The sequence below is a fragment of the Pinus tabuliformis genome, chromosome 6, assembly GCF_031772625.1.
Source record: "Pinus tabuliformis cultivar Carrire ecotype Pingquan chromosome 6, CPIR1, whole genome shotgun sequence".
NCBI classification, from domain to species: Eukaryota; Viridiplantae; Streptophyta; class Pinopsida; order Pinales; family Pinaceae; genus Pinus; species Pinus tabuliformis.
The window spans coordinates 719,456,523-719,518,428 of record NC_142292.1 but is presented as its reverse complement, the minus strand read 5'-3'; the positions used below and the strand labels follow the sequence as shown (position 1 = coordinate 719,518,428).

The window sequence follows — 61,906 nt, the reverse complement described above, 5'->3', positions numbered from 1 at the left end:
AACACACCCTATCCTATTCTCCTTATAGAAGTGGGTCTTTCCCCTATCGAGAGCCTAGCTATGATTAGGCTTCTGTTGTACAAGCACAAATTGAATAACATAGGAGGCCATAGACTTCCTATGCTAGCTTTAAATTCCAGGAAAAACCACCTAAGGCTCAAATGAGGTTGGTATAAATACACCACGGCCGAGTTAAACCATTGGGAGATCGATGAGAATGTTGCATTGCAAAATATTAATAATGTTAAAAGTATTGTTACTTCTAAGTTCAAAGAAAAATTGTGGTGTGAGAAAGATTTAGTAGCTAAAAGAAAATTAATATATTATAAGGAGATCATCAACCCCACCCTAGAAGATCAAAAGTATGTCTTTGTTTTAACTAGCTCAAAGAAGAAAATTAATATAGCCAAGATTAGAATGAACTCTCATGAGCTCCATAGTGAAACAGGTCGTTGGGCAGTTCCTAAAACACCATGGATGGAAAGGTTCTCCCATCTCTGTGAGAATATGAACATTGAGGATGAAATTCATTTCCTCTTAGAGTGCCCTACGTACAACCACATTAGAACTCAGTTTCAAAATCTTTGTTGCAATACTGACCTTCATAGCTTTTTACGTTGTCAAATTACAGTGAGCTCGGGAGGCTTCTCTCCAAACTTTTTGAGTGTCAGAACAAATTCTTAAATCAAGCTAAATAATTCGTTTCTGTAGGTCTGAAAGACCAAAATTCAATTGAAAATAAAACCATTTTTATTTTCAATTATTTAGTGTTGAGTAAACTCTTTCATCTAAAAAATAATAATTGGAAATTGAGTAACTTCCAATTTCATTATTTTAATTTATATATCTAAATTTCATTGTTTATTTTTATATATTATTGAACTTATTTTAAATAATATTAATATCAATAATTAATGCATTTTTAAAAATTGAAGTCAAGTTTTTTATTGAAATATTTGGATTTTCACACAAATATAAAATAATAGTTTTAAAATATTTGAAATATTATGAAAAAAATAATATTTATGAAATGAAAAGATTAATATAAATAAATTAAAAATTTTTTAAATGATTATATATATAATAATATAATATATATATATTATATATAATTCCAAAATTAATTTTAATTAAAAAAATAAAAAGATTAAATTAATATTAAAAAATTAATTTAAAACTAAAAATATCATTATTTAGATTTCTAATTAATTTGTATTAATTTATTTTATTATAAATTATTTGTAAAACAAGTTTTTATTTTTATTAAAAGAAATTGTTTTAAATGATTATTTTATTCTATTTTAAATATTTTACTTTATTTTGTATATTAATATTTTTTTGGGGATGGAGAATGTCTTAAAATTGTTTTTGTTTGGGCAAGAGTTTGTATGTATCAGACTTAAGGAAATAGGGTAACAACCCAAGACCCATAGGCATTTGGTAAGAGTGAAAGCCTACTCCAATACACCTATTTAATGGGTAATTCCAGGTGGTGTGGTTTTCTTTGAAGAAGGGTGATGAGTGAGCTTGCATTCATAGATAACAACCAATGATGAATGACTTCATTGCTATTTTGACAAGTGAGTTATAATAGGTTTTCCACTATGTGTTACTGATGAAAGTAGAAATTCCGCTAAGGAAATATCCCTTTCATTTCCAAAATATCGATCGTGGAACTGTGGCTTATGGTCCATGTTCCTATCGGAAGCGTTAATTGGCACTTTTACCTTAAAAACTGGGACAACAACAGTCAGCGCAAATACATAGAAACACATGGCAACCCGACCATGAATGCCTAAGGCCGGATCTCAAATAGAATAAACCCGCATCTATAAACTTCTTGGGTCCTCTCTTTCCCAAGATTTTCCGATGTTCTTCAATCTCTGTCATTGATCAGCTTCACGATCCAACGGTCGACACTTCATTGCATTCTTGGCTCATCGTACATTGCAGTTTTCACAATCCGCCAGCACTTGTTTCCTACGAAATGCGAGAGTTAACCTCCACCGTTTGATCAACCCTTTCATCTGATGTTCCATAGTCCATCGCAACATCGCAAATATGGGTTTATAATAGACCCAAACTCTTTTACCAAATGCAATTTGTGATTAAATCTCCGCCATTGATTTAGTTCTTGATCCGATGGTTGATATCTTCCCCCAATCAACAAACTAACTCGACGCTTTATAATTGTGGATTAAGATCCATTGCTCCGATGGTCCACAACGATATCGGGTGGATCACTTACGCGACATTTAATCGCCCTCATGGAGCCGGTGAGAATTATTATTCCTCAATCTATAAATGTCCATGTCCGACTTCTGGATTAACTTTCGCGCCTATTCCAAGCCGATATCCATCCAATCGTCCAACCAACGAATGGTCTGATCATCCCCAGATCTCAACTAGATTATATTCCAGTTCAAGCATTCATCGGGTCCATCTTTTGAAAAACCATTTATAGCCCTTAGGCCGCCTGATGAACCTCTTTCCTATTGCAAAACTGCTTTCAATGATCCGACGACTCTTCTTCTGCACCTCTTTGCATATGATGGAATCTACATCGACACTTAATTAACTCTACCATTTCTACCCGACACTTCACACAACAATTGACTTGTTTAACTTTGAAGTGCCATCAATCCTCACAGTGATCGATGGTCAATCAATAAACCCATAACACAGAAACTAACTCAACAACGCATATATACAAAACATAACTTGAAAAGGCATAAGGACACAGATACATAGAATTTACACACACACGCAGATTTATATTATACAGAACTTGATTACATTCTAAGGAATTTCAGCCTTAGACACAGTTTCCCCTCTCAACTACATTGAATCCACACCCTGTTTATGCAAATCTCTATCTGTCGTATTATATATCTCACCTCCTTACATAGACTCTCTTATATAAGAAGTTATAAAAGGGATGGATCGCTTATGATCCATGAACTTCTCCCAAAATCACTTAACAGCCTCTAAATATCTCTATACACATATATGGTAGGTTAAATTACATTAAATAAGTATTCTAGAGACTTTATCCATTCCATCATTTTAACCCTATTTTAACAGAATTTTCCTCCTGGTTTGCACGTTTGTCCACATATCCTCCTTCTCAACTTTGGATTCCTCTTTTAATGAAGAGTGCTTGGATTCTCCTACATCAGACTCTCGAGGCACAAAAATTTATGACCTCCTGGTCATATGCTTCTCCTTAATCCCATAGCAATTCTACCCACTTCCTTAGTGAAACTACCTTCATGATCTTCCGTGAGCTGCAACCAAACCTCTGCAGTAATAGTCTTCTCTACTACATGATACCTCACCAAGCTTTCTCCTATGAGCTTAGTCTTTCGAAATCCTTCTGGTTCTCTTCTGTGTAACCAATTGAGCACTCCTTGCTCTAGGTTGCTGCAAGTCTTCTCACCTTCTACTGCCGCTACATGTACGACAGTAAAGACCATAAACTCGCCAAGCCTTAACACAACTATACCTCCTTTCACATACAAGATCTTCTTTCTACTCACAGGAAGCCTTTCCCTACTCTGATACCACTTGATGAAAGTAGAAATTCTGCTAAGGAAATATCCATTTCATTTCCAAAATATCGATCATGGACCTGTGGTTTATGGGCCCATGTTCTTATCGAAGGCATTAATTGGCGCTTTTATCTTAAAAACTGGGACAACAAGAGTCAGCGCAAATACATAGAAGCACATGGCAAACCGACCATGAATGCCTAAGGCCAGATCTCAAATAGAATAAACCCGCATCTATAAACTTCTTGGGTCCTCTCTTTCCTAAGATTTTCCACTATTCTTCAATCTCCGCCATTGATCAGCTTCACGATCCAATGGTCGACACTTCATTGCATTCTTGGCTCATCGTACATCACAGTTTTCGCAATCCACCAGCACTTGTTTCCTATGAAATGTGACAGTTAACCTCCACCGCTCGATCAACCCTTTCATCTGACGGTCCATAGTCCATCACAACATCACAAATCTAGGTTTATCATAGACCCAAACTCTTTTACCAAATGTGATTTGTGATTAAATCTTCGCCATCTATCTGGTTCTTGATCTGACGGTTGATGTCTTCCCCCAATCAATAAACTAAATTGACGCTTTATAATTATGGATTAATATCCGCTTGATCCGATGGTCCACAACGATATCAAGTAGATCACTTACGCGACGTTTAATCGCCTCCATGGAGCCGATAAGAATTATTATTCCTCGATCTATAAATGTTCGGGTCCGACTTCTGGATTAACTTCCGCACCTATTCCAAGCCGATATCCATCCGATCGTCCAACCAACGAACGGTCTGATCATCCCCAGATCTCAAATGGATTATATTCCAGTTCAAGCATTCATCAGGTCCATCTTTTGAAAAACAATTTATAGCCCTTAGGCCACCTGATGAACCTCTTTCCTATTGCAAAACTGCTTTCAATGATCTGACGACTCTTCTTCTGCACTTATTTACATATGATGGAATCTACATCAACACTTAATTAACTCTACCATTTCTACTCGACACTTCACACAATAATTGACTTGTTTAACTTTGAAGCACCATTGATCCTCACAGTGATCGATGGTCAATCAATAAACCCGTAACACAGAAACTAACTCAACAATGCATATATACAAAACATAACTTGAAAAGGCATAAGTACACATATACATATAATTTACACACACATGCAAATTTATATTATACAGAACTTGATTACATTCTAAGGCATTTCAGCCTTAGTCATAGTTTCCCCTCTCAACTACATTGAATCCACACCCTGTTTACGCAAATGTCTATCTGTTGTTTTATATATCTCACCTCCTTACATAGACTCTCTTATATAAGAAGTTATAAAAGGGAGGGATCATTTATGATCCATGAATTTCTCCCACAATTGCTCAACAACCTCTAAATATCTCTATACACATACATGGAAGGTTAAATTACATTAAATAAGTCTTCTAGAGACTTTATCCATTCCATCATTTTAACCCTATTTTAACAGAATTTATCTCCTGGTTTGCATGTTTGTTCACATCTCCTCCTTCTCAGCTTTGGATTCCTCTTTTAATGAAGAGTTCTTGAATTCTCCTGCATCAGACTCCCGAGGCACAAAAATTTATGACCTCCTCGTCATATGATTCTCCTTAATCCCATACAAATTCTACCCACTTCCTTAGTGAAACTGCCTTCATGATCTTCCGTGAGCTGCAACCAAACCTATGCAGTAACAGTCTTCTCTACTACATGATACCTCACCAAGATTTCTCCTCTAAGGTTAGTCTTTCGGCATCCTTCTGGTTCTCTCCTCTAGAACCACTCCTTGCTCTAGGTTTCTACAAGTCTTCTCACCTTCTGCTGCCGCTACATGTATGATAGTAAAGACCATAAACTCGCCAAGCTTTAACACAACCGTACCTCCTCCTTTCACATACAAGATCTTTCTACTTGCAAGAAACCTTTCGCTGCTCTGATACCACTTGATGAAAGTAGAAATTCCGCTAAGGCAATATCCATTTCATTTCCAAAATATCGATCGTGGACCTGCGGGTTATGGGCCCACGTTCATATTGGAAGCATTAATTAACACTTTTACCTTAAAATCCGGGACAACAACAGTCAGCGCAAATACACAGAAACACATGGAAACCCGACCATGAATGCCTAAGGCTGGATCTCAAATAGAATAAACCTGAATCTATAAAATTATCGCGTCCTCTCTTTCCTAAGATTTTTTGTTGTTCTTTAATCTTCATCGTTGATTAGCGTCACGATCCAATGGTCGACGCTTCATCGCATTCTCAGCTCATCGCACATTACAGTTTTCACAATCTTCTAGCACTTGTTTCCTGTGAAATGCGAGAATTAACCTCCGCCGTTCGATCAACCCTTTGATCTGATGGTCCATAGTCCATTGCAACATCGCAAATCTAGGTTTATCGCAAACCCAAACTCTTTTACCGAATGCGATTTGTGATTAAATCTCTGTCGTCGATCTGGTTCGTGATCTGACAGTTGATGTCTTCCCCCGATCAACAAAATAACTTGACGCTTTATAACCATTGATTAAGATCCGCTTGATCCGACGGTCCACAGCAATGCCGGGTGGATCACTTACACGAGGTTTAATCGCCCTCATGGAGTCGATGATAATTATTAGTCCTTAATCTATAGATGTCCAGGACTAGTTTCTGGATTAACTTCTGTGCCTATTCCAACCCAATATCCATCTGATCATCCAACCAACAAACAGTTTGATCATCCCCGGATCTCAATTGGATTATATTCTAGTTCAAGCATCCATCGGGTCGATCTTTTGAAAAACCATTTACAACCCTTAGGCTAGCCAATGAACCTCTTTCTTATTGCAAAACCGCTTTCAATGATCTGATGGCTCTTCTTTTGCACTTCTTCGCATATGATGGAATCTGCATCAACACTTAATTAACTTTGCCATTTCTACTCGACACTTCACACAACTTGTTTAACTTTGAAGCTCCATCGATCCTCACAGTGATCGATGGTCGATAAATAAGCCCATAACATAGAAATTAACTCAATAACACTTATATACACAACATAACTTGAAAAGGCACAAGTACACAGATACACAGAATTCGCACACACACGTAGATTTATATTATACAGAACTTGATTACATTCTAAGGCATTTCAGCCTTAGTCACACTTTCCCCTCTCGACTACATTGAATCCACACCCTGTTTACACAAATCTCTATCTTTCGCTCTATATATCTCACCTCCTTACATAGATTCTCTTATATAAGAAATTATAAAAAGGAGGGATCGTGTACGATCCATGAATTTCTCCCACAATCGTTCAACAACCTCTAAATCTCTCTATACACATACATGGAAGGTTAAATTACATTAAATAAGTCTTCTAGTGCCTTTACCATTCCATCATTTTAACCTTGTTTTAACAAAATTTGCCTCCTGGTTTGCACATTTGTCCACGTCTCCTCCTTCCCAGCTTTGGATTCCTCTTTTAATGAAGAGTGCTCGGATGCTCTTGCATCAATTACATAGATATTTCTACTTTTTTAGATATATATTTGAGTCAGTTTTACTTTATATTTGGTGAGTATTTGTTGGAACCATAAATACAAACTATATAATTTACAAAATCTTATTATATGAAGAGTTTTTCACAAAAATAAAAACATTTATGTATTAAAAACACATTTTAATTAATTAAATACCACAGTGTAATAAAAAATTATGTTATCTCTCCCAACAAATTTAAAATTAATAATTAAGTTACACTTTTATTTTTTAACATTTTTTTTAAATTATTAATATTATAAATAATAAATCTCAAAAATCTCATGGAAACTCCTTCCAATCCTGATAATAAGATATTCATATCAAGCATACCTAAAAAGAAAAAGAAAAACAATTATGTTCCCTAGCAATGTAGCCAACCACTCTCATCTCTAATTGCCACTAAATATATTTTAGTGTAATATTTAAATAGATATTTGGTTTTGACACCTGAAATTAATACAATGATAGTGTGCCATGCACATATATTAATTAAAAAATACTAATGAAAAAATGGAAACCTACAATATCTAGTGAAAGTAGGGGATTTCAAAATTGGGAAAGTGTATTGGGTTCATATTGGTGGGGAGTTAAATAATGTGAATTTTAGAGGTATTTTCCAATATATAGTCAAATTAAGGGTATTGTTTAGTACGCCACAAACACAAGTGATATGCTAGAGTTTCATTGAGTGAAGCCCCCATGAACTATGTTGACATTTTCTTCTGAATATGGATTCATTGGTAGACTGTTTAGTCTCAATTTTTTTACATACGTTAGACTCTGGTGATGATACTTGTGGTGAGTTGAACTCTTCCCATAGTAGACCTTCGTAAACATCAAGAGGTATCCACTTCATCAATAGTTCAAGTAAGCACATAAAAGGCAAGTAAGTCTGGAACTCATGACCATCCAATGATATTTTTCGAGGTAAGAAAACCCATTAAGCTTTTGAAGGAGAAGCTTTTCTTTGTCCAAGTATTACGCCATGATTTTGGGTTTACATATCGTGAGGCTCTAGTGTTAGTAAAGTTTAGCTCACCCCTAAAATGTCAGAAGACTTGGAGGAAAGTGGTGATGGAGTGCAAGGCAACATGTAGGGTGAGCCATTTGGAAGATCATTTCAGGGTATGAGTATGACCACGAGGAGGCGAAACTTCGTAAGATTTATTCCACCAAAGGGTTGCCTGTAAAGGAGAGAATGGAGAAAATAAGGGCAATGGGTCTTAAGAATTAGGTAGGGGATGAGTCCAGGTTCCACATTAAGAAGATTTGGTTGTTCTCCAGAGAAATTTTGGATGAGGACAGATTGCTCGATGGGTTGAAACCTACAAAATCCCTTCACAGTGATTTTGATTATCAGAGTGACAACTTTCTTAATTCTCTTCTTCCAATGGATGGGACATCGCTTATTAAACATTTAATGATTTTATTTTATTTGTTTCCTAATCATAGGATTTTATGCAAGAATGTATAGAGAGATGTTACAGTTTGGATTTGGGGGATTTCATATTTTGTCATGGAATCAAGTACACATTTTGTTTCAAGTGTCTTAGTTTAGGAAGATGTATTTTCTATGCAATTTTCTTAGAGAGTTGGTTTTGAAATTAAGATACTTCTATTTTCTTTGGTTTAAAAATGTGTATGGCGAGGCAGTTTGATCGAATTGCACGTGGGAAGATGAGTGGAGTGGAGATCCTTTGAAACAATAGAGTTGAATGCCACATGAATTGAATGGATTGTTCTCAAGGTTATTACCGGGTATTCTTCATTGTTACTTAAGCCTCAGACCCTTGAAATTAAACTTAATAACCTAGTTGGTACAAATTACACTCGAGTTTATCATATGAATATAAAATTTCATTTTTATGGAGGTAGTGAAAAATATGGGTTTGATAAAGGGTTTGTAGATGTCATTCCACCTATTTCATTGCCTAGTTTTAAGATTGACATGGATATGTTCTGTGTGTTATACATCTATTAAGTAGGTAGATGGAGGATTGAGTGCGATGGATTTTGGATTTTGATGTTTTGTAATCCAATGTTGTTGTTATATATGGATGCAAACTGAGAAGGTTATTGCACATAACCCTACATACAAAGAAATAACTTGTGAGAAGAAGGATATCAAACAAGCTAAAGCTGAGATGAGAGAAAAAATTGCCAGGGTTGAACATAGAGCTGAAAAAAAAGAGGTAATGCAAATTATTCACATTCATAAAAACCACCATGGTGTAAGAATTATTGGTGGTGGTATTGTTCATTGGTCTAAGTGATCACCTATCACAATCTAAAAGGCAACAAAAATTAAGATTTAATGTATATAGCATGACGCATGAAGCCCAACTTGTCTGTTAGTGGTGGTACTATGTGTGTATATTGTTAAAGGTTGTGGATCCAATTTACCCTCCAAGCCACCAATTTACTCTCCATGACCCTCCAAGTTGTAGGCATAGATTGAATGTCATCACTATAATTTCATCTTCATAGTAGGATAAGCCCATCTATGAATAGGGGGAAGAAGGATCTGCATTACTTTCCAATGTGGAAGACGACGGGACGAGTTGGATAAACCATCCCAAAATGTCTACAGAGGGATTCGATCAGGGAACCTTTTTGTGGATGTAGCATTGTGTGTTATAGAGAGGAAAGCCCAAATAAAGAACTCTTGAAAACTAGCTGAAGGAATTCGTATGAAGGGGGAAATAAGGTATGAGGTTCCCTTGTCACTGTTGAAACTGTCATCCTCAACACTTCACACTTCCACATTCAAATTTTGATTTCTGCAAGGGGGATGAAAATGGACACAGCTTATTGGTTGGGGTGAACAGTGCCTGCTCACCCCAAGCCCGCAGAGAAAAATCATAATTATATGTCAAATTTATTTTTTGTAATGGCCCACCTTCAAATAATGAGAATATTATCAGATATACAGGGCATCCATATGATAGCTACATATTCATAACCTACACGTATTGCAATAGTATACATACCCACTAATATGGAAAAATATTTAAACTTAAGTTAATAAATGAATCATCAAAGTAAATTCTAACTTATCAAAATATAATGACAATATATTAAGTTAGGTATTTAGTAGGTATATCACCCTTACATATACAAATGATAAATCCTTAATCAAAGGAAAATATAAATTATGTTACAATTATTTAAATAAATAAAATAATAAAACAATTTAATTAAAATTATAAATTAAATTAATTTAATTTAATATTTGAATAAAGTTAATATTAATAAAAATAATAAAAAAACTACATATATAAAATCTATCCTCTAAAAAAATATATCCTCTAAAAAGATGAACCATCTCAATTAAGAATTATTAAAAGGAGAATCATAAATCAAATATGGATAAAAATATTTGATCAAATCTATAACATGTAGGGCTCCACATAACAAGGAGGAAGAAGAGCGGCAAACTGGGGAAATAAAAATAAGGGAGTACGACTGAGTCGGGGGGAATTATTTTATTGAGGAAATGAAGTGCACGAAAGAGGAAATTACTGAGAAAGTTACAGATTGAGAGAAGCCTAAATTATTTTTGAATTTTTGGGGACCGAGGTAGAGTACCTCATTTGTGAAGTACTTTGAAATTGGTTACTAATGTCATGCCTAGTTTGGTTGGGAGGTTTTGGTCATTTTCATAATGAAAACAAGAAGAACAGCCACCAAAAACATTGTGAGATAAAAGTTCGATTCAAGAACACTCCAAACAAAATTTACAAATAAATATTTATTGATGATTAATCAAATTTCAAATAATGTCCACTTTTCTCATAAATTTAAAAGTTCAATTATGTAAGAATGATAAATTAAAAGTTCAATTATGTAAGAATGATAAATTAGAACTTTATCGTTGTTATGGAGTTTAAATTTATCGTTGTTATGGGCTTTAAAGAATTAAAGTTATTTATTTATTAAAATAATTTAAAAAAATTACAATTTGAATAAAAATTATATTATTATTATATTTAAATTGAAAAAAAAAAACTTTAGTCTATATTTATAAAATATTGAGCATGTAAAGATATAATGGAAGTTTGAAAGTACATACATATGGTGTGGAACAATGTGACTTCTCTCCCATGGAAACATTTATTATTATAAAATTTGAAAAGATATAATAAAATGAAATTGTAAATATAATTTAATGGGTCAAAATATTTTTGCTAATATTTTTAGAATTTTTAGAATTTAGGTTTTTGTGATCTATAATGAATTAAGAAAAAATTTCAGTAGAAATCATTTTAATTGTTATTATTTCTCAACTCAAAAGTTTGGTGTTTTCAACACCTTAGTGACAAGAGCTTTAAGAATTTATGATGACAACCATCTTAATGAAGAGAAAACATCTCCTAAGTGTTTTTTTTAATAATGAGTATAGTAGACACCAATGTATTAAGGCTTTCCTCGGAGCTGAAAAAGGTCCTAGTGCTAAGAAAGATACCAAGGATTGATTTTCTGGTGTTCATTTTCCTTTTATCCAAGGGACCATTGACAAGATTGCGAGGATCCTAAGGAAGCATAAGGTGGCTTCAGCCTTTAGACCTTTAAGTAACATCCGCAACTCTCTTAGATATGTAAAATACTTAGTGGAACCCAAGAATATGAAGGGTGTTTACGTTATCCCATGCTCTTGTGGGAATCCCTACATTGGTGAGACTGGTTTCTCGATTAATCAAAAGATTCACGAGCATGCTGCTGACATCAAGCATGGAAGGAATCACTCCTCTACTTTTGCAGAGCATGCAGATAAATTTAAGTACCACATCTGCATTGAGGAGGCCAAGTCATTACTAGGGTTATCCATTTCCATCATCATAAATTGAGGGAGGCCCTAGAAATCGGAAAAAAAAAAACCCCAATAATTTGAATAGAGATGATGGCCGGATTATTAGTAGAAGTGGGTTCTTGTCATGTCCTCCTAGTTTTTTAGGTTTCTTTTTGGGATTTATTTTGTTTTTTTATTTATCTATGTAGATTTTTGTGTCCTTTTTATAGTATTTGTTGTTGGTTTATTCTTCATTAGAGCTTATTTCTTGATGTTTCGTGTTTTCTTAAGTATTTTATCATCTTATTCGTTCTTAACTACTTTTAGTATTTTTGTTATTTGTTTAATGGGTCTTAGCCCCATATTTTATTGTTTATCCTATTTTATTTATTGATTACTTTTCTTTGAATATATATATTTCTTTTGGCTTGTGTATATTTTTGTTTTATTTTATTATTTTCCATTAATTATTTTTATTGATTAAATGATCTTGTTTTGATTAGGGCCTTGACTCCTTTTTATAATTTTTGACTTTCCTCCTTGTTTGGAGTTTCACTTCTTTTTTTCTTTTTCTTTTTTTATTTGAGTAATAGAATTTTTAAAAAATATTTGATTTTAATAAATTAATTTGAATATTATTTTTCAAAAACTAGTCGTTTAATATAGCACTTACTTATTAATATTTGTTTTTAATAAATTAATATCAGCATTCAAATATTGTTGTTCAGATATAGTTGTTACCTGAAATTATGGTCTCTACATTGCTCTCTATTTAATCCTTTTCCATGGTCCACCTCTTCATATGCTCCTAATGATACACCACACTTGTTGGTTCAAAACGCGTCGGCTAAAAATTTCTCTTATGTGATTTCTACTGAAAAACTTTTCTTAATTTTTAGAATTTTTAGAAAATTCAAAAGATATAATAAAATGAAATATAATTTGATAGGTAAGTGGTTTGTATTCCCTAAAACTCTTTCTATTTGGCTAAGAGCTTGTTTTCCTCAGACGTAAGGAAATACGTTAACGACCCAAGACCCAGAGGCATTTGGCAAGGAGTAAAAGACTGCCCTCTTAAGGACCACCAATGGGTTATTCTAGGTGGTTGCCCTCTTAAGGACCACCAATGGGTTATTCTAGGTGGTTGCCCCCTTAAGGACCACCAGTGGGTTATTCCATGTGGTATGATTTTCCTTGATTAACAGTGATGAGTCAACTTACATTCCCGATTAACAATAAGAATTAATTTACCACAAAATTATAATAGATTTTTCCACTTATAAAAAAATAATATGTTATAAATTATTTTTTCTTAATTTTTTTTTTTTCTAAAAATTATATTTTTCTTTTGAAATCTTAAAAACAAATATTGAAAATTTCCAAAACGTCGAATTTATTAAATATTTAATTTTAAAATTCTAACTTTAAAATAAAATATATAAATTTCAATAAATTTATACTAAATTATTGAATTAAAAAATTAATTAATTTAACTTACTTTTTCATTTAAATAATAAATTAGTCTGTAAATTTAACTATTTTGATTAAAGACTTTCATTGTTCATATTGATAGTGCTTAATTTAGTATTTTGGGTAATTGAGAGAGCTTATCAAAACTCTTAATTGTTCCTAATTATTTCATAATAATCGTTATAATCGAAATGAAATGCATTTATTTATTTATTATTTGGATTAAAAGACGGGAAAACTCTTTAATACTTTGATATAGGGGAAAATAAAACTAATTTTAATTAAAATTCTGAAAATATGGTTTTACTCCATTTTAATATTTAATATTTATGTTTTAAAAAATGAATTAAAGCAGGTTAATATATAATCTCTTAGCTTTAAATAAGTCTTAAATAGTATAAGATACAAAAAGTTATATATTATATATTAGTTAAGTTTTAAATAATATATACATATATATATTTTATTTATTTTAAAATATAATTTTAATTTTAATTTAATTATTAATAATTATTAAGTAGATAGTAGAGATTTAATTTTTTAAAAATATTTTTAATAATATAAAATGAAGGCTAAGATTTATTTTCAAAATAGTTATGGTTTTTTAGTCTTTAAAATAAATTTATTAATTAAAAATTGTTATATAAACAGTGTCATGTGAAATGATTTATGGTTTTTTTGGGTATGTAGTATTGATAAGTGATGGTATTGTAATATACCATATTTACAAATTAAAGATCTCTATCACGAAGTTAGAGTGAATCTCCATAATTAAGAATCTTGTTAGATGTTTCTTTTAAATTCATATATGTTTAATTGTATATTAATTTTTTTTTATTAATATCAATAATAATAATAAAAGTTGTAATTTAGTTTAGTTTTTTTTAACAACTGGAGATATATGATAAATTAAGCATTTAGACACTTACTAAGGATTTATGCCTATCCACATTTACTAACCATTTAATTTATATGCCTATACTAATTATGGAGTACATTAAAAATGGTTATTTTTACCATCATTATATAATCACTCATTTACTAAATAACCCTATATTAATATGACTTATGAGGTGTAGATCAATTAGTTTGTGTTATATTTAGTCTTTACCACATTACAAGATCAAACTTAAATAAAAAAAATTAAGAATAAAAATACTTTTTAAGAGAAAAAACTATCTCAAAAAAATATTAAGCTTAACCTATATCAATATACTAAATTTAATGAAAAAATATATTTAATATATTTAACATCCAAAATTATTTATAGTTAGAAATAGTTTAAAAATTAAGATAAATCTACTTAATATGATGAGCAAAAACATGTCTCTATATTCGCACCTAAGGTTGAAAAAATTCTTAAAGTTCGATATCGTAATGTTTAATGTTAATAAAATGTTTTGCCCAAATGTGTGCTGGGAATAATATACGGATTTACTATGAGTTGAGTAAAAAGTGACATTGAAAATGATAAAAGAGTTGGTATTCACACATGAATGAAGATAATCTAAATTTTCTCTATTGTAGAGATTTCTCCACCCAATGTACTTTTTATATAAAATAGACCTTCGCTTTTTTCCTATAAGAGGTTGACAAATCTTGAATATGTTGTGGACTATGAAACTTGTGGTTGGGAATGGTTTGTTAAAATTCTATGAATGCACATTGTCCGTGGATTGAATTCTTTTCATTCGATGTATGACATTTCTTACTTGATGACGTCATGTTGATTGAGATCATCAACATGGACACAACCATCATGGTTGACAACTTCACTGCATGTAGTTATAATGGAGTTATAATGACGTCATGTTGATTGAGATCATCAACATGGACACAACAATCATGGTTGACAACTTCACTGCATGTAGTTATAATGGAGTTATAATGGTTAGAGGATTGTAATTTTAAATACATTATTTTAGGTATGGAAGAACAAAATATAATTTTTTTGGTGGACACAAAAATCATGGTTGACAATTTCACTACCTGTATTTATGATTATAGGATTCTAATTCTAAATACGTTATTTTATATATGGAAGAACAAAATATAATTTCTTTTCATAGTGAATATAGGGCTTGTTATCATAGTTATAATGGTTATAAGATCGTAAATCTAAATACATTATTTTATGTATGGAAGAACAAAATATAATTTTTTTTCATAATGAATGTAGGGCCATGCTATTACAAATTTGATGTTGATACATGTGTTTGAGTTATATCTATAAAATTGTCATTTCTAGTACTAAGAAATTTTTTCCAGTGAGTATGGGGCAATGCTATCAAAAACTTGATATTGATACATTTATTTAGTGACACTGTAAAAAATGTCATTTCTTTTAATTTCTTTATGATTAACTCCATGCATAAGAAAATACATATATTTTTGGTGAAAATTGATTGTTTACCTTAAGGGATTTTTGATGTTTCTTAACAAACAAAAATGAAAATGAAAAAAGGGAAAAAGTTAAGAAAAAAAAAGGAAAGAGAACAAAATTGTAATTTTATAATTTTAAATATAAAATCTAAACCAATTCCATGCAAGAATGTTATTGTTATCAATTTTTTTCTTAAAAAATTGTCTTTATTATTAAACTTAGGGAGAATTCGAAAATTCTTTTGTGATTGTATCGTAATTAATTGTCATTTCATTGTAAATTTGAGATTTGAAGGTTGAGTAGTTGGAAGCTAACAATGGACTCTTGGAATGTAGAGAAGAGCTTGAGGAGTGAAGCTTCCATGTAGGATACTTGAGAAGAGCATCAAACCAACAATACATTTCAACTATATTTCATTTAATTTTACTTTGCAGTACATAATAGAGTTTTATAATGTTTATATCTCTTTCTTTATAGTTTATATTTCTATTATAAGATATGTTATGTGGAAATCGTTCTTTATTGACTTTATCAGGTTTCCATGCATTGGGATTCTTGTCTAAGTTTCAAAATTTTATTTTTTAAACAATAAGCATATCTTAGAAGTAGACAAAGACTTAAAACCTTCACCCCAAGGGTTGTTTCTATCCGTTGGTGGCATTGTTAGAAAGATGGCATTAGTAATCCAAGATGTCATGAAGTTCTCCAATTTAATTCCCATGGGCTTCTGTGCATTATGTCTACACCACCTACTTTACATTGGGTACTATCCTTTAAATGAAGGAGACATATTTGGTGTTTCCCAATAATTAATTTATGACAAAAAATAAAGAAAGAAGGTCTTAAAATCTTCTATGAACTTTTCTATCCATGGTAGAGAGAACATACAAATATTTCATGTTAAGCAACAATGAGCATGGTGAAAAGAGTTAAATTAGTACTACTTGTTATGATTGAGGTGGCCATCTAGGTGCATCTAAATAATGGTCATGGTTTTTAAAATTTTTAGTTTGTAAACTTGTGAAACATTATTTTGGAGCTTTCTCATGTGTTTTTCACCCGAAGTACACGTAGCTTGGGGAGTTTATTCAATGTTTTAATTTCATTTTGAATGTGATAAGGAAGACCTAAAACATAAAATTAATGAAACACTATGGTCTTGAAAATTGTTTCTTCTTGTGGACAACTCAGATTCATCCCACTCAAAATTATTGTTTAGCTCTAGTTTTATCATAGGTTTATGGTCTTGAATATTAGAGATTTTGTCTCATAAGGCTTTATTGGAATCTATAAGTTATATTTTTAACCTCTTATTATGGGATTTTTCCGAGTGAGTGTAGTTAACAAATATATTCTTAGAGATAAGTTGTGACCATTCTAGGAAGTTTGTATTGCATTTCATATTACTGAGATTTTACCATTTCATTCATGAATAGTTTAGGTTTTACTATTTTACCATTTCATTTATTATTGATATCTTCATTTTTTTTTTTAACATAATTTGGATTAGAGGTTTCAAAGAAGTATACTCCTTGTTGTTTTTCTATGCATGTTCTCGATGAGGTCAAGGTATAGAAAGTTGGGCTTGCAACTGACTAAACCCGGTGAAGACTTCCCTTGTCAATTAAAGTGGAGTCACATGGAAAAAGGAAAAGGCATGGGATGGTATATGATATCCTATTAAGATTATTCTTGAGGAAGCCCTCAGGAATGGGATGATAGATAATTTCAATCAAGTCTTTCACAAATCCCAACTACGATGGAAACACCTTTTGACACAAGTAGTCATTAAATTGAAGGTATGATGCCCTTTAAGATTATTCTTGAGGAAGCCCTCAGGAATGGGATGATAGATAATTTCAATCAAGTCTTTCACAAATCCCAACTACGATGGAAACACCTTTTGACACAAGTAGTCATTAAATTGAAGGTATGATGCCCTTTAAGATAAAGGTTAGCTTCGACATTGATATTCCTTTGCTTGAATGGAGCATAGAAGTAGAAACTCTGGATAAATGGTTAAGTCTACCAGAGGGATTTTACTATGTTAATAATATTTCGAAAAGTGAAAGTATCACCTTCATGCTCCTTGTGATCCAAAATTAGATCTACATGTATCATATGAATTTATTGATGCTATAGATGAGAGAGATTCAATTTTGATGCATCTCAATGATGATGTTTTGTAACACCCCTTCCTATGTATTTAGACTAAACATATAATTTATAAAAATAAATCACGATGATGTGAAGTGTTGCATCCCATTATACCACACATTACTTATAGTAGGTGTGCATTTATTACTATATCATGTAAAGAAATTAATAAAAATATTTATTTATTTATATTTGGTCTTATTAATTTTGTATTAATGCATAGGCTTACCAATATGCTTTTAGAAGTAAACATAAAAGTTAGGCATGAAATGAATTGTTTTGAAGCAATACTTTACCATGAAATCAAGTCATTATTTAAAGAATTATAAGAGTTCCTTAACCATTAAGATTCTTGGGCAAGGTTGGTGGGGGGATCTATCATCATAAATTGTCAGGGATCCATCGCAGATAAGGTGGGATGGGGGTGCAAACCAACCCAAATCGATCTAAACATAGCATGGAGGTAAGCCTCATTAAACCAAGAATGACTAAACATAGAAGGAGGTCAAGGTCCCAAAACATAAAAAAAAAACTAGAGACAGATGGGAAGATGATCAGATATAACCTCTGAACAAATCCATGAATGATATTTGCCTAGCTTGGAAGTCAAATATTCAGAAATGAGAAACCTGTCAAACCTCTTAGCTACCCCACAAGTACTGTCACTAGCATTACACCAAGTTGCACCCAAAGGGATAGGTTGAGGATCAATAAGACTAGCATCCAAAATAATTCGAGAAATAAAATCTGAAAAGGGATTGGGATGAGTCGAATGACACCATATCTTCCAAGCCGACATTGCAAAATTAAGGTCACCCAAGAAAATAATATTTTAAGTTTTTAGCATCCCACTACAAGAAATTTTATGCCAGAAATGCCTCTGGTCTCGGTAGGGGCCATAACGATTCACCATAACAACATCGCCATTAAAACCTATGAAAAATGAAAAATAAACTATACCCGCCATAGATGAATAAGGTTGAAAAATAACTTCAATTGGGTTCCAAATAACTGCAAGACCAATGCCCATCCATATCCACTACACAAGCATGCCAACCAGAACATATTTTTGATAGAGATTCTAGCTTTAAGAAAAGGAACAATGGTTTCGTGGAGCAAAATGATAGAATGATGTTGTACATAAATCATTCTACAAAGGGCGTGAAGTTTAGGAGGGCCCTCGACTCCCATAATATTTAAGGAAATAATGATCATTTAAGGCCCTGGGAGGAGGAATTTTGAGCTCTAAGTTCTTGCAAGTATTCCAGGTATATAACAATATCAATGAGAAGGTTGTTCTTAAGGAGATCATTAAATTCAATGATCTTCCGAGAATATTTCTTCTTTTGAGAAGGGATGGACTAAAAGGAAGAAAGAGGAGCGTCCTTAGGGGAAGAAGAAACCTGGGAGGGAGTAAAAGAAGGGATAGCCAGAACATTCAAAGAGGAAAAACGTGAGGATCCTAAAACCCCAGAATCAAAGAGAAAACCTCTTTAGTTGGCGTAGAGGAATTCAAGGGTTATGCTTTAATGAGACATTTTAAAAATGGGAGAAGATGAAATATTTAACAACTCCACCTTCATGAAGAGGTGGGTTAGGGAAAACAGGGGTCTCAACAGAACAAACTTCCACTGAGGTGGAAACAAGAGGACTATTAGCAATATTGTCCAATATATTGATATCGGCTTCAGAGAGAGAGTTTATGAGCTTACTGGCGATGGAATCGTTTATGGATTATGTTGATTGTAATAGTTTCCAAGTAGTTGTGTCCTCAAAATTTGTCCATGATCACTTCCCAAGAGCATCAAGAGAGGAAGCAACTTTTCCAGCAATAACGTGGTCATATGGTGAAGAATGGGCTAATAGACCCTCGTCCAAACCATGAGTAATAGTCTCTAGGGTAGCACTCCCGCGAAAACCTTTGGGTAGTTGAATCTAGAAAGAGTTTGCGAGTTGGTGTCCACTGAAGACAAAGCGAGCCATTCGACGCCTCAGGATGATGAGGGGATGTTGAAGTTAGTAGATGATTACAATATGCATTAGAGAAATTTTGAGGTCTAAAATGGGTCTCCTAAGGAATATTATAAAATACTAGTGGAAGTAATAAAATAAGATTAGATTACATCATCAAATTTTAGAGGTGAAAAAAGAACTATTTTTCAACTTATCTCCCTACAGGTTTACTCAAATTTCGAGTGGGAGCACTCGTTGGATGTGGAATTTTATTCCTCATCCAAAGAGTACCCATGTTTCATACTTTTGATGGACCTCACTACACAAAAAATTATAAACACATAAGAAAAAACGTGGTTGTAATCACATTTTTCATGTATTTCTCATTTTTCATATAACATGGTCCATCAAAAGTATGCAACATAGGTACTCCTTGGATGATGAATTAAATTATGCATACAACAAGTGTCACTGCTTGAAATTTGAGAAAAACTTTAGGGAGATAAATTGAAAATACAAGTTGAAAAAATATTTTTTATTTTTTATTTTTTAATCCTTTTACTTTTTTACTTTAAAAATAGTGAATCATCCTTGAATCCTATTGGTTCTTATAAAGTTGATTTTGGTTGTACAATTTTGTTTCGAGACGCATTTTAGACCTCAAAATTCCTCTAATAAAGGTAAAACCCTAGGATCTAGGGCAATATCTTTTGAACCCTCCACCACATCTCCCACCCCTAGTAAATCAACCTTATGTTTGTTGATGCCCAATAGAGGGACTTTTGGACCAAAAGCACACTTGTCTCAACATGATGCCTTAAATTGTCTAGTTTGGTAACATGTCATACATCTAAAAGGTACCTTCCAAAAATCCAACCATTGACAGAATGATGATGCGCCCATAGTGATGTTCAGCTGCTTCGGTAACCCCATTGACAAATCCATTTCTACCAGGACCTAAAGGATATTCTTTTCCAATACAAAAACAAATTTCTCATCAAATAAAATAAATCGCCCGACACATTCATCAACCAATTTGTTACTCGCTTGGTCCATAATTCGAGGGGAAAACCAACCAATTTCACTGAAAAGTACTGAGACTTTGGTTTGTCTACCAATGGATTAAACCCAATAATCCAATGTTGTAGCCTCCTTATAGATCTTAATTAAGTCCCCTCATCTAGGAAATGGAAATGTATCCATTGATTCACCAATAATCTTATTGTAAAACAATACCCCTGATTTTCAATTTATCAAAACCTAAAATTTGATTTGAGAATAAAAAAAGAAATGTAAAAAAATTACCCATCAAAACACAACAAAAACTTGTCGCCCTATTAAAATACATAAGACCAAGTGACAACCCACTCTTTTCATTTATTCTATGACAAGTAGTCTTCACTTTAATTGAGTCGAGGACAATAAAATACTTTGGTCATTCTAAGGCTAAGCAGTCTACATTTTAATTGAGTTGCGGATTGGCAATCAATATTATATTTTTAAATAAAGTAAGATATATCATATATAGATCGATATAAATAAATTTTAAATCTAATTATATCACTCAATCTTAATCTTTATAGTGTTTGTTATTTTATCAATAATTATAATCATAAAATACAGTCTGGCATGATATAATACTCGTTCATCATGTGCAAACACCTGTAGCGTAAGCAAATATATTGTGAAGAGTTAAAAAGTGCTTTTGCATTTTTCCAGATCTCTAATTTGAGTTTAAATACAGAGGCGACGGTAAAGTAATAGATTCTAGCAGAATAAGTGGAAGTAGAAAAAGAGTAATCGAGAATGGAAAATCGTATCACCGAGTGCTCACCTCCCCTTGCTTATGGGAAAAGGAGCCATTTTTCTCAATCCATGTGTCATGCCTCCATGCAGGATAATTTTTTTTTATTAACATTAACCATTATGTAGTTGTCCCTCCCCAAGGATAACTAAGGGTTTGGTTTCTCCCTCCTGCTTCTGTTGCACTCCACGTGTCCTAGGCATAAGAGCTGATGTATTGTTATATCTTGGTTTAAATGGAGTCTCATGCATGTCACCACGCGGCATTCGGTTAATGAGTCATTCTATGATTTTTTTGTCCCCAATACATGAATGCCTTATCCGATATTTCAAGTGGATTAATTTGTGTCTGGTTCCGTGTTGTACAAGGCCGGCAGACTGGTCTATTCCATTGCTTTGCATGGTAAACCCCACTGCAGTGACGGTGGAGATCGCTTCAATCAATCCAACGGTGAAGGAGCAATATGTTTATCACGGGCTGCCCAACTATACTGCTGAGGGTTTCGGAATTAGCTCATTTGGTTTCGCTGAGGCTTTCACTCTGAGGTTCCATCCGGGCTCCCTTGTGTGCTCAGAACCAAGCACGGGCTTACAGATCCAGCCCGAACACTTGTAGATGGATCAGCTATCCCGCAGGTAACGATGCACAGAGGTATGGTCACTTTACGCCACTTTATCTTGTGCTTCTTGGTTTCATTCTCAAGAATAGCTCTCGTTGACTTTGGGTTTTACAATTGCAGGTAACAAGCTATGGGAACAGCCGACAATCCCTGAGACAGTGCTATACACTTACTGGGCGACCCTAGCGGGTAAGTTCCTCAACAAGGGAACTGAGTTTATGTTCCTTTGGATGGATATTGCTGTAGACAACTTAGCTGGCTCTGGAGTTTAATTTATGTTTTATGGTTGCGTTTACTTAGGCATGGGCGCCTTCCTTCACGCGGCGTTCTGGTCATGGCTAGGGAGTAACCCCCCTCTTTGCCAGCATGGATTTTCCAGGTATGGAAACTCTCCAGTCGCAGCTTTTCTTGCTGCTCCCGTGATCTTTGCTCTGCCTCGAAAAACTCTGAGACTTTTATTACTTAATGGGCAAGGGATTTGGAGGGTATTCCACCCTGCCCAAGCTCCAGTTGTACTGCAATATTTTATGTAAATTTAATCACAAGTTTTTTGGGACCGGCTACAGCTTCTGTCCGTCCCTATGTATATACATTTTTCTGCGCATACATGTTTTATGGGAAACTTCTGTTGTAGACTAGTCTTGCAGTTTTAGCCCTGACAGGGGTATTCCACTCCATGGCTACCCTGTGCAGGAGCTTTCAATCTCTTTAACTATGAATTTACAGTTTTTGCACAGCTTGATTCACGTTTTGCTCTCTTTTAATGCGATAGTTGTACGCACAGTTTTAATGATGTTAGATATTCACTGTATAATTTGTTTTACATGTAAACTTGTCTTTCTTTCCTCCTTGCACTGGGCTGAGTCAAGCCCTTACACACGCCCTGTAGCCTTTCTGAGCCTTTTCCAAGGCTACGGGGTTTGAGTTCGGTATGCTAGGGCGAGTTTGAGACAGTTAGCGTGTAATTCCCACCCAACCTATGGCTTCCCACTCTCAAAATTGCCAGTTTCCCAGGCTCTTCCCTCTACTAGCCTTGGTAGAAGGGCGGTCTCCTTCCGCCACACTACAAACAGCTCAACATAAATACAGTAATCACTGACACTGTCACGGAAAACCGTAAGGGTTCCTAGTTTCGGTTTCTTTTAAGCAAAGGGTGTTCCTGGTTTAAAATAAAAGCATCTTCATGGCTTGACTTGGGGTTATCCCATTTTAAATACTTATGTCTATAACAGCAATCATGATTTCAACCTGAACCTTGATATTGCTTGGGAATACTAGTGCGACACTCAGCCTGTTTCAGGTTTGTCTATGTTGTTTCAAGTGACCCTTGTTTCAGTTGCTTAGAATTTTCCCCTTGAGCATTTGTTACAGGGGTTGCTGTCGGCCTGAGGGAAATCTTGTCTTGTATTCAGGTTCTAAAGTTCTGGTTATCTTACAGGATAAATTTCTTTACAGCAAACTAATTCTGTTTACCTCTATCACATACATTCAACAGTCAAGTCTTCCAGATTGTTAAATCTCGAGTCTGAGGATTGGTCCTTTTCATAAGGATGGGTTACGCTGCAGGATATGAGTCTCGCTTTACCGACTGTCCTCTGTCGCTAATATTAGTTTTAAAGAAACTAGGAACTTCTCATTACCTTATTATGTACTCTTACACCCTATTCAAAAACACTGCTACTTACAGGAATTAAATACTCTCTCATTTGAATAAAGGCAGAACCTCATACCTGTGTTGTCCTCCGTAGATGCACGCCCGCCTCTGCTTCCTTGATATGGTCAACCTGCCTCTGCTTCCTTGATATGGTCAACCTGCTTCACTGTAGCTAGTCTACCACCCGACCATGATACCTGTGTTGTCCTCCGTAGATGCACGCCCGCCTATGCTTCCTTGATACAGTCAACCAGCTTCACTGTAGCTAGTCTACCACCGGACCATGACACTGTCTTTCAAGACCGTCTTCCCGAGCAAGAAAACGGTCAACCTCCGTCAACCTGCTTCACTGTAGCTAGTCTACCACCCGACCATGACACTGTCTTTCAAGACCCGTCTTCCCCCTACCCCCGTCTTCCCCCTAGCTTGCTCAAAGAAAACCGTCTTTGCAAGTTGCAGAGCTCCGTCTTTGCAAGTTGTAGAGCTCCTCTTACCATCTGATCCTCACTAGAATTTCCTTTACTGTGTCTCTCTCATTTTCCTCCCCTTCCTGGAACCCATTCCATAGTTAGGGAGCTTAGGGAAAAGCAGTTAGGGTTTTTGCAACCATTTTTTTTTCTTTTTTACTTTAACTATATGAACTTTTAACTATATGAACTCCTTAGAAGTACATATCATCCCTATTACTGGGAAATTATTGCACAATTCCATTTCTGAAATAAAATAAACATTAATTAATTAATTCATGCAACACATAATAATCATCATCCTTTCATTCATCATCCTTACACCATGATTTGGGGCATCAGCGAATGGAGTTAGACTATTTTTCCAATCCCGCACAAAGCGAATGGAGTTAGACTATTTTTCCAATCCCGCACAAAGAATTATGGACGGCTTTCAACGTGCACCACATGAACTATTTTGTCATTTCTTTGCTACCATTTAAATTGTTAATTTCGAAAATATTTTGGAATTGTATGGAAATAAGTGAGGTTTTTTTATTTATTTATTATTTTTATCAACTTCATTCTTGAAAATATGTTTTTTATATTATTTTTATTTATTTAATTCTAGAATATTAAATAGCTGTAAAACTGAGTTAAAGGGACTTTATAACTATCATGTTATTGGTCTAATTGGTCTATTTTAATTAAATTAGATTTAAATTATTATATTTAATAATTAAAAGTATTGTATGTGAGATTTTTGAAAATGTTACTTATTTATTAAAAGTATTGTATGTGAGATTTTTGAAAAGTTATTTATTTATTGATCTAATAATCAGAGATTCATTGAAATCACAAGTTTGATAGGTGAATTCTATCAAAGTGCCCTAGGATTTTTGAGGGTGCTGAATCTATATATACACTCAATTAATTATAATTTTGGGTAGATCTAGAATTTTTATCTAAACTAGTTTAGTTATTAATTATAATTATAGTTATTAATTTAATTTTTTGTTTAGTTATTAATAGCTTATAATATAGTTATTAATTTTATTTTTTTTATTTAATTTATTTTTATTTTTATTTAATTTAATTTTTTGTTTAGTTATTAATAGCTTATAATATAGTTATTAATTTTATTTTTTTTATTTAATTTATTTTTATTTTTATGGAATCAAAATGTTTTATTGTTAATTATAATTATTAATTATTTTTTATTGTTAATTATAATTATTAATTATTTTAGATCGACATGGCAGCACAACATTTCTTCTATAACACTACAAGGAAAAATATTATATCAAGGTTTTATTTTTATTTCTTCTCTATTTTTATTTCTTCTATAACACTACAAGGAAAAATATTACATCAAGGTTTTATTTTTATTAATGGCTTATAATTATAAAATGGTGGCTTATAATTATAATTAATTATAAAATGGTGGCTTATAATTATAATTATAGTTATTAATTTTATATTTTTAATCTATTTTTTCTTTTATTTTATTTTTATTGATTCAAACTATTTTATTATTAATTATTTTAGGTCAAGGCATGACATAACATCTCTTCCATAACACCCCAAGCCAAAAAGCTATATCACATGACTTATTTTTATTATTAATTATTTTAGGTCAAGGCATGACATAACATCTCTTCCATAACACCCCAAGCCAAAAAGCTATATCACATGACTTATTTTTATTGTTGTAGATTAAAAAATAAATAAATAAAACTTGTGATAAATGCCATGATATAAAAATAAAATAAAAAACTTAAAAATCTTTTGATAAATGACATGATAAATATTATTTAAAAATAAATAAAATTAGGGATTATAATAAAAAAGAAAATTAGGATTTAAAAATCTTTTGATAAATGACATGATAAATATTATTTAAAAATAAATAAAATTAGGAATTATAATAAAAAAGAAAATTAGGATTTAAAAATCTTTTGATAAATGACCTGATAAATATTATTTAAAAATAAATAAAATTAGGGATTATAATAAAAAAGAAAATTAGGATTTAAAAATTAGGATTTAAAAGTCTTTTGATACATGATATAAATATTATTTAAAAATAAATAAAATTAGGAATTTTTTATAAATATTATTTAAAAATAAATAAAATTAGGAATTATAATAAAAAAGAAAAAGAAAATTAGGATTTAAAAATGTTTTGATAAATTAGGAATTATAATAAAAAAGAAACTTCTTTTTATCTCAATTTCTCTTCTAGGAAAGAGAAAAAAAAGTGCATAGATTCCAATGATAATTTTCCATGGCTAGAGATAAATGCTATAGTGTGTGGGCGTTGAAAAATAAAAGAACTCAAATACTAAGCGAGATAATGACCAACCAATAGAACCCCTATGAATGGAAAAGTTGGAGTTGGTTGTGCCTAAAGTGGAATTAAGAAAAAAAAAGTTTTTATCTCAATTTTCTTCAAAAGTTTTTATCTCAATTTTTCTTTTATGAGAGAAGAAAAGAGAGTATGCAGACTGCAATGGTAATTTTCTTTTATGAGAGAAGAAAAGAGAGTATGCAGACTGCAATGGTAATTTTTTCTGGCTAGAGATAAATACAGAGTACACATATAAATGAAAAAGTTGGAGTTAGTTAAAAAGGTGGAGTTACTTGTGCCTAAAGTGGACTTAATTATTATTTTTATATTTTTATATCTCAATTTTTCGTGGACTTAATTATTATTTTTATATTTTTATATCTCAATTATTTTTATATTTTTATATCTCAATTTTTCTTCTATAAGAGAGAATAAAAGAGAGTACGATAATTTTCTGTGACTAGAGATGAATGAATAGAGTACACAGACAACAATGATAGTTTTTCTATGACAACAATGTCTAATGAATAGAGTACACAGACAACAATGATAGAAAAACCATTTTCTTTTATGAGAGAAGAAAAGAGAGTATGCAGACTGCAATGGTAATTTTTTCTGGCTAGAGATAAATACAGAGTACACATATAAATGAAAAAGTTGGAGTTAGTTAAAAAGGTGGAGTTACTTGTGCCTAAAGTGGACTTAATTATTATTTTTATATTTTTATATCTCAATTATTTTTATATTTTTATATCTCAATTTTTCTTCTATAAGAGAGAATAAAAGAGAGTACGATAATTTTCTGTGACTAGAGATGAATGAATAGAGTACACAGACAACAATGATAGTTTTTCTATGACAACAATGTCTAATGAATAGAGTACACAGACAACAATGATAGTTTTTCTACGACAACAATGATAGTTTTTCTGTGATAGTTTTTCTGTGGCTAGAAATAACTGCCGTAGAATCTAGTTGTGCCTAGAGTAGAATTAAAAAAAAGAAAAATCATCTTTATATCAATTTTTTTCTATGAGAGAAAAAAAAAGATTACACAGAGTGCAATGATATTTCTATAGATAGAGATAAATAGAGAGTACATATACGGCAATGATAATTTTCTGTGGGTAGAGATAAACATAGGGTACATACATTGCAATGATCAAACTCCCCTTCTGTGGGTAGAGATAAACATAGGGTACATACACTGCAATGATCAAACTCCCCTTAAAAACAAGGCTTCTCATTTAGAGAGTCATAACTAAATGGGTGATGTCTATGTATGAGCTGTTCTTAGAATAATCTCAATCGCAAAATGCATGCGGAGAAGCCTCTTCTTCTTTATTCCGAAACAAGTGCAGGGCTGCTACATCAAAGCTACCAATCGAGTAAGGAACCCCCGACAAGAAAGAAAAGAATGAATCATAGGGGTTGGAGATCACAGAAGCTAGCGACGGGGAAGGACGGTTCAAAGTATTTTCCACTCAAAATTTGTTTAGTGAGGAGTCTGTTGGCCTCGTCAGTCCAGTGGACTCCATCCCAACTGATGCAGGAGTCTGGATCGGAGCAGGCCACGGCCTTCACAGTGCGGCCAGCGATGTTTCCACTGGCTCCACACTGTATGTTGTACCTGTAATTGTACTTGCCTCCAACTCCACAGCATGCTTTAGTGGTGGCCTTAAACCCTGCATTTTTGAATGTTGAGTATACTGCATCATTCATTCATAATTTCATCTGGTACTTGGAATATATACACAAATAGTTAGTACAGAATGGGATAAGGGTACCGTAGAATACCATATTCGGAGGGGTTGGCGAAGAAATCGTAGATGATGTCATATGTATTGACGTAGATGATGGTGGCGTCTTTGAGTTGCTTGCGAAGGGAGGAGAGCTGAGCTCTGAGGAGTGCGTTGTAATCAAGAACTGCGTCGTTGTAGGAAATGGAGCAGCCATGCTTATCAAAGTCGTTGGGAGAATGGGGAAAATAAGTGAGCCAGAAGGGCCCGCACCCTTGAGGGGCCACGTCCCTCACAAGAAAAGTCCTCACTCCCTCATGTCCTCACTCCCTCATTGTACAGAGTTTGCACAGCTACTGCAATAGACTCTGCAATCTTTGGAAGAATGGTAGTTTTCACCTGGGTGGGGTCGAGTTTGAGAATCATGTATCCGTAGCTGAAGTCGTTTCCCCCGATCTCTATTGTGTATATCCCGCTCTTGAACGCTTCAGCACTTGGGAGATTGCTTAGAGAACCTGTATTAACATTCCATCAATTCTCGGTTCAAAAATACTACCTACCGTTCGCCTTGATGGTGGCGAGAACCTGCTGCTTGAAAACCTTGAATTCACTGAGCTGAACAGTGAGAGAGATGGGAACGATGAAGGAATCGTTACGAGCAGTGGCACCGGCCGCAGCAAAGTTGGCTCCACCCCCGAAATTTGAACCCACGGACTGAAAATATGGGCTCAGAAACGGTAATCCTAGTGCCTCGGCTGGGATTAATTAATGTACCGAAGAAATCTATGGAGAGTTTTCCGTCGCTGTATCTGCCTGTGGGTTTGCCGAAGAATTTTTCTCCATACGGAGGATTCTCCGCAGCCTCGTTATACGGGAACACAAAGTGGACGGCACCCATATCGGAGGTTGAATCCCCAAAATTAAATATGGCCGGGTAATTACAGCGAGCTTGAGACAATATTGGAAGAATAGCCATAGCCGCAAGTATGCCCATTAAATAACATTTTGTCCCGCGCTGCGGCTCCATTGATAATCTGCTCAGACAGCGATTACTGTTAACGGTACGGACGCAAAGAAGGGTAATGGAACGAAGAAGAATGAATGCACTTCCCCAAGAAAGTTGGTCTGCAATGAATATGAGCGTCGTGTGTGAGCATTCCGATCTGTACTCATGTCGATATTGAACGCGGAGGCATCTTCGAAGCTCCCCCCCATCTCATCATGTGAGCTACAAAGGCGTCTTTGAAAATCATAAAAAATTTGGAAGACTTTTGGACATTCACTGAGTTAAGATAGGTGTCTTTTTAAGGTGGGTCACTGTACCAATTGGTTACGAGTTATTTTTATAAATAATATCGAGATTACTTACTATTCCCGGGAGTTAATTGATCTCCCCACATCTCATCATGTGCGGTCTGCTACCATGGCTACAATGGCGTGTTTCAAAATCATAAAAAATTTGGAAGACTTTTGGACATTCACAGAGTCTAGTTAAGATATTGGAACCTAGAACGGTGTCTTTTTAAGGTGGGTCACTGTACCAATTTGTTACGAGTTATTTTTATAAATAATATCGAGCTTACACATATAATAACATGAGTTAGTTGATTTAAATCACGTTACAGACAAACATGTAATGACAAAATTTGGTAAGATAAGACAAACATATAATAATATAAAATCTGGTAAAGAGACAAAAGGCTGTCCCCACCGGATCACTAACTTCACAAGGTAAAACAAGCTGAACTGGGGATTTTATTGGGAATCTAAAATGGCCCAGTTTAATTTTTTTTTGGGATTTTTAATTTCTTTTTAAGTTGAATATTTTAATTCATCCCACTTTTTAATAAATATTTTATTTTATTCAAATTAGCAGTTTCAATTCATTATATCTGTTTAATCTGCTGCCTATCTGTTTAATCTGCTGCCTAGATCTAATTCTCGATCGTGGAGAATTATCATTGCTTACTAACTTAAAAAGAACCAAAAATGGAACTAAAAAATATTAAAATTACTCACTGATGATGAACCACACTTGTTGGTTCCAAAGCATGGACCAACAATTTCTCTTGTCTAATTCATTGAAACCTTGTTTAGATTTAGCTAAACTAATATTTTTGAATATTTTGTGGATCTCAATTTTATAATAATAAGAAGAAAAAACATTAATAAGATTGTATCAAAAATCATTTAAAAATTCTATAATTCTTTAATGTTTATTTCTTTATAATTTCATCAAAAATTGTTTATTTCTTTATAATTTCATCAAAAATTATTTATTAAATTACATAATATATAATAAAAAAATTAAATGTTATTTTTATGTTAAAAAAATTATTAAAAAAAATATTTCAAGATTTTCCTAAATTCACAAAATATTCAAATAGTTAATAATATAACAAATATTTTTTTTATTATATGTTATTTTTATGTTAAAAAATTATTAAAAAAAAAATTTCAAGATTTTCCTAAATTCACAAAATATTCAAATAGTTAATAATATAACAAATATTTTAAAATAGAGACTTATTTTAAATAATATTAAATTCAATTGAAAATAAAACCATTTTTATATTCAATTATTTAGTGTTACAAATTCAAAAAAAAATAATAATTGAAAATTGAGTAAATTCCAATTTCATTATTTTAATTTATATATTTAAATTTAGTGTTTTATTACTATATATTATTGCTTATTTTATATAATATTAATATCAATAATTAAATTATATATACAATGCATTCTTTTCAATTGAAGTCAAGTTATATATACAATGCATTCTTTTCAATTGAAGTCAAGTTTTTTATTGAAATATTTGGATATTCAGAAAAATATAAAATAATAGTTTTAGAATATTTGGAATATTATGGAAAAATAATATTTATGAAATGAAAATACTAATATAAATAAGTTAAATTTTTTAAAATGATAATGAATATATATATAAAGTTTGCAAAGTTGTATTTAAAATTAATTTGAATAAAAAAATAAAACATTAATATTAAGAAAACGAATTTAAAACTAAAAATATCATTCTTTCCATTTTTAATTAATTAAATATTTATATAAAATTGAATTAATTTATTTTATTTCAATTTATTTGTAAAACAAGTTTTTATTTTTATTAAAAGAAATTGTTTTAAATGATTATTTCATTTTAAATATTTTTAGTTTATTTTGTATATTAAATACTTTTTTGATGGAGAATTTATTGGATAAAAATTTGGTTGTCTAGGACTGAAGGAAATAGAGTAAAACCCAAGATCCATAGGCATTTGGTAGGGGTGAAAGCTTGCCCCAATACACATCATTAATGGGTAATTCCAGGTGGTGTGGTTTTCCTTGAAGAGCTACGATGAGTGAACTTCCATTCATATGTTATGATAAATTTTCCATTGTGCATTACATAAATATTTCTATTTTTTAAATATATATTTTAGTCACTTTACTTTATATTTGGTGGGGATTTATTGGAACCATAAATACAAGATATATAATTTACAAAATCTTATTATATAAAAAGTTTTTCAAAGAAATAAAAATATTTGTGTATTAAAAACACATTATAATCAACTAAATATCACAATCTAATAAAAACTTATGTTAACTCTCTCAACAAATTTAAAATTAATAGCTAAATTACACTTTTCTTCTTTAACATTTTATTTTAAATTATTAATATTATAAATAACAAATCTCAAAAATCTCATAGAAACTCCCTCCAATCGTGATAATAAGATATTCATATCAAGCATACCAAAAAGAAAAAGAAAAACAACTATGTTCCGTAGCAATGTAGCTAACCATTCTCATCTCTAACTGCAACTAACTATATTTTAGTGTAATGTTTAAATAGATATTTGCTTTGACCCGTGAAATTAACTAACTATATTTTAGTGTAATGTTTAAATAGATATTTGCTTTGACCCGTGAAATTAATACAACTCATCTCTAACTGCAACTAACTATATTTTAGTGTAATGTTTAAATAGATATTTGCTTTGACCCGTGAAATTAATACAATGATAGTGTGGCATGCACACATATTAATTAAAAAAAAAAAAAATTTCTATCTCCATATATGTAACATTTCCTTTCTCCACATTAGCAACATCCGCTCTCATCTCTAATTGCAATTAACTATATCTTATTGTAATGTTTAAATATATATTTTCTTTTGACATTTGAAATTAATATTATATTTTAGTGTAATGTTTAAATAGATATTTGTTTTTGTTACTTTGTAATGTTTAAATATATATTTTCTTTTGACACTTGAAATCAATACGATGAATATGATGATGGTGTGGCGCACACACATATTAATTAAAAAATTTAAATATTTTCTACTTCTATATTTGAACCATTTCTTTTCTCCACACTAGCAACATCCCTATATAAGGGGTAAAATGATTAATTTTATAAGATAATATTATTCCTTTGGTAGTCTCCATAATAACCTTTATGTTGGTTGTTATTGCTTGATGCACAATTTGTATATCTACATTTCTTTTAAAAGTGATTAAATTATCAAACTTGAACTCTTGCAAAGTATGAGTAGTGACCATTCTATGAGAGGATTCTACCCAGTGAAAGGAAGAGATCGAGTTCTACCTAGCCAAAGGAAGATATATTCCTATTTGCAGATGTGTGAAATGATCCCTCCAACCCTTTGAAGTTTGACAGAACCAACCAATCCAAAATGGGTTCCTTATGCTTAATCAATTGCCCTATGATTAAACTACTAAATTTCTCATCAAACCACAAGTGAAAATTTCCATCTACAAACCAAATATTCAGAATATTGGTCACGCCGAAACCGAATGTGTGCTCTTTTCCATCCAACAATTTACTCAAAAAGCACATAACCTTAATTTCATAACTAGCCAAATCAAATGACACAATACCAGTATCAAGGCACCAAAATAATAGATTTATCCCTCATTTGTAAACCACATAAAAAGGCCATACAATACCTACAACAACCCCATCATTGAAAACCATTACCACTTTAAATGGCCCATTACCAGGTGTGCTACTCAAAATATGTGCCTCAATATACACATGAGGGGATTGGAGCACCCAGACTCATTAGTGGAATGAAAGAAACAAAAAGCTCCAAAAATGCCTTGTAAGCACTAGGTGGTATTTGCAACAACTTTGAATGCATATGAGACGAATTTATTTGAAACCAGGCAATGAAATAGGTAGATGTCAACATGCATGATAATTGACAATGTGTCAAGTAGTGGCAGATTAAGGCTTCAGAGATTAAGCCTTGTTGCATGATAACTGACGATGTTTCCAATAGTAGCTCTATGACCTTTCAAAAGCATGTGCTTACCAATTTCGAATGTTTAATATGGATTCATAAATTCTTTGTAAAAATATAAAGTATGACTATGCCACGGGGGTTCATTGGGGGAGAAATACCATATACGTGGGTTCATATTGGGGTATATATTTTGAGGAAAAAATGATGCAATATAATAATCATATAATAGGGGGTAAAGTGTTTTAATAAATGAGGGTATAAAAAATGGAGCTTAAAGTTAATAAAAATACAAAGGGGCATAAAATATATTAATGGAAAAATGGAAACCTACAATATCTAGTGAAAGTAGGGGCTTTTTAAATTGGGAAAGTATATTGAGTTCGTATTGGTAGGGGGTTAAATAATGTGAATGCACGTGTTATGTTAGAGGTTCTTTGAGTGAAGCCCCCATGAACTATGTTGACGTTTTCTTCTGAATATGGATTCATTGGTAGACTCTGTTTAGTCTCCATTTGATACATACGTTAGACTCTGGTGATGATACTTGTGGTGACTTGAACTCTTGCCATAATTGACCTTTGTAAACATCAAGAGGTATCCACTTCATCAATAGTTCAAGTAAGCACATACAAGGCAAGTTAGTCTACAACTCATGACCATCCAATGATATTTTTCGAGGTTAGAAAACCCATTAAGCTTCCGAAGGAGAAGCTTTTCTTTGTCCAAGTATTACACCATGATTTTGGGTTCACATATGGTGAGGCTCTAGTGTTAGTAGATTTTAGCTCACCCCCAAAATGTTAGAAGAATTGGAGGAAAGTGGTGATGGAGTGTGAGGCAATGTGTAGGTGGAGCCATTCAAAAGATCATTTCAGGGTATGAGTATGACAATTAGGAGGCAAAACTGCGTAAGATTTCTACCACCAAAGGGTTTCCTCTAAAGGAGAGAATGGAAGAAATAAGGGCAATGGGTCTTACGAATTACGCAGGGGACGAGTCTAGGTTCCACGTTAAGAAGAGATGGTTTTTCTCCAGAGAAATTATGGATGAGGACAGATTGCTTGATGGGTTGAAACCTACAAAATCCAGTAGGTTGCGAGAGAGTATTGTACAATTTCTAGAGGTAAGGTTGGTTGGCATCCATAAATCCACAATTTTCAAGGGGAAACTGCTTAGCCTGTAGCTAGACCAAGTTTGGGTTAACAACCTGTGAGGGGAATGGATCAAGCTATGACCGATAGGCTGCCTTTGTGAAAGAAAGACATTGAAGCTTGTGAACATGACGAAGCAAGGAAAGCTATTGTGAAGGTTGTAAGGGAGGCTCCAAAACGAGGCTAAGGAAAAATTTTGGAGGGTGGTTGTAGCTGCTACAACACTTGGCGACACACTGGTAGAACACGAGCTCTCTGAATGGACCTTGTTCATGAAAAGCAAGTCTAAAACCTCTGGAAGTATTGTTCAGTTTTAAGCTCATCTTGGTTTCACACTAATTTTATTGTAAGATGTAGCATATGCCAAACCCTTGGTCGATTGACACACATTCCAAGCCAAGGCAACGCAGTTGTTTCAATTGGGGTTGAGGGGTGTGTAGGTGCACAAGCAGTATAGTTGTCAGAGTCTTAGTTTCATCTTTGGTGTTGCTCCACTGCTAGCAAGCCTGGATAGTACCCTGGTGCAGGCACATAGGAACACAATCATGGCTCCACTGCCAGTGAGCCTTGTCATTACCTTGGCGGATTTACTTCCATCACCTCCTTGTGTAGGAAGCCTTTCTCTTCTTTTGCCTTATTCATTTTTCATTTTGAATTTTTTGGCTCTTCATTTTTTTTTCATTTTCACTACGGATAGCACTTATTCATTTCAGAGGTGGAAGAGGGATCCCGAATTATTGAGAGCAAAGGAGTTTGTTCCAACAGAGAAGGTTGTTCTAGTAGAGAAATAGTTTATTGTATCTCTGACGTGCCTGTTAAAGTTTCCCCCCTCACCTTACTCTACTTGACTGAGTTGACAAGGGTTAACTCAAAAACAACTGACTAGAGAAGGCGACACTAGTTATCATGCAAGCGATGTGTTTCCACCAAGGTTCACTTTGAACAGTACTATTTTCCTTCGACGTATCATGGACTAAAAGTAAGAATCTCATCATACAGAGGCAAGATGATAGATAACCAAGTAGTGATAGTTGTACAAGCCCTCTTGTAATTTACCCAGCTCATTTCAAGAGTCATACATGGTTTCATGAAAAACTAACCTATGAACGAAACAAGTGAACGAGCTAACAATCAACAAAGAAAAGAAAGAGCAGAAGCAAAAAATGAAAGTGAAGAAAGTAAACAAACAAGCAAGAAAACAAACAAGCAAACAAGCAAATAAAGCACATAAGCAAACAAGCATGCAAGTAAACAATTGAAAGCAAACACTACTCCTACTCCTACACTAATGGTACATGGGCCTAATCACATGAAGTGATACTTCCAATGCAGCCATCAGTGCATTGGTAGACCCATGTTGGTGAAGGCTTGCTCTGTGAGAAACCCAGTTGTGTGAACCAGCAAGCAAGAAAGATATAACAATGAAGACAACCACACTTCATGATTCAAAGTTCACACGGGAAATAAGTGAGTGCATGCGCATGACAGGCAGTCTGTGGACTTATCATGGTGTTGTGTGGCACTACGTGCAACTTTGAAGCATAAGCACACTCTTCAATATGACATGCAAGCAAATAAAAGAAACAAAGATAACTTGTGTCGCGCACAAGTGCTTGCAATGTAAGACTCCTCCAATGCATGAGAAATGGGATCATGTAGTTCGAGTGGAGGAAGTAAAATCTGAGTGTTAGATTGATCTTGAGTGCATACAGATGATTGATGAGGAGCCTTGAGTGTTTGAACAATTTCCTGATCGGAAGCGAAACAAAACTTAGGACAGCGAGGGCCTGACATAACCATAAGCTCGGGTTGAAGTGCCTCAATGGTCTATGGGGTTTTGACTTCATTTATATATGGATCTTCGTAGACCAGTGGCTTAGATGGATTAACAATGAGTGAATCAACATCGTGATCGGATAATGAGGTGAAGAGATCACGATAACCAAGATCAGAAAATTCAGGATGTTGGTCAGCGTCCTCATGGTTTGATGAATCACACAAAGGGGTAGATGAGGAAGGAGGATGTTCACCTTCCAAATTTCCGGAAAAAGAAGATAAAAGATCAAGTGGATTTCCAATGAATGATTGGTCCTCTCCGTTGTTGGATGATGGGCTAACATACAATGTGTCTATGAAAGATCAACAATGGGTGCATCTGTGGATGAAGACACACATGCGAAATCATGGATGGTAGGTTCACCAACAATGTTAGGAAAGAACGAAGGGGGCTCAGATGGAAGGGAGTCATCCTTTGCCGTGTGTTGATGCTCAATATCCCACTCATAATCTTCATGAATGACAATGCATGTTGGTTATGCAACACCAACTCCCTCAGTGGGTTGTTCCTCATTGAAAACAAGTGAAGAGTCTAGAATCAATGAACACAAGACTTCATCATCCAGAGGAACACCCGGGTGTGATGACGAAGGTCGTAGAAAATAATGCATATGAGGACTCGAAGGAATCACAACCAAATCTGTGTGAAAATTGAGTGAATTGATGTTGGGAGGGTGTGAAGGATGAACAGGTGTGTGGGCATGATCCCCAACATCACTAGGTAGTGGTGGAGCTATTGAATAAGAGGAAGCCAGAGAGTCAGTTGAGACAATGCCCACTTCCACATGAGATTGTGCAGCTCCATCAATGAAGAATGTTAAGCAAGGCTTGATCTTAAACTTTCTCTTGGGACGGGAAGATTTCTTAAGGCAGTACTTGAACCGGTCCCAAAGATAAGAAAATTTCATCTGGCTTCTCGGAGCTTGAAACTGTAAGTCACAGAAGTGCTGCCAAAAATCAATAATGGATTCATGCGAAGCCCTCCATTGCTGTAATAGTTTCCGGTCAAGATGGTCTGGATCAAAATGATAAAATGTGTCTTCAATAAGATCATAACAGTGCCTAAATGAGTGCATGGTGTCAGTTGGTAGGCTGAGCACCCAATGAAATGGAGATTCACGAAGTGTGAATGCAAGCAACAAATCGGCATGTTCGTTGGAAAACTCCCAATTAGACCTCAAACATTTGGTCTAAGTGTCCCAACAGTGGGTCATAAGGTAATGCCTTGACCGCGATGTCGCACAGAGGCAAGCAAGATAGCTCTGTCAGTATCAAGGGTGTGACTTATGCAATGAGTCAAGGAAGGTGTATGAGAGGTTCTAAAACTTCGAAGGGAGAAGAAGATGAAGGTGAGTTCCAGGTTCAAAGGGATTAGTCCCAACTCAGCTAGCAACACACAACACAAGAGGACATGCATAGCTTCTGGTAGAGCAGTCCACTTAGAAGTGGAAGTCACATCATACAAGGTAAGATAACACATACAACACTCATGGATCAGTTCGAGACAAGTATGAGGGTTGTTACAACAAGGTTCATGTGAAAGGTCTGTATGATGTTTGGCAGAGCAGCCAACATGGACAATGACAACATTAATAACATATGCAACACATTAACAACAAGATTCATATAATTTCATACGAATCAATTCATGCACAAGTATGTAAGTTAAACAACATATATCATTAAGGCAACCGGAGCAGTCCAACTACAATAATAACATATGCATGAAAATGTGTTGGCTCTTATTATATAAAGAAGTGTATGTCACAATCATACAATACACCATGTAAAGTTGCTAGCCTAAATAGTGGAGCGTTACAACCACATCCACCTGTTCCTCCAAAAAGATGAACTAGCTCCATGTAGTGGAGAAGCCAGGATAGATTACAATACTGTCCAAGCTTTATCCAAGATAGTCTTATCAGAAGCTTGGCTGACCAAACACCCTTACAATGAGTTATGAGGGACAATTTATAGCAAAAGGTGGGGTGACCCTTGAAATTCCCCTTTGTGATAGTTAAACTACCCTCATGACTCTTCACCTACTCTATGACTGTTACATCCAACCATTGACACTTGACTTACACTTGACATGACTCAACATTACAATGCACATGTACTCATGTGAGTCATTGACACTCGGTCCGCTGTGATGAGACCAACTCTTTGACATACTTGTGATGGTGAAGGTGGTGAGCTGATGCCAAGCTTGGTCATTTGTGATGGTGTGCATGCACCTCATGGCGACATCTTGCTGAAGCAAACTCTTGCCTCCGTTGCAACCGGTGCACTAGTTCGACCCCTTGATCCAACTCGTCTGCTAACATTCGCATGGTATTCTTAGGTATGGTTGAATTGGAAACACATTGATGCATAATGTCCATGCTGATATTCAAGTGTGTGTTGGTGGTCATGTGCATCAACTTGCCGAAGTACATGTTCAGCCCCAGTTGGACTTGCTTCTTGTCTTCTCTTTGATTAGTGTGTTGAATGGGTTAGATTTCATGTGTGCGCTCAAAGACATGCATGCTGCTAAATTGCTTGCATGCGATCAACAACACTGCTCACCATGTCTGCTTTGTGTCAGTTGCTGGGATCGATCCTTAACTTGTACGACGCAATTTCATCTATGAGTGCATGTTGCGCCCACTATTGTTCCTGTTCCTGTTGCAACTCATTCATCTGTCTGTGCAGATTCATGTTCTTCTTAAGTTGCTGCTTTATCACATGCAACTCCTTCCTTGTTCCATCTTCTACCTTCACGTGATCTTCATGTTGCACTGTCACTTCATAGCCGGAGTCTCCAAAGTTTCTTTCATCATCAATGTACCTGATTAAGCTTGCAACCTTGTTCCGCCTCCGCATTTTCAACAACCCTCCTCTTGCATTCGTTGCATTTGGTATGCTGTCTTCAGTTGCTATTCATGATGTTGCTCGTTGTGATGTTGCTCCTATCATATCCTGATGTCCTTGTGTACGAACAACTTGATGTTTTCGTGGGTAGGCAAGTCCATGGACACTTGATTGTTTACATCCCCAGGTGTGCTCTAAATGGTGTCTTCGTCTCTTCTCTCCTGGAAACCATTATACCTGTATGGCTGAGAGGTAGAACACTTGTGATACCTGGAGACATGGGAACACTCATGGCAAGCAATCTATCAATTGAAATCGAAAATGAACATGAGAACTGACTTGCAACATACCTGGGTGAATAATCATGAAGGTTGCACAATTTCGGCCAGGAGGTCGGGAGACCGATTTCCAAGATTCCACAAGGCACAGTTTGGCCTGTTGGGAGACTGAATGACTGCTGGGATTGCGCAATGCGCAATTCCAGCTAGGGAGGACTACTGACCTAGGGACAAATTTGCGCAATTTCTTGGGTCAAGTAGCCATTGTCCTCTAGAAATGCACAAAACATTCCTAGAGGCCAATGCTAGGCATGAATGCACAAATCTGGAGAGGAAGGTGAGCCTTCCTTCCCCAGATTACACAATGCAACCTTGGCGAAGGTAGAGTCTGGGCCATGGTTGGCCCGACTCACCAACGGGCAACTGAAAGTGACTAAGACAGAAAATGCATGGTGACAATAAGTGATAGCATAAGTGATTGAAAGTCCATGCAAAACATGAATGAAATATTCAACAAATAGATCAACATGCATGTGGGTGAGGTAGTTTGTCGGTTGGGCGAACATCCGTGCAAAATAATTTCATGCATGCCACTGTAATGAGATAGGAATGAAAATTGAAATAGAGCTAGGAAAAAATAGTATATATGTAAATGACAACAAGCGTTCAAAGAAATAAAGCAAACAATACTCCCACAAGCGAAAACACAAAAAGCGACAGAAATACAGCACAAGGCATGGGAAGCTGGCTTACCCCAAAACATCTGAGATGAATGTGTTGACTACTCCTAGATGTGATATGGGATGTCAGAGCTGCAAGTTTGATGTGAGGAATGAGCTCTGCAGCATCTGGTTGATGAGTTTTGATAACATTGAGGTTGTGGCATGCATGCCACGAATCTAGGGGAAGCGTCACTTGGTGGGAGGTTTCAAAATTTCTCCTTGCATGTAACCTCGAACTGCTAAACATAGATCCCTCAAACAAGGGATGCCACTGCATGCTACCTTGGGAGTAGCTTCCCATGCATGCAAGTCTATTTTTCTTAGTCCTAGAAGGAACCAGTCAATTCAGCTGCATATGCAAGAAACTGATCGACTTCTGAAGACAAATGCGTATTTTTGGCTGGGAGCTGGCTTGACTGCCTAGGAGATTTGTGCAATTTCTAGGCAAAGTAGCTGACTTTTGCCCATATTTGTGAAAATTTTGGGCTGAGTAGCCTTGCTAGGGAAATTTACGCTAATCTTGCTGGGAGTGTTGGCATGCAGGATTGTGCAACCTTCGATCCCAGCAGGCTACCAAAGAGGATTGCGCAATTTCTGGAGGAAAGGCTGGTTGCCCTCCAGAAATGCGTAATTTTCAAGGGGAAACTACTCAGCCTGTAGCTAGACCAAGTCTAGGTGAACAACCTATGAGGGGAATGGATCAAGCTATGACTGACACGCTGCCTTTGTACAAGAAAGACACTGAAGCTTGTGAAATTGACGAAGCAAGGCAAGCTGTTGTGAATGTTGGAAGGGAGGTTCCAAAACGAGGCTAAGGAAAAATTTTGGAGGGTGGTTGTAGCTGCTACAATAGTCTCCAAACATCTTTTTACTGTGTTGGTTTGAGCATCCGTCTGGGGGTGATATGCGACACTCATTTGGAGCTATGTGCCATGTAGCTTGAATAACTTTTGACAAAATTTCCTAGTGAAGGTGGATCTTGATAAGACACAATAGGAGTAGGCATGCCATGAAGTTTGAAAATTTGATGCATGAAAACTTGAGTCACCAAGGTTGGAGTAAATGGGTGTAGTAAGGCACAAGAATGGGTGTATTGGGAGAGGTGACCAAATACCACCATGATAACTGACCTGTTGCCTGATTTCAGGAGACCTGTAATGAAGTACATGGAGATATCCATCCATATATAAGTAGGTAGAAACAAGGGTTGTAAGGTTCCCGGTGTCTTCATTGTTTCCCCATTACTGCACTAAGAAACGTCACATTTATCAAAAAATATAAGCATGTATTGTTTCATCCTAACCCAAAAGGAGTGATGTGCATGAACATAAGTCTTCTAAAAACCTAAATGGCCTGCAATCGGTGAGGACTGTAGCTCTGCTAAGATGCAATGTTTGAGTGTGGAGTGAGTGGGGAGAACTATACAATACTTATGTCGAAGAATATCTTCTTGCCAAGTTTGACTCGCTGGGGGGTTAGGATCCCCTTGTGACCATTTGATTATCAAGGAAAGAGATGGATGAGTAAACCTCACGTAGGAGGTTGGTGAAAACAAGGTGAAGTCTTCAAAATAGAATATTGGTTACTTTAAAACCAATCGGTTTCTTTCAATGGATTCTATTCATGGCTCGCTTTACATGAAGGGTCCCTACTTTTTACTTAAACCTTCAGTCCCATGTTGACTTTCACTTTATAAACAATGCTTCAATCCACACCGTTGATCTTTTCTCTATCAGATCAGATGTTCAACACTCAACCTGATCAACAAAACCCATCAGGATCACTTTGCATCGTAGGTCTCTTCTCTCCAGATCCAATGGTCCTGACTCAACCCGATCAATAAAACAATCCATTAATCCTCCACCATCGATCAACCATGCACTAGATCCAATGGTTCACAAGGATATTGGGTGAACCACTTGTGCTAAGAATACCCGCTTGATTAGGCGGTTTTCTCTCTCCACTTGAGTGCTATGTGTCACTTGGTTAGTGGAATTGGGTGACTGCCCCAAAATACCACTTACAACTCTTGGTCCTCCTGATAACCACCTTCATTGTTTAAAACCTGCCTTTTGGATATAACCACGTGCATTAACTCAATACTTAAGTAAAGTGCTTAATCAATGGTTTTAGCATTTAATCATAAAATTAACCCTTAACACTAAATGAATGTGATTTAGTTTTAAAACGCATAAAACCCATAAACACTGAGATTTGCATTAAAATGTGAAAATAAAGGAAATACCCGGTTAACTGTCTGGATGCGAATACACAGAAATAAACAAGAGTTCACACCAGTGTTACTATACAAATACACACTAAATCAATTTCATTAATATAATATCAGTTACAAAGTCTTGGCCCTCTCGGCTCAATTACAACAATATATTGACCTCTGTCTCAATCTCAAACCCTCTCTAACACTCAAACTCTCGCCTCTCACTCAAACCTCAATCATCTTAGCTCAGCTGATCTTTTTCCATTACATTTTCTTTCTTTTATGAGTCAAACTCTATTTTAACTGCACTAACAACTCGATATCTATTTTGATCAATCTAACAATCAATTCTCTATCTTTAAGCTCTATTACACACCTATGCTAACAACTTAGCCTTAGTCTAAAATAAGACAATTTCCTAACTATTACAATAATGAAGTAAAATTCATCTTCGAGAGATCCAACCCTCTCTACTAAAACTAAATTTTTGACCACTCAGGTCATGAAATTCAACTCTTTTAGCCACAACATGTCAACAAACAATCACATTTTTGGCTAAGTCCAGATGCTCCTGTATCAAAACAATTCATTGTGTTCCTCCTTAATCCAATATGATATGGGAAAAGATAGGGATAAGATGGTGTCATCCTCCTCAAATTGTTTAGACAAGGCATTGGCCACAACATTGTCTTGACCCTTCTTATAGACTATCTAATAGCCATATCTCAACAATTTGGTAAGTTAGTTATTTTATTGCGGGGAGGATAAGTGTTGTTCGAAGAAATACTTCAAACTATGATGGTCAGTTCGAATTTGGAAATGTCATCTGAGAAAGTATGGTCACTAAGTGTCTATGACATGTATGGTGGTCATCATCTCATTCTCATAAGTGGATTTACACAGATTTGTGCCACTTAATTGTTTTCTTGTGAAGGCTAATTGTCGACCTTCTTGTGTTAAGACTATGCCAAAGTTGATTCTTGAGGAATCACATTTGACCACAAATGGTTTGGAGAAATCTGGGAGGGCCAACATAGGGGTAGAGCACATGGCTTCTTTGAGATCCAGGAAGGTTTTTTGAGTTGTTTTTGTCTAGAGAAGTACATTTTTCTTGAGAATTTTTGTTAGATATTTGGAAATGTGTCCATAATTTTTGAAAAATTTGTGATTGTAGCCCGTGAAGCCAAAAAATCCCTACAAACTCTTCAAGGACCTAGGTTGGGGCTAATATTGCATTTCTTGATTCTTTTTTGGATCCACCTAAATTCTTTCATGACCCATAATGTGTCCCAAGTACTCCACCTCTTCCATTCCAAACGAATGCTTGGATAATTTAACAAATAACTTATTGTCCTGCAAAAGTTGCCATTAGGGATTTTTGAGGTCTAAAATGGGCTTCCTAAGAAAAATGTACAACCAAAATAATCTTTATAATAACCAATAATATTCAAGATGATGATGTCAACCATGGGGGATGATTCACCATTTTTGGAGTAAAAAAGTACAAAGATTAAAAAATAATAAAATAATAAAACTACATTTTCAACTCGAATTTTCAACTTATATCCCTAATTTTTTACTCAAATTTAAAGTGGGAGTACTCATTGGATGCAAAATTTAATTCCTCATCCAAGGAGTACCCATGTTGCATACTTTTGATGGACTGTACTACACAAAAAATGAGAAATACATGAAAAAAACGTGATTGCAATCACATGTTTAATGTATTTCCCATTTTTTGTGTAGCAGGGTCCATCGAAAGTATGCAACATGGGTACTCCTTGGATGAGGAATCAAATTCGGCATCCAACAAGTGTTTCTGCTCAAAATTTGAGTAAACCCATACGGAGATAAGTTGTAAACACGAATTGAAAAAATAGTTTTGTCTGTTTTCCCTCTAAAATTTGATGATATAATCTAATCTTATTTTAGTATTTCCACTATTAGTTTATAATTTCCTTAGGAGGCCCATTTTAGACCTCATAAATCCCCTAATGCAATATCTTTTCAATAGGTTGAAGATGTGTTTCCCATTTTTTTTGTAGATGAGTATATCATAAAAAAATACCAGGACAAACTTTTTGAGATATGGCTTGAGAAGGTGATTTGTGAGACTTTGAAAGGTGGACTGTGCATTATAGAGACCAAAGGGAATAACCAAAAATTCACATTGACCTTCAAGGGTTCTGCAAGTTGTCTTGGGAAGGTTTGGTTCCTTCATTCTGATTTGGTGATAGCTTGAGCGAAGATTAAACTTGGTAAAGAATTGGGCACCAAGGAGTTGATCAAGGAGATCATAGACTACTGGAATGGGAAAATTATCTTGATGGTGAGCTTGTTGAAGGCCATAAATTTGAGAAACATGCACAACTCCCCATCTTTCTTGAAGACCATGATCACTAGGGACAAATAGAGGTTGGTGCTAGGACGAATAATACCTACTTCTCATAGCTCCTAAATAATATTTTCAATCTCATTATTTTATGTGAATGGATACCTGTAGGGGTGAACATTTGTTGTCTCAATACTTGGAATGAAATGGATGATATGATCATGCTCACCCTAAGAGGGGGGTAGCTCCTTGGGTTTTTCATGTACCTATTGGTGGTGACACAACACGTTGAAAATCTGGATAAATGGTGGCAGGACTGGATTCATTGGCTTGGATTGCATTGAATTGAGTAACCACTCCATGGTGGACCTTTTTTAAGAGCTTATCCATTCTATGTGAGTTTATGATAGTAAGAGTACATGTCTGGAGGCCCCTAAGAATATGAGTGTGTCCATTCTACTTGAAGCTCATATATAATTTCTAGAAGTCCATTGTAATTGGGCCTAATGTCCTAAGCCATTTGGCTCTGAGGATGATGTCTAAACCTCCCATTTCAATGGAAAACATGAAGGCCTCAAGGTGATATTCCACCATTTGGAGCTTAATGTTCTTGAAACTTGCTTCGCATTTCATGGTCCCCCCATCAGCTATGAGAATTTGAAAATTGGATATTTTTCATACAAAACAATGATTTGCCTCAGCTACCATTCTATCAAACAAATGGACAATTTAGGTGCTCATATTATGGGAGGTTATTGAATTATATGGGATAAATTTTCATTCCTCGTGGAAGTGCCCCATTATTACTACCTTCATGATCATGACCTTTTAGATGAAGCATACTTAAAGATATTACAACAATGCTTGTCAATTAGTACAATGAACATACTGCAAGAAAAATATGAAATATTACAACATTTCATGTATGGTACAAAGATGATTTGTTGATCCATACCTTAATGATTAATTCTATTATATTGCAATTTCCATAGATGAGATTTCGTTCTTTATGGTTTTAATCTGATCTCTTCTTTTCCATTGAAAAATTGTTTTTTGGTAATTCGATACCTATGGTTCTTAGAGGAAGAGGCTATACTCATCAAACAACTCCTTTCCTAAACTTCTAAAACGATTAGATTTCATCTTAGGACCACAAACTGAACATACAAATTTACGCTTTGATTGAAGACTTGCAAGAGATGGATTAAAATATATTACCAATTATTTTAAATATGCTATTTGAAAATGATGCATGACATGACATTTATAAAATTAAACACTATTAAAGTGAAGTGTAATGTTATAACATAATAAAAAAATGTGTTAGCCTTGGGGCATCATGAATTTTCCATACAATCACTCCATGGAATTGAATGATTCCCTTGCACACTACTAGTCTAGAGATATCATGCACAATGATGCCCTTTCATAACTCTAGTAAGTCATCAATAAGAGGATCGATATATATATTCATATCTTTGAATTGGTACTTACCTAATCAATTGAACATAAAGTACATAATTACTACATATATCGGTAAATAAAAAAATATCAAACATATAAGACATATTTATCAAAGAAACAAAACAAATGAGATGTTTGTTGAAAAAAATTATTCTAATCAAATACCTAGAACAAACATTTCCAACATTATGTGCTCCCTCTTTATTGACATCCATAGAGGAATGTTATTGTTGATAACAAAAACATGCCACACCATGTAAGTAGATCTAAGATCGCCAAAGGATTGACATCATGAAATTCCAATGAAAGCCTAAGATTACGAGGTTCATCTTTAAAATGTGTCCATATTTCCTCTATCTACTTAAATGCAGATCCATTTGCAGGTATTCGAAGAACAACATCTTTACTTCTGTTCTTTGCATGGTAATCCATAAATTGTGCTATGCTTTTACACTTGAACAATTTCCGAAAATGTGAAATTATGGGAATATAATGAAGAACCTTGTGAGGCACATTTTTTGTTGCTTGATCGATTTAATATCTACTAATTTGACACTTTGGGAATTCTTCTTTTAACACATGTTCTCCATAATACAAAATATTATCAATAGGACATGCATGAATAGGTTGATACTTCATTACAATATATTTCATAATGGCATGTAAATATTATTATTTGAGAGATAAAACATTTGGCGATGGTAAAAAAAAATGCACCTAACAATATACAACATAATTAAAAATTAGTACTTCTTAATATAAAGAATATTATTCGTACATATTGCATCCAAATTTTATAGATGATCAACTAACAATAAAAGTAGATGAAAATAAAAAACCTTTAACGTCAAGTACTAAATGTCACAAAATATATTACATACCTTAGGAGATGTGTGACACAAGTGTCTCACAAACCATTCATAACCTTTAAGTTCACCAGTAGTACTATAGTGGAGATAATACTTGTTTTAGAGCCTTCATATAGAGGTTTTGTTGCCTTCTCGATTATAGGTCTATCAAAAACACCATCTACTTGGTCATCATTATCAACCATTCCAACATTATTGAATGTCTCCTAGATCAATATATTTGTCCCCTCTTCTTCAATTGTGTTATTAACATCATCATCTTCTTCCATGGGATCATTAAATTTACCTTCATTATTCGCTCCATGTTCCTAAACATACGCTTGTATAATGATCATGGCCATGCCCTACGGCGTTGTTTATTTATAATTAAAAACATTCAAGAATATTAGCGTATATAACAAATATTTAAACAATCCATACTTTAAAAAAAATATAATATAGGAAAAAAAAGACAATGACAAAGACAACTTAGTTGAGAGTGAGAAACAAAGACAACAAATCAACGATGAAGCTTGTGCAATTTATCAATATGTTTGTGAATATGTTGAAAAAATATAGGAGAATTATTATTTTTCTTGACATTTAGAGAGAGAGACACTTTGTGAGATATATACTAACAACCAACAAAAACAACCTATTATTATTTCTCCTTCATCATTATGTCATATTATTTCTTAATTTCACTTGGAGACCACAAGTTTGGTGTCGACAGAAAATTTCCTTCGCCAACTAATTGGAGACCATGGTTTAATTTATAAAGGGTTCAAAGATGAGGGATTAGTGTTTAACATTTTATTGGCATCCAAGTGTTAGGGGTACTAAGGACTTGGTTGTATAGATGCTTCAACTAGCTTAGGTGAGAGCAATAAACAAAAACAATAAATTAGTGATGAAACTTTTGCAATTTATTAAGATGTTTATGGAATATGTTGAATTTTTTAGGAAAAATGTTACTTTTATTGACATGTAGAAAGATAGACATTTTGTAAGATTTCATATTATTTCTTTATTTCACTTGGAGACCACAAGTTTGGTGTCGATGGAAAATTTCCCCCGCCCAACTAATTAGAGACCATGGTTTAGTTTATAATGGGTTCAAATTTGAGGGATTAGTGGTTAACACATTAGGGGTTAAGAGGATATTGGAATCCAATCGTTAGGGGTACTAAGGAGTTGGTAGTCTATATGGTTCAACTAGCTTAGGTGAGAGCAACAAACATAAACAACAAATTAAGCAATTTATTAAGATTTTTATTGAATATCTTGATTTTTTAAGGAAAAATTTTACTTTTCTTGACATACACAAAGCGAGACACTTTGTGAGATAAATATTAAAAACTAACAAAAATAACATATTCTTATTTTTCCTACATCATCATGTCATATTCTTCCTTGATTTCACTTTGCGAGCACATGAGATTAAGTCGATGAAAACTTATATGCTAATACCTGTCCATTAACTCACCGTTCACCTCTCCACCATTAACCATCCCTAACTCTTTAATTCAGCCTAACCCCTAATTCCTTAAGACCCTATCCCACTAACCCTTAACACCTTAACTCCATTCCCTCTGATTAACCCTTTAAACCCCTAACCCTTAAGCCCTTAACCCTTAACACCTAAAACATTCAACCCTAAACCCTTAACCAATAACCCCTTACCCCCTAAGCCCCATTAACCTCTAAATACCCTAGGCCCGAAATCCCCTAAACCTAACTTAAACTCTAACCTTTTAACCTATTAACCACTAAGTACCCTAACTTATATTTTGAAGTTGATTTTTTTTATAATTTGAATATTTTAAGATTTTTAGTAAATATTTATACATTTTATGTAATTATTTTGGTTGATATTGTTTCAAATTTAATATTTATTAATAAATGTAAATTTTATTAAATAATTTTATTAAATAATTTTATTAAAAAAAATTAAAACTCCAGGTGTTAGGGGTACTTAGGAGCTAGTAGTTTAGATGGAGCAATCAAGTTAGGTGAGAGCAAGAAACAAAAACAACAAATCAATGATGAAGCTTGTGCAATTTATCAAGATGTTTATAGAATATATTGAAGAAAAATGTTACTTTTCCTAACATATAGAAATAGAGACTCTTTTTGAGATATATAGTCAGAACTACTAGTAAAAAAAATATTGTTATGTCACCTTCATATGTCGCTCAAAAGATAACTCATACCATATGACCAAAAATAAGTTGGCAGCAACATCAGTTAAAATTCCACTTAATTGTTTTTAATATCTATACATACACACACCAGTAACCCACCTCCGGGAAAGCTCTAAATTGTTAACCTCTAATCCTTTAATCCATTACCCCTTATATCCTCTCCCCCTAATCTTTAACACCTTTTCCCCACTCCTCCTAATTAAGCCCTAAAACTGCTAAACCTTAATCCCTTAAGTGCTAACCCCCAAACTCTTAACCAATAACCCCTTACCCTCTAAGCCCCTAAACTATTAACCCCTAAGCTGGCATAACCCCTTAATACCTAACCATAAATCCTTAAACTATAAACCCGTAATTTACAAAAAAATTATGCAATTAAAGACATATAATAAACAACTTACCAAGAGATGATATCCATGCCCACCTTCCAGGTGTCCGAATTCTCTACAATGTTGTTTAGTTGATCATATTAAAAGTCTCCTTTTTTATAGCCCCTGCATTTGGTACAAGGGAAATAACATTTTCCATCATCCATTTTTCCTTACCAAATATTGATTATCTTCAAAAATAAATCACAACTTAACTATTTGTGATGCAGTTTGCAATGCCATTTTATATATAGATATACATTGTCAAATTTATGCCATTTGAAGATTATTGAGAGACATTGTATAGCAACAAAAAAATGTTGACCTCCTTCACTGTCAGAATTACGACATTGCTATGGTTCGACCTGGTCAGACATCAGGAATTCAACACTCATAACATACACATCGGATATATGACATGTATAAGAATGTGTTAGATATCTTGCGAGCACGTCGGATATCCAACACTAGTTGGGGACTTTTAGAAAAAATACAAATAAAATCTAATAGTATGACTGATTTTATTAGTATTTTTGAAGTAATGTTTCAGATTTTTCACCCATATCATAGTAGTGTGGGGCCGATGACCCTAATTCTATGTGGAATCCATGTGGTAGTGTATTAATGATGTGGCACCATGTGATTGGAAATTTTTTTATTGAGTGTAAATTCAATCTGAGAGACAGATTGACATCAAATTTATATTGTCGGAAAGTTCTCAACTTGATAAATGAGATGGTGAATCTTGTTTTGAGTTTTGATGAAGTTGGAAAAAGAGGATTTTGGCAACCCCATCCTCATAACAGACCTTGAGGGTTAGGTTAATCATAAAATAACACCCTCTACAACCCAAGGGATTCTAATGGGGTGGGAGGGAGTGTTACAACACACCATTATGGAACTCCTAATAATGGAAAGATGAAGAAGTGAAAAGTAAAAAATAAGGATACTTCCACTATTGCACATGTGTGCAAGGAACCTGATAACCATTATGGCCATTACAACATTGATGGGTAGAAAGAATAAAATGTTTGAAATTACATCCATAGTTGAGTCATATCAGCCACAAGCAGGGTAATTTTTGGAAGAATAATCAGTTAGTGGTAGTAGGAAAAGGGATAGAAAGAAACTCAAGTGTGGATAAAAATATTGTTTGGACAATAGCGTAAAAGGAGGAGAAAATGAGTATCCTCCATCCAAAATAGTAGATATAGATATCAAAGTTATTTTATCTCAAGATTTATATTTTGAAGAATAAGGTAGATGCTCTATTCAATTTTTATTTATTGGAAAACCTCATTGTAGAGGACCTGGTAAGTAAACTTGGTTTATATATGCATGATTTCCCTCATCCATACTATTTGGGTTTAATGAATAAGGATGAAGGATGTAGAGTTAAAACCTACCAAGGAATGTAAGCTTACATTTGTTATAAGTGTAAATTTTATTAATGAAATAGAAGTTAGTGTGGTTCCTCTAAATATATTTGGTGTTTTTTTTGGTAGTCCCTATATGCATATGAGGGATTCTATCCTCATGAGAAGGTCCAACCAAGTTCGCATAATCAATTAGGATGGTAAATTTTCTCTTATGGGGAAGTCAAATATATCTCTTATGCACTAATTTTGTTGAGATAGAACCAAAAGGACACCAATTCTATGAGTGTGAAGGAATCCCTTGAATAATATATGATATAATAAATGCACCAATTGGAAGACATTTTGTAGGCATATAGAGAAGTGTTCCAAGATATGAAAGGAATGCCACTCGAGAGGGAATTAGAATATGAGATATAGTTACCACTTGAATCTCCTTTACAAAATATTTGATTGTATATAAAATCCACATTATAGTAATATGAAGTGGAGTAGTCATAGAAAATGTTGGAGCAAAGGTTCCATAAGGCCAAGGACATTACCATGTAGTTCCCTGGTAATATTGGTTCCTAAGAATGATAAGGCTTGAAGGATGTGCATTGACTATAGAGATATACCAAGGTCACTCTCAATGATTGATACCCTTTGCCCTATTACCCCTCTTTCAATAGGGGTACTCAAAAACTTTTTTACCATGTCATGATAAGCCCAAAGGATGTGCATTATGGCCTTGTAAAGCCATGTGGGCTTATGCTACTTATGAAAGTGACTCTTAGATCCACAATGGTATGGATGACCATGGAAGCTCTTGGTATTGTTTCTTTGATGACATGTCTACCTTTGTGGCATTACTAGTTTCCCCTTGATGGGGATTAAGTATTTGCATTCATGGGTATTCTTATTCCCTAGGATGGTGTTGTGAGTATCATGGAGAAGGAATTAATAGGACTCATGGATTAAGGGAGCACTTTCTTCAATAAATCCTTAAAAGGGTGATCACCATATGTACTTTTCCATGACATATCCCTTTTGATCTTGGTGCACTCCATAGCTCATATGTTCCATGTGTCTTATGTATTTTGCAATCATCATTGGCCTTGGATTTGCATCCTGATAGTCTCAAGGTTCCTAATTCATTTGTAACTCCCTTGGAATCATTCCATGTCTTTTGAGGCAAAGATGGTCTCCATTTGATTCTCTATGCCAATATGTACCACTTGTCTTTCAAAATAGTTAGAATTCCCTCATAAATTTGTAGTTATAGTAGTGGACCTAGTTTTTGGGAAAAAGGGCTTTCCATGTGGCATTGCAAGCAAAAATATTTAAAGGAAAGTGATGAAGTGGACAAGGAATATATGAAAAGAAATTGTCATCTACAAGTTAAATCATATCAATGCTCAAGCAAAGTGACATGAAGCCAAGTTCTCCAATATTTGATTCCACACATAGGCATGACATCGTCCTCTTTGGGGCTATTGGATGGAGTAAGAATGAAATATAGGGACAAATTATGGAACATTGAATCCTATTTGTGTGAATTGGAGCCCTTAAGGGCTACTATTTAATCATAAACTTTAAATTACTCCAAGAAAGGGTTAAAGGGCTTTAAGTCACACTAGCCACTAGAACTCCAAGGAAGAAAGAAAAGATGAATTATTTAGAAAAGCAAAGGAAGTCCCTCTGAGGTGGACATTGAGGCATAAAGTGAAGAAGTTAGCTCCCAAGGGCTAGAATAAGCAAAATAAGGTCAATTCAATTTTAAAAGCAAGCATCTAATGCAACCATTAAATGATTGAGGGTTATGAAAGGAGGTTGAGTCCTCTTGGGGCAAGATTAAGCCCTTCTCAAGAAAACAAAAGGAAACTTATTTATGATGGAGAGTCTACAAGGGCAATTTCAAGCATTTGAAAGTAAAATTCAACCCTAATTTCAATCATTTTTCACTATATCGGCTAGACATTTACAAGAAAGGGAGGTTAAACCCTAATTTTATGTGCAAGAAGGTCAAGGATGCTAGAAATTTAAAGGAAATAATGATTTAAAATTAAAGCATGAGAGAAAAAGTAATAGAAAAGTTTCATTTTAAGCAAAATTAAGCCAAATTCAAAGAAATAAAGACTAACCCAAGAACGTTGTCATCTCCAACATATCTACCAACCCCAGCTAAGTCATTTAGAGGCCAAATAAAGTTCAAATCAAGTCATTACACCATCAATGGAAACCTAATTTTACAAACAAGCCAACCATGTAATGAAAAATAGAATGATTGGTCATTAGGAGTCAAAATGATCCTTCCTAGCCTCATTCATGTAGCATGTTGCCTCTTTTGGGGTTTACTTAATGTAAAATTTAAAAAGTTAAATTCTTAACTTAACTTCCAAGCATTTTGTGGATGGAAAGCTACTTATGTTGTGGGAGATCAATGAGGAAATTTTGAAGAGCCTCATCTATAAATATAGGCTTTCTCCTCCTTAGGAAATCATTATGAACTTGTTTATCTATCTACTACATTGTGATATTTTTCATGAGACAAAATTTTTTACACGTGAATTATGTTCTCTTGTTTGACTTATCAAATTTATTTCAAAGAATTTTTTTGGAGCAACACTAAGTTACTGCAATGAGGAGAAAATTGTCGAAAAGTGTGCAACAAGAAATTCTAAATTTAGAAAGTGCTAAAAATCGAACTGCTAAAAATAGCACTTCTAAAAATAACAGTTTGGCCAATGAGAATTTTGGCCACCTTGGGTGAGAGGTGAGACTGCTAGAAATAACATCTAAAAATAGCATTTCTGGGTCCCCTCCTATCTATACCAGTCCTTGGACTATTTATAGGAAGTAAATTCAAATTTGGTCTTACTAGCAGTTTGTAATATTAATTAATTAATTCTCCATGAGTTAATTAGTTAAGGAAAAGCCAACTTGAAGTATTTGTGAGGACATGCAACATATTATCCTTTAATAGATAGATTTAACCATCAGTTAAAGGATGAGGATGAGTTGTAATTAGTTGGCTCAGTTAACTGAGTCAACTCCAGTTAGATAAATTTAACAAGTTGTTAAATTAATGAGATTCAGTTTGTTAATGCTTGCATGCATGTAAGAACTGGTGTTTTCAGATAATTACATATTATAGCTTAAATAACTCATGCATGTCAGTTTAGATAGAGACCCAGTTGAGATCAGAGAAGGGACAGTGTACTATCAGTTGGATGAATATTTTTCCTATAAAGGAAGCTCATCCATGATGAGGATTTATCTCCTTCAAGTTTGTGCAGTTAGATTAGAGGTTAGTGAGTGTGTGAAGAGGCCAATTCACACAGGTGGCAGCACTGGACCCCAAGGAAACTGCACAAGGAAATAGGAGTCTTGGAGGGTAGAGGAGAAGGTTTGTGAGAAGCCTTTGACTGTCTATGAGCATTAGAGGGATTGTACTGAGAGCTGGATAGCTTCTGAGCTAAGGCTTTGTGTAATCTAGACTATATTTCCTCTTGTATGATAATACAAAGATGGGGTTTTAGGCAGGATATTTCCCCGGGAAAATTCTTCTATGTTATGTGTGATTGATTCCTTCTTATTGGCTATATGTGTTCTTATTGATGTCGCTCATGATTGATTAAGCTTTCGCTAAATTTTTTGTAGAAGTAGATCGAGTGTTTTGCTTTAGTACATTGCATTACCAGGTTGATCTATAGGTGGGAAATTTCTACATGGTATCAGAGTTGACTGATTTGTAGAAAAATTCTACAAAATTCTATAAAAATTGATCCAAGAAGACTTGGGAGAGGATCTCTAGGGTTTATCTCACACTTTCTCTTAATTCATAAAATGTACTATTGTTCTCTTTAGGATAGGATTCACTCTCCCCTCTATTTATAAATGACCTTATCTTCTATTTTTTTTGGTTTCTTGCTTGGAGGGTTTTCTCCTTGGGAGGCCTGCCTAGTAGGATTTTGGTTCTATTACTTGTATTGCCTGGTGCTAGTGTTGTATCCTTGGTGTTCCACCTAGAAATAAAAACCTCAAACATTGACATACCAATTTAAAGGTTGGACATAATTTCATATCCTTGACTCTTTTTGAGCATGGATCTTATCCCTGTTCCAACAATTTACAATAAATTTCTCTACAAAATTGTTTCCCAAAATTTATTGTCCCTTTTTTTAAATTTGTAGTTAGCATTAAACATTAAAAAAATCAAAATAACATATTTCAAAAAATCCAAATTAATTCTTATAAGAAATCCAAAAAATATTTCAATAGTGAATTTCTTCACTAAACTGTGGTTTAAAGTGCATTAATTGATTATTTTAGTAGAAAAATCATTACAAAATTGTATTTTGGGGAAGCCCTAAATCCCTAAGCTTATATACCCCCCTCTATTTCTCTCTAAATTTATTTGAAAAAAATTTTCCGAGCATTTAAAGGTTGATAATAGGTTCTAGAAAAATATACAACAATTGAAAGTGATTAGAGGCAAACAGTCACCTTGAGATATGTGAAATCTAAGATAAAATCTCTTATATCCATTATTATTGATATAAATATTTGCTCTTTTGATTAATCATTATTTTAGATCATGTATTAGAATATGGCTATCCAAAATGATTTTCACGTATGATCATTTATTTGGGCCAAGTTAATTTTTAACTCTCATGGTTGTGGGCTATTTTTTGGGTAATTGATTGGAAGATTGAATATTTCTCTAACTACTTATCCAATTTTTTTATTCTTATGTTCATTGGAAAGGTATTTATATTACTAACATCTCCAATCAAATCCCTTGAGGTTCAGGTCCAAAATCTAATTCCGGGCCTCTGAAGTGGTCTTCTACTTGATGTTTAGGTGCAATTTTCAGAATTACAAAATTCATAGGTCTAAAGGCAAGCTTCTCTTCTTCTTACAACTATACAAAATAGGTATAACATCCCAATTCATCTTTTATTGTGGTCATAAGTTCGTATACTCAATTTGTGGCATTTTCGAGCTCATTTCCTTGATATATTAAGTATTTTACTTCATTGGGCTACAATAAATATGCTATTATATCACTAATAAAATCATATTTTTTTTTATCATATTAATGCGTATCTCTTTTTTCTACTTTCACTTAGGCACTGGTTCACTAATTCCTGGGTTGAGTTGTTTTTAGTAGAAGTTGACCTAAAGTGAGAGATATACATTAAGGTGACAATGGGTGTATTCGTAATAGTTCTTATCATATAGAAGCCTTGGTTTAACCTTTCCAACCTTTCTAGTTTGAGTGGTAACATGAACCAAATTAATCACTTGTCAAATAAGTTGTAGAATTGAAAGTAGTTCACAAAGATGGACCTAAAATCCATATTCTACCAAGTTTAGATCAAGGAAGAATACACTTGGAAGATGACATTCTAGATGAAATAAGATACTTACAAGTGTTTAATAATGCCTTTTGGTTTAAGTAGTAAACTAACCACATTTATTTATTTAGTGGATGATGTATTACATCTTTTCCTTTATTTATTTTTCATAGTTTAATACTGTGAAATTTTGACCTTGATTTTACTTGGGAGGAGCATGTGTTACATCTGAAGTGAACACTAGAAAAAATAATTAGAGAACATAAAGAAGTGTTAATTTCCTAAGCCATCCTTAGTGTACTTGGGGAATATGCTTTAGCGCAAATGATTTGAAGATTGATCCTGCAATTTTTGAAGGTGAGTTGAAGATTAATCTTGAAATTTGGTGGAGGTGAGTTGAAGATTGATCATATATTTTGGCAGATGTGAGTTAAATATTGATTCTGGAAAGAAAAATATTCTCAATGAACAACACCTACTTAATGTCACACAAGTTAGGATCTTTAAGGGATTTTCCAATATTAATGAAAATTTATAGCATCATTTTTACTTATGAAAGCCTAATTTCATGCTATAACAATAAGTAATAAGAGTTTCCAAAGGTTGAAAAGAAATCAAACCTTTTAAAGAATTGAAAGTAGTATTTGATCGGTAAGAAAACCATCATCCATATCAATCACTAGCCTTTGCAATACTTTCAAGCTCATAGTAAACTCTAAGAAATTTGACACCATAAATGGATGAGATTTTTGCAACAATTCAAATTAAGATTAAAATATAAAGAGCACAACCAACAAGTTACATAATTTTCTATATAGGCAATTGGAACCAATGATTATAGAATTAGGAGCCATGACAGATGTGGATTAATTCATCTATAAATCATTCACTTAGGAGTACACGGAAGATGGGGAATTCAAGGAGTATCTCTAATATGGATTACTCTACAAGATGGAAATATTTGTGTAACAAAGGAAGAAAGAGTATAATTGATAAGGGAGACTAACACCACCAAGATTGCTAATCATTTTGGTGTCATTAATATTGTGGATAACTTGTAGAGGCATGCTTATTGGCCAAAGATGCTAGAATAAGTAGTTGGATTCATTAGAGTTTTATTTTATGTTACACAAGTAAGCCTAAGAATAGGAGGAAATGACTATATAATCTTCTTTAGGCCCTAAAAATCCATGGGAAAGCATATCCATGGAATTTATTGGTGGTTTTCCAAGATCAAGAAGAGGGCTTGACTACCTTTTTTTTTAATAGAAATGTTCAAGAATGTGCATGTTTTGAGGGCTTATAAGAAGACCATCAAAGGACATTGAGCTACAAGTTTTTTCTTTGAAAGGGTTTGGGTGCACATTGCGATTCCAAGGATAACCTTTTCTAATGGAGACATTAAATTCCTTGTATTATGGACTTCACTATAAGGGAGAAGTGGGATAACAAATTAAATATACAAAATACCTTTCACCCATAAATCAATGGGTATATAGAGGTAGTAAATTAGAGTTTGGTTCAAATTTTAAGGGGTTGCAATTATAAGCACCAAGGAATTGGGATGAATAATTGGTTTACAAATAATGTTTTTATAATAGATTTATGTACACTTAATTTTCCTTTTCTCATTAGATATTGTACATGTACAACCCAAAGTAGGGGAAGAATCCTCAAGTGATGAAATGAAGGTAGAAAAGTTCATAGATAGAATTATGCATGTACACTTCAAAGTTCAAGAGAAGCTAAAGAATTATAAAGAGAAATACAAGGTTAGAGACGATAAACAAGGGATTGAAGATAATTTCCAAGTAGAAGTAAGTTTTAAACCTTTTTAGTGGAACAATGCATATAGATTCTTAAGAAAAATATAAAGAACAACAATGGAATACAAATAGGATAAAAACACTTACTTTAGAATCCCTTAATTGGGAAAACCAATAAATCTTAGAGCTACACTTCTCTATGCTACATCATATTAACCTATATATATATATATATACAATGTCCTAGGTATTTTATAGCATCCAAAAATCCAATCCGGTAATCGTAAATTATATTAGAGCCCTAATAGTTTAATTGAAATTAGATTATAATGGGACAAAAAATCCATTAGTCAAAAAACAAAAGACATACTAAATGGCCCAAAAATAGCCATATATAAATTTTACCTATTTATTTATATTTTCAAGGGATTTCGCTTTGAATCCCTAAGTTGGGGGGCGGGGGGGTGGTAGGGGTGTAACAGGTGGGGGTGGGGGGGTGTGGAGGGTCATTGTGGGGGTGGTAGGGGTGTAACAAGGGGGGTGAGGGGGTGGCATGGGCGTAACAGGGGGAGATCCTCATAGCACACCTAACACATACACATATAACACATTCTCAATGTTAGGAAACATAGCTTATTTACACCTTGATAAGGAAAGGTGTTGGTGGCCAGGGAAGAAATCAAAGCCCTAGGACATGAACCGTTTGAAATGGAAAATTTAGAGTGCGATGATCACAAATTCACCTTATATGTGCATTTATTAAGTAGTAAATGTAGACAATGTGAAGCTCTATGAGCTAACTATGCATAATGAGGAGGAAGATGATCAAGCCTTTCCTTGCATTGAAGTTTTCCACCAAATGAATAAGTAGAATTGTGATTGTACGAAAATTCTAAAAGAGGATTAGAATGACCAAAATGTGATTTGTAATTTATCGTGGATATTTCATTAGAACATTTTATCAATAAAAATTAAAGATTGTATTATTTTCAAATCTTAGACTATCCAAAATAATTTTCCTTATATCATATATTATAATTACAAGATGTAATATTACAAATATAATACATGAAACTAATTTCAAAGTAGGAAAACTATCTTAGATATCTCAACTACACACCAATCTAGGAAGCTAACTATTTGGAGAGAATCTCTCAACCAACTAGGCCTCAACAATTCTTTCGCATAGAGAGTAGAACTCTACTTAATAATGAGCAATAAAGTTAATAATTAAATATGATCACACACATAATACAAAACAAGTAGGAGTTATATATTCCAATAAAATCCATCTTAAATACAGATTTATCAAGTACCAATAGGGATAAAATTTCCAAATAGATAATTTCTTTATTATTTAATACGAAAAAATTAATACATAATATTAAATTAAACGAAAAATAAATATACACATTAAAAACATTAGATATTTGATAAATCAAAGTTTAATATGGATTTTATATATCAAAACAAAATATTAAAAAAATAAAAAATAAATAAAAAAACAGAGAATATGTAAAAACAAAACCAAAAAAAATCAATTCAATTTAAATTAAAACATTTAGTCATATATTAACAATGTTGTGAGAATAGGAGCATCGAGGATGAAAACCACTTCCTCTTAGAATACAACCACATTACATCTCAATTTCACATTTGTTACAATACTGAATTTAATGCCAAAATTATAGTGAACATTCTAAGCTTTTTGAGCATAGGAATAAAATCTTAAATCAAAATAAATAATTTGTCTTTTTATCCGATAGATCATTACTTGGTCTCAACGTTAACCATCATCATCATCATCATCAATATATATATTCTAAATAGAAAAAGGATGATTATTTCTTATTAGTTACCACAAGCTATATTAAGAAGAAAAATAAATGAATAAAAGATCAATTCTGATTTAAATTAAAAAATTTGATCATATATTAACAACTATATATATATAATAAATACTAAAAAAATTATTTCTTATTAGTTACCCACGTATAAAAAAAGATTAAACTTGATTGATAGTAGCTAATTGTTCTATTGTGTAGTATAGGGAGATGTCACACAACATATTATATATATGACAACAGTTTAACAACACAAATGTGTAATATTTAAAAATGTGCAATACTTAAAGGCATCTGATTTTTTTAAGGTGCAATTGTTTTACAACACAGATGTGCAATAATTACAGACATCAGATTTTTCGAGATATATTTTTTATTATTTAATACAAAGAAATTAATATATGACATGGAATAAGTAAATTGATTAAAAATATACACAGACATCAGATTTCTCAAGATGTAATTGTTTTTATTATTTATTACATGACATGGAATAAGTAAATTGATTAAAAATATAGACGGTTTAAAATTTTTCCACATCTCAATGTTTAATAAAATCTTGATTTAAAATAAAACTTTTATAAAAAAATATTATTAAAACTCTATAATATAAAATAAATAAATAAATTATTTTAAGGAAATCTAATCTCTCCATTTTTAATAAATATACAATCAAAATAAATTTATATGAAAATAATTTAAAACAATTCTAGTATATAAATATAAAAAACATAAAAATAAGAATAAAAAACAAAACTTTTTGAGGATTTAAAAATTACAACCATTATAAAATCAATATAGATCCATCTTAATCAGGAATCAAATCTCATTATACACAAACTTATTTTCAAAAGGAAAAACTTGAAAGAATATTTACACATCAAGAATTTTTTTAGAACGCAAAACATGAAAGAAGATTTACATATCAAGATATTTAATCACTTGGTTGTTAAATCTATCATAAAGATAGATCTATGGCTCTCTCTAATAGACATGTGTATTTTTTCATTGTTTATATGATATTTTCGAATAATTTATTATTATTAATATTTTATATTAAAAAATGAATGAGTTACACATTTTAACTAAATTATTTTACCTTTAATTACTAAGGTAAACATTCGCACAAACATTAATTATATATATAGAAATAGATCGACCATATTGAAAACACACACACATATCTATATACACACACACTTTCTGTGTATGTAGAGAGAATTCATATTAAAATATATTAGTTAATATGTATATTCAAACAATTTATATAAGTTTTATACTGGAATATTTGTAAGAGAAATATAATTTGTTATTATTATTATTACTATTACTACTAATTTATCTCTATAACATTATATAAAATTATTATATATATAGAAAAATATATATTATGTAGGGACCAACCCTATATATATATATATATATATATATATATATATATATATATATATATATATATATATATATATATATATATACTAAATATTAAAATTACAACCACAAGAAAATATCATTGGGAACTAAAAAATTATTAAGTATTATATAAAATTTTCATGAATTT

The 61,906-nt window shown here is 33.5% G+C and overlaps 1 protein-coding gene and 1 pseudogene across 1 annotated transcript; one reads left to right on the top strand and one right to left on the bottom strand.

Annotated features, from left to right (window-relative positions):
* The first annotated feature begins 22,062 nt into the window (after nt 1–22,062).
* Nucleotides 22,063–23,014, top strand: LOC149260700 (uncharacterized). Its single transcript, XM_089380532.1, has 3 exons — nt 22,063–22,310; nt 22,399–22,467; nt 22,579–23,014. The coding sequence occupies exons 1-3, from the start codon at nt 22,301–22,303 to the stop codon at nt 22,809–22,811; spliced, it is 312 nt and encodes a 103-aa protein (XP_089236658.1). The 5' UTR covers nt 22,063–22,300; the 3' UTR covers nt 22,812–23,014.
* A 5,136-nt stretch (nt 23,015–28,150) lies between these two features.
* Nucleotides 28,151–29,540, bottom strand: LOC149260699 (GDSL esterase/lipase At4g01130-like; annotated as a pseudogene).
* Between the last annotated feature and the right edge of the window lie 32,366 nt (nt 29,541–61,906).

Excerpts from the sequence above, each read along its gene's own strand:
- LOC149260700 (XM_089380532.1), top strand. Across the intron at positions 22,468-22,578 it reads TTACTGGGCGACCCTAGCGG|GCATGGGCGCCTTCCTTCAC; the intron begins GTAAGTTCCTCA and ends GCGTTTACTTAG.